Source organism: Hyperoodon ampullatus (genome assembly GCF_949752795.1).
Source record: "Hyperoodon ampullatus genome assembly, chromosome: 1".
NCBI lineage: Eukaryota > Metazoa > Chordata > Mammalia > Artiodactyla > Ziphiidae > Hyperoodon > Hyperoodon ampullatus.
The window spans coordinates 106347159-106419247 of record NC_136914.1 but is presented as its reverse complement, the minus strand read 5'-3'; the positions used below and the strand labels follow the sequence as shown (position 1 = coordinate 106419247).

General features: G+C 35.0%; 1 protein-coding gene across 1 annotated transcript; it reads left to right on the top strand.

The window, feature by feature from the left end:
- Positions 1-33238: 33238 nt before the first annotated feature.
- On the top strand, positions 33239-63754 carry LOC307048876 (UDP-glucuronosyltransferase 2A3-like; the record flags this gene model as incomplete). The annotated part of the gene is given in 9 exon segments (XM_079698128.1): positions 33239-33556; positions 33560-33924; positions 33926-33966; positions 45090-45238; positions 47707-47838; positions 58714-58801; positions 59269-59417; positions 59419-59489; positions 63475-63754. Coding segments are annotated over 9 exon segments (1593 nt in total).
- Between the last annotated feature and the right edge of the window lie 8335 nt (positions 63755-72089).

Sequence of the window (72089 nt, the reverse complement as noted above, 5' to 3'; positions counted from 1 at the left end):
TGGTTTCTAAACTTAATTTTCCCCTGAAAACTGCTTTCCGTATAGATGGCATCTCTAATTAATGACAATGACTTAGAGAAAAATTTACACAAGTTTTAGCCATGACTTTATCACTATTATTTTGTAACCAAAATGTAATGGAATAAGAAATATGTAATTGTTGGAATTGAGATGTAACTCCAGCTTCCAATTGTCAGGAAATTCTCTACATCTCTTGAAAGTGAGGCTAGTCATCAGTTAGATCTCTTAAACTATAACTTGCTTAATAAATAATATGTTGTAACCCGCCTTCACTGACCAACCGTGTTTTAATTGTTCTTAAAAGTCGCATAACCTGCAAGCTTCACATAGCTTAGACAATGTATTACAAGATTCCTTTAATGCCCCCTATATTAATAGATAACACTGTGTGTATGGGTCACTATAGCGACTGTCTCTTAAATTTTTTTTTCTGGAACATGGAGTTAGTCTTGCCCAATGCAAACCGGTTGAGACCACTGACCATTCATTTGAGCCTGCGTGAGTGTCTGATGGATGATCTTTCTATGTCAAAGGGCCAAAAACTCCACCCAAGATCATGCTAGTCCCATCGTTTTCTGATCAAGCATCCCATGAGGAAGCAAGTAACTCAGATCTAAGTCTGCGCAGAGCGGCTATTACCTTACATTTTTCCTGCCTCCAACCACCATGCTTCTCCATCGCATAAAAATCCTGAGCTCCTTGCCTTGGGGGAGGCTGATTTGAGACTTGTGCTCCTATCTCCTCGAATGGCTGCCTCAGGAAAAACCCTTTCTCGACTGCATACCGTGGTGGCTGAGCATTTGGCTTGCTGTACATTGGGCAAACAAACCTGGTTCAGTAACAATCTGATGTTGATTTCTTCATCTGTAAAATAAAGGTCTCAAAACTTTTGTGAGGATATACAAATGTGTATCATTTGAAAGATGTGAATGTTAAGGCTTAAGTTAAAGCCAATCTCAGGCATGGCTTCTTTTCCAAGCAGTTTATCTGGCTTTAGGATATGCTGCCCTCAAGCGGATGGTAGCTGATAACACTGACTAGGTATTATGAGTCCAAAAGATTAGGATTTTCATAATTTTGTTGATGGAGTAAAAATTAAGTTCATCTAGATGTGTATATTAGATACCTTTCTGTATTTATATAAATATAGAACATAAATATACAGATATATAATATAAAACAAAAATATGAAGCAAATGATATATGTGTACTTGTATACATAGACATGAAAAACCAGTATAAACTCACACTGCATATTTAATAGGAAATGTCATGGCTATTCTCCAATCACTAGAAAAGCCTTTTCAGGTCAGGACTACTTCTATTTAAAAGTTAAAATAATAATACATTAAATGTTTAAGCAGATTTTGTTAGCAACATATAGGATCAATTTACATGTTGTTTAAAATAATTTGAGCGAGGAATGATATGAATTGTTGCTTATTTTTGCCTATTAACACTTCTGAAAATACTTACAACTTAACTAATATCTAAGATTGTGTAATGTAATTTTTCAAGACCATTGAAATAAAATATAACTGCATTACAAAATACAGCTGAAAAATAGTTTTTTCTCACCAACAAAATTTCACTCCCTGGTTCCATGAGAAATTAACAAAACCAACAATAATAATGATAACAAAACAGCAATGATAAACAAGATATCATTATCCTAATGGTATTGTGTTTTTATATGTTTTTCACATTTCACATTCACATTCACATTTCCAATTTAATAACAGAGACATTTTTCCAGGTCTTAGGAATTTGTTATTTCAGAACTGTTGAATTAGGAGTCTAAATAGACTCAAATTGTAGAAAAACTGGCTTGGATGTTTTTATATGTAAATTTAACATACATTTCATGTAATCTTCACAATTCTATGAGAAAAATATTATTACACATGTAAGAAAACTACAGTTCGCATGTTAAGACCTCATCCAAGTGTGTCTATATGTGTGTGTATGGTGGGGGAAGATAGTAAAGCTAAAATTGGGGCATTTATCAACCAACTACAACACACTTTTCTTTGCATTCCATTGTGATCCTGCCAGAATTAAAGGCAAGATTCTATCTTTATAATGGACAGCTACATAGATAGAGAAATGGGCAGGGGAGGAAGTGTGTGTGTGTGTGTGTGTGTGTGTGTGTGTCCTACAGTTGGCATGCATTGAATTTGAATTTGATGAGTGTTTATAGTTCTTTTGAAAAGATTTTTGGGTCATAAAAATAAATAGAGCCTGAAACTCCAGGAATTCAAATTAATCAATCTAATGGGAGATCTCGCTGTAAAAGCAGGCAAATGGTATTGCCACATGAGAACAGACTTTAAAAGATCAAAAACTTCTCCAACATTTTAAATAATTAAGTATACATCATTCCTTGTTTTAGAACTAGACTGCTTCAAGTAATTTAGAAGACCCTTCAGCACCAATAATTTCCCCTCCTATTCTTTCTGAGGTGACCACTATCCTCATTTTTTTATAATGAATCTTTTTGGTCTTTTTTCATAATTTTACCAGATATGTATACATCACTAAACAATGTAGTTTAATGTTGTTTGTTTTTACATCTTTAAAAGGTTTTTTTTTTTTTTTTTTTTACAAAAGTTTCTTTTTTATAGGTACCCTTTATCAGGTTAAGAAATCCTGTATTATATAATTTTTAAAAATCATGAAGAGATGTTGAATTTCCCTAAAGACTTTTTTACATCTAATAAAATTATCATATAATTTTTCCTCCTTTAATCTGTTAATATTGTAGATTATATTAATTGATTTCCAACATTAAACCTGAATTCCTAGGATAATTCTGATCTGTACTTAAAGCTTATTATACATTACTGAAAAGGTTTTGCATTACTGAAAACGTTTTGCTAACATTTGTTTTATTATTTGCCTCTATACTTATGACTGTGATTTTTCTGTAATTTCCCTTTCTGTATCTTTCAAATCATGATTACCTACCCTCTTAGGAGAAAATTTTAAATTACCTATTCTTTGAATATTTGGTAAAACTTGCCCAGGAATCCATCTGGTCTGGACCAGGCATGTTTTTGTGGGAATTTATTTAACCATTGATTCAATTTCTTATACAGATATAGGGACAAAGAGATTTATTATTTCTTCTTGCATCAGTTTTGGTAACATTTTTACACTTCTTATTTAACTTCATTATTTAACTTATAAATGCTTAAGATTAATCAGTATTTTAACATTTCTCCTGCACAATAAATTATCCTGCGGTCCTTTAAATCCATTTGCCCCTCATGACTTACATGCTAGTATTATCAAAAGTTTTATTTCTTTCTCTTTTATGTTTTTCAATCTCATGAGTTTTTTTTGTGTTGTATTTAATTAATGGTTAGATTTAACCACACATCAACCAGTTTCTTTCCTTTCTCTAAAAAATATATATAATATATTGTGGTCTACAGAAGATTAATTCTCTTGACTCTTGTAGCTATGGAAAAAAGTTTTTGATCGGCCTTTGTTTTTAAAATTACATTTACAGGTTATATAATTTGCTGGGTGTATATATATTAATTAGAAGAATTTTCTTTTAGTACTTTATAGATGTCACTCCACTGTTTTATAACTTGTATGGCTTATAAGTCTGTTTTTATTCTTTAATTTATTCCTTTGGTGCTAATATGCTTTTCTAACTTTTCCTCTTTTTTAAAGATTTTCTCTTTTTTTCTGATGTTCAGCATATTGATTATGATGTGCTAGGGGTGATTTTGTTTGTATGTTTCTTTTTTCTACTTGGTTAATTGAGCTTCTTGGATATCTGTGTATGTGGAATTCATTACATTTGAAAATAGTTTCGCTATTGTGTCTCTCAGTACTTGTTTCTGTCTATACTCCTTCCATCAGGGACTCATTCATGTATGGTAGGCTGCTTTGTTCATTTTCTTTCTTTTATTCTTTTTTCTTTTTAAGGAGGGAGGTGGCTAGTTTTCTCTGTGTTTCATTTTGTGTAGCTTCTATTACTATGTCTTCAAGTTCATTAATTTCTTTTTCTATACTATGCCTTATTTTCTGCTAATCCTATCCAATATATTTTTAATTTTAGATGATAGTCTTTATCTCTATGGAGTTTAATATGGATCTCTTTTTATTTCTCTCCTCACATACTTATGCTTACCCCTTTCTTTTTTGACCATAATGTATTTATAATAGCTATTTTAAAGTTCTTATCAACTAATTTTATCCTCTGTGTCATTACTGTGACTTTGTCTAGTAAAAGAGATATATATCATATGCTAAAAATCATATATTTATAGTTTTTTTTTAAATGTCTCATAGCTTTTTATTGTGAGTTTACCTTGATGAGTGCTGGATTTTTTTGTACTCTTTTAAATATTTGGGATTTTTGTTCTAGTAGAGATAAATTTTGAATCTGATATATTAGAAACTTGGTATTAAGTTAATTAAATCATACTCAGATCATACTTTATTTTCAGATAAATTTCATCCCACCACTGAAGCAATACAGATTTAAGGACTCTACTTAGAGTGTTCAAGGATCTTTCTACTATGGTGGAGGAAAATATAATCCATCTCTAAACCACCCACTCTTTCTGATGGTTCCTTCCCCAGTCTCAGTGGCATCCTCATATGCATGTGCAGGCTAATATTCATACAAAGACTTGAGGGAACTCTGATTGTTATTATTACTTTTAATTTTAAGAGGCTTTTTCAGTAGCAATGTGACATATTTCTCAGAAAAAAAATGAAGTTAATTGAACGCCCTATCAAATTATATTGTTCTTCCTTGAAACTATTTTTATAGACTTGTTTTTATGTAAAGTTTAATTATTTTTTATTTGGTCAAATGTTCCTATGGAAAGAAGATAAAGAGTTTTGAAACAGCATTCCATATTATTACACAGTATATAATTGTCATGACTTTAGTATCTTTCTTAAGTTTTGCAAACTAAATCTCTCTCTCTCTCTCTCTCTCTCTCTCTCTCTCTTAACTTTAAACTAATAAGAAAGTAAAAGATTACCTTGTGATTCCTTCCCCTTTATATCAAGCAACTGCCTCTACGCTGTTACAAGTACCCAGGAAAAGTGATGCCAGTGATCCTCTTGTTGTAGGCCATTAAGAGAAATAATGTTGTTCAGTTTTATTTTGTTTTGTTTTTTGCTAAGATTAAGAGATTGTCACATCTATGATTATAGGAAGAGAAGATTCAGACATATATATATATATATATATATATTTTTTTTTTTTTTTTTTTTTTCCTGTACGTGGGCCTCTCACTGTTGTGGCCTCTCCCATTGTGGAGCACAGGCTCTGGACGCGCAGGCTCAGTGGCCATGGCTCATGGGCCCAGCCGCTCTGCGGCATGTGGGATCCTCCCGGACCGTGTCACGAACCCGTGTCCCGTGCAAGGGCAGGCGGACTCTCAACCACTGCACCACCAGGGAAGCCCTCAGACATATTTTTATTACACATTAAATGTGGTATTGTTTGAGTTATAAAATATGTCTCCACATGTATGCACCAAATTTTAATAGCTATTGATTAAATCCCATTTCAATATTCTAATGCTATGATTTTTTTTCTCTCTTTATTCTACATATGTTTCATTTTATATTTTTATCTTCTAGTAATGTTTCCTTGAGTTTGTTTCCATTGTTCATGTAATTACCTTTAAATTGATATCATAGTTCTGTACTGTACTACTATCCTGCTACAGAGATAAGTATGGGTCTTGTTATATTTTTAGCAATTGTTAAATTATTCTAGCAGAATATTTATGTTTTAAACTGAAGCTGATTCAGGTGCAAGTTACTAGGATCTTACAATATAATCTTATTAATATGGAGAGTTGTTCAATGGTTATAAAGTTTGTTATGCTAGATGATAAATTCTAGAAATGTACTGTACAATATAGTGCTTATAGTTAACCAAGTGGTATTGTGCACTTCAAAATGTGTTAGGAGGTTAGATCTTATGTTAATTGTTCTCTACACACACGCACACACACACACAAAGGGACAAAGGAAACTTTGGGATGTGTTAGATATATCTATTACCTTGATTGTGGTGATAATATCACTGGTGTTTGTGTATGTCAAAACTCATCAGATTGTACACCTTACATATTTGCAATTCACTGCATATCAATTTTACCTCAATAAAGCTGTTAAAACTAGTGAGAATGGAGGGGAAAAAAAGAATTTGAAGAATTTAAAGATAATGGGAAGCAAAAGCACCTATTTAATTTAATGAAATGTGACCATTTTTGTGTACTTCTGGAGTGTTTACAATTGTTCCTCATACAGGTTCTGTGTATTTCTTGCTAAATTTATGGCTACTAATTTTATGTTTTTATTAGAATTATGAACAGCTTATTCATTTCATTGTTTCACTCACTTCAAATGTTCATTAAACATTTCATGTTTATTCTACTGGCTATTTTTGCATATATAAAATTCTACTCATATTTCAATTTAAATTATATATCTTGCTATTATCCTATACTCTCTTGTATGTTGTACTAGTTTTCCAAATATATATTTATATAAACTGCAACTAAAAATAGATTATCTCTTCCTTTCCAATTTTTTTTAACTGGTTATCTTCTCTTGTTTAATTTTATTGTCTGTATCTCCAAACATGTTTCATAGCAGTGGAGATATGGCCTTCATATTTTCTTTTTAAATATAGTGGAGTACCACAATGTTCACTGCAGCTCTATTTACAATAGCCAGGACATGGAAGCAACCTAAGTGTCCACCAACAGATGAATGAATAAAGAAGATGTGGCACATATATACAATGGAATATTACTCAGCCATAAAAAGAAATGAAACTGAGTTATTTGTAGTGAGGTGGTTGGACTTAGAGTGTGTCATACAGAGTGAAGTAAGTCAGAAAGAGAAAAACAAACACTGTATGCTGACGCATATATACTGAATCTAAAAAAAAAAAAGTTATGAAGAACCTAGGGACAGGACAGGAATAATGATGCAGATGTAGAGAATGGACTTGAGGACACAGGGAGGAGGAATGGTAAGCAGGAATGAAGTGAGAGAGTAGTATGGACTACTATATACTACCAAATATAAAATAGATAGCTAGTGGGAAGCAGCCGCATAGCACAGGGAGATCAGCTTGGTGCTTTGTGACCACCTAGAGGGGTGGGATAGGGAGGGTGGAAGGGAGTTGCAAGAGGGAGGAGATATGGGGATACATGTATATGTATAGCTGATTCACTTTGTTATACAGCAGAAATTAACACACCATTGTAAAGCAATTATACTCTAATAAAGATGTTTTAAAAGAAAATATTAATTGATTTCTCTTTTATTAAATGCATTCTTCATAAGTTAAAATTGAGTGTCATATTTCATCAACTGCTTTTTTTCATAGAGAGGTAATTATATAAATTTCTCCTTAGTTCTATTAATATATAAATTATATTAATGGATTTCTTTTTAGTGAATAATTTCTGCAGCAAACCCCACTTAAGTGTGATGTATTTTTTTTACAATGTTTTTGGAATGTATTTCTAACATTTTACTTGAGATATATTTATAAGCAGTTTACACTTCTGTTATTTATCAGCAACAGATAGATGTCATCTCATTCTGTCAATAAGAACAATATTTATTGCTGCATTCACAATTCACAGGGCGTAAAAAGGACAAAAAGACTATACTTTTTAAAAAGCTCCCTTTAATCATATTATGGTTAAGCACTTGGTCAGTCTCTGTAGTCAGTTAGCCTACATTCAGATTGTGGCTGTGTCATTAAACCTCTGAATGATATGAGCGAGTTACATACTTTTCTATGCCTTGGACTTTTCATCTGAAAATAGAGATAATAACATTACCTTCTTCAAAGGGCTGTAAGAATTAAATGAGTTAAGGTACGTGAAGTACTTAGAATAGCACATAGCATATTGGAAATGCTCAATAAATGTTAACTTACAGAAAATTGAAAATGCAATAAGGGATAAAAACACGTACAGAAATTACTAAAGTGTAAAATTGATCACATGAAAAGAGACTCATTCATGAGGATGTTAAATTTGAGAATCTCTTCAAGGATGTACCCTGCGGTAGACTGTTTGCAATATGGACACCATGATTCCCTTCTCTTTCTGGCTCTAGGCTTGGCCAGATAACTTGTTTGACCTTCAGAACTCTGCAGAAGTAAAACACGACTTTATAGCATAGGCCTTGAGAAGCACTGCAGGTATTGCCTTCACTCTCTTGGAACAGTACTTTGAAACTGTCATTCCAGTATGCTCTATCTGGCTGGATCCTGGAACCAAACAGTCAACAACCAGCACCAACCACTGGACATACAAGTGAGGCTATCTTACATAATCTAGCTAAAGTGAAGAATATTGGGGTTCTCCAGAGAAACAGGACTAACAGGAAATATAGATAGATAGATAAATAGATAGAAAGACAGATAGATAGATAGATAGATAATAGATAGATAGACAGATATAGAGGTATATGTAGAGAGAAAAATTACTTTAAGGACTTGGCTCATGCAATTGTGGTAGCTTGGTAGGTACAAAATCTTTAGGGTAGAACAGAAGGCTGGAGACTCAGGCAGAGTTGTAGTTCAAGTGCAAAGGCAGTCTGTTGGCAGAATTATTTCTTACTTAGGCAAGATCAGTCTCTGTTCTAATAAGGTTTTCAACTGATGGGATGAGGACCACACATATTATGGAGGATAATCTGCTTTACTCCAAGTCCACCAGTTTAAATGTTGATCTCATCCAAAATACCCCTTTACAGAAACAAACAGAATAATATTTGATCAAATATGTGGGCACTGTGGCCTAGTCAAGTTGACACATAAAATTAGCCATCACATAGAGTCATTAGATGACCTTAACAGAAGGAGGGATATCTAGTGAGATCAGCAGAACTGCCCAGCACAAATTGCTGGTCCACAAAATTAGTAGAAAATAAAATGATTGTCATTTACTAAATTTTGGAGTAATGTTTTGCACAGCAATACGTAAGTGATACACATAGGAAAACAATAACTCAGGTAAGAAAATGTTCAATACAAGTTTTACAATACTGAGATTCAATCGTAATAAGAAAGCACTTTTTTTAAAAAATCAAAGTTATCAAAGAAAAATTTTTGAGTTAAAAAGAATACACATATATTGAATGAGGTCTTTACTGATGGAAGAAATTTTTACATATTAAAGTATGGAGAAGTCATTCTGGCTTACACATGATTTACTTGAACTTTAGGCTAATCAAAACAGCCTGTTTATAACCTGATTAAAAAATGGACAGAAGAACTGAATAGATATTTTTCCAAAGAGGAAATGCAGATTACCAACAGGCACATGAAAATATGCTCAACATCACTAATCATCAGAGAAATGCAAATCAAAACAACAATGAGATATCACCTTACACCTGTCAGAATGGTTATCATCAAAAAGAACACAAATAACAAATGTTGGCGAGGATGTGGAGAAAAGGGGACCCTTATACACTGTTGGTGGGGATGTAAATTGGTACAGCAACTGGGGAAAACAGTATGGAAGTTTATCAAAAAACTAAAAATAGAGCTACCATATAACCCAGCAATTCCACTCCGTGGTATACAGCCCCCCCAAAAAAAAACACTGGTTTGAAAAGATATATGCACCCCAAATTTCAAGCAGCATTACTTGCAATGGCCAAGATATGGAAGCAATCTAAGTGTCCATCAGCACATGAATAGGTAATGAAGATGTGGTATATATAGACAATGGAATACTATTCAGCCATAAAAAAAAAATGAAGTTTTGCCATTTGCAGCAACATAGATGGACTTGGAAGGCATTATGCTAAGTGAAATAAGTCAGAAAAAGACAAGTACTGTATAATATCATTTATAAAATACTACAAACTTGTGAACATAACAAAAAAGAAGTAGACTCACAAATTCAAAGAACAAAATAGTGGTTATCAGTGGGGAGAGGGAAGTGGGGAGGGGAATTATAGGGGTAAGGGAGTAAGAGATACATACTATTAAGTATAAAATAAGCTACAAGGATATATTGTACGACACAAGGAATATAGCCAATATTTTATAATAAGTATAAATGAAGCATAACTTTAAAAATTGTGAATCGCTATATTATACACCTGTAACTTATTTAATATTGTACAGCAACTTTACTTCAAAAAAACCAAAACCAATAAACAACCTGTTTGTGCCCAATTAAACATGCATTGTACATCTGCTTTAACCATTAAAGAAAAGAATGCATTTAAAAAATCAAAATGTTGTAAATATGGTTCAGGAATTCAAAATGGAACTGCATGACCATTGTGGACATGGGTTCAGACAATGTACCTGTGTCACTGAGAACTTACTTGAATTCTCTGAACTGTATTAGGCTCAAGGACATCACGAGTCATTCTCAAAATAATATCTGCCGGAAGTTGCCAACTGCAACCTTCTAGTCTCAAGGTCTCCCCTTGTACCTATGCAATCATTTCAGACCACAACCAATTTTTGCTTAACAAGCACTCTTCTTGCCAGTTCTGGTTATAATCCTTGACAAACAACTTATGTAATTTTGCACTTTTTGCTTTTATAAGACTTCTTCATTTTGTAATCTGGCAGCACACAATTCAAGTCCTTCTTGAATCTGTGTCTCCTGGGCGATAGTACTCAGTTTGGCTCAAATAAAACTCTTCTGTTCCTATTATGGATTTTTTATTGATTGTTTCCATCAACCTTACCTAGACAAATTATGACAAAATAATTTATAGGAATAATGTAACTCAAACACACACAGGCCAACAACTGCACACACATTGGCATTTTGGCAGAAAAAGTTGTTGATTTCACTGTTGTCTTTTGTAATAAGAGTTGGAAAAGGACAATACAGCATGATCTACTAGATATTTAGTGAAAAATGTCAGGGTCAAAGAAATCAATTATCACCCATGCTGTCATACAGGTGTGAAGGTGAAAACTATATTACTAGATGTGGAAGATTCAGAAAAGTTTTTACCTATAGACTTATCTTGAAATATTTACTTAGACTTATTCTATTAAAAATTATTCTTAATTCTAGGTAAATTATATTAGCAATTCAAAGATGGAGAATTATTCTATAAAACATGTACAGTACTGATTTTCTTTTTTATCTAGATTGAACTTGAACTCCACAAATTGAGAAAGAATACCGGTAGTCACATGTATGCAATCTAAGGGAATTAAACTTGAAATTAATTAAATAAATTAAACTTGAAATGCTGTGTGGCACCTCCACTGTTCTCCTTGTTTCCCCTCCATTGCCATCACATAAAATGCATCTCTGTGAGACTAATCCCTATTTACAATCCGTTTGAAATTTAATGCCACATCTGTTTATCAATTACAACAATAAATGGTCATGTTCTATTCCAGTACTTATATACTAACTGACATATTTGGGACACTGCTAAAACACATACTCAGTTATTATTTTTTCCCCTTCAAAATGGTTGCACAAAGAAATGTAATTTTCAATCTCAAGGATATTGCATAATGAAAGTGTGCAGCTTTAAAACACTTATTTAATGGTCTAAATTAGTACCTATATTAAATATATAAATGCAAAGATCAGTAAAACCACCAGGATTTTCCAGAGATGGTTCTTCATTCTACTGAGCAATTCAGCTCTGCCGTGGTTCCTGTATTTGAATTAACATAAGCTATTATCACCATTATAGGACTCAGCAGAAAAGAAGAAAGACACTTCAAATTTAAAAAATTATTCTCTTTATAATTAATAATAATAATAATTTTATGTTGCAGGAACTTGAGAGATGTTAATTTTACCTACTTCTTATAATAACCCGATTATTAATCATTACCAGTAATTATTTCAGATACATCCAGAAATACTTGGTTGATGTGGAGGTGGGAGGCCACAGAGACCATGATAGCAAAGGCAATATTCAATTCAAATAGTTTCCAGGGAACCAGTAGAAGGATACACCTTTAACAAAATGTTAACCTGCTTTATAATCTAATGGGGGGGATGCAAAGAGTAAAATAATCTGTATAATCTTTTCTCCACTTAAGATCATATTTCTCATCATTTATGCTTACTCAACTAGCATTTATCTAAGTTCAACTTCTTCTTGGTGGCAAATGAGCACTATTAAAGTTCTGGAAAACTTTAAAGTCTGGAAACTTCAGGTAAGAAATTTTTAAATCTCATGACAAGCAATACATAAGCAATGTGTAATGTACATGTAGACTTTATATTTTCTTCTAAAAGAAATATCAGTCATTACAAGTTTGATGGTTAACTTCTGGTTTGTTTCATTGTTTCCCTTTGAAAAAGTTTTCAGGTTTCTGGAAATAACTTGAGGGTCCCTCCCCAACTCCAGTTATACAATTCACAATAATTTTATAGATATTGAGGGAATTGTATTATAGAGCAGTAAATTGAGAGTTTTATCTAAGTGTGAGCCCAAAGGCCTCTTTAAAACTTCACTTACCTCAGTTCCAACCAGTGGAATACTTATTTCTTCCTGCATTAGCCAACACATAAAGTAACAAGTAAGATTTATACTGATGTATGGTGAAGACAAAGACGATTCTCACAAGTGACCACTATGGTCTTTAAGATAGAACATGTATAAAGATCAAGATGACATCCTTCGATGGGTATTTTATTTTCTTAATGTTGTGCAGTGGATTTTTTATATCTACATATTTTAAATAAATATATATATATATATATCAAATAAATCTCAAATAAGTTTATGCAAAGTCAAATTTATTTATTAAAAAAAGAAAATTTAAAGGTTCTCTAAACAAAATCCTGTTGTGCAACCAATTTTGGTATTGTAAATACTGTGCTTGCTTCCTTTGTGCAATTAGGTAAAGCACATTTTTTATTATCATCATCTATGATAAAAAATATTCATATATACTAGCTTCTTTTCAAATATGTTAGCTTTTTCTTAGAATTCAGTTGATTTCACAAATATATTAATCATATTTTTAGCTGCAGTCTCTCAAAAATTTTCTGGAAAGAGTATATTAGCTTTTCAGTGCTCTTAAGGTCAGAATAATTAAAAACACATTTTCAGACCCTCACATTTCAAAATAACCTTTTTTTTACAACCTCTTTAAACATCTATGGTCAATATAATTTTTTCATTTGGTTTTCTATTAAATTTAAGAACACAAACAAATCTAAAATTTAACCTCAATAGTTTGACAAATTTCTTAATACTTGTCATATTACTAAGATATTTTTTTAAATCAAAAAGTTTATGACATAACTCTGGTTTCTTTTGTGCACATTGCTCATCACTAATGTCCAGATACTTCAGACTCCAAGATGAGTGTCATATACAACATCTCTCATAAAGACTCTTGTATCCTTGTGCCCCACAAAAAGAAACCTGAAAGCAATCTTTACTCTGTAGAGCTCTGAAACATTTTTTTTAATCGTGTCATTTCATCTGATGGCACTTAACATTTTCTCTAATTAAGAGAAGGAGAAGGAATTAAAAGAGAAAGATAAGAGATTTTAAACATGTCTTTTGCTCCAGGTACTATACTTGTTGCTTAATCAATATTATTTTATTTATTTAAATATATATTTATCTTATATATTGTATATATAATTACATAATTTATAGTATTTATTGTAAGTTATTCAGTTATTATATATTAATAAATATTTTATTATCTATTTTGTTGTATTATTTTATACTCACAGAAGCATCCTAAGTTTCATTTTCCAGATGAAAAAACTAAGCTTCGCAAATATTAAGCAGCATAATGTTAAGCTAGGACTTCTTGGCCTGATTCTAAAACGTAAATTATTTTTATAATATCATTCTGACTTTAATATACTATGCCGATTTTTGTTACATTTATGTATGCAATTTTCTTATCTTCCTCTGATAGACTGTAAGATGAATATTAGTATCTCTTTGATTCATCTATTGCCTAGTAGGGAGTTCTGTGCCTAGTAAGTACCCAGTCAACACATATAACCTGAATAAAGACTATATTTTAGTTGTTTAAACTGGATCTGATTCCCTGCTAGTAAATAAAATGAATAAAAGAGTAGTACACTGTGACCAGTTGTTCATCCTAGTGGATCAACTATTTGAAAGTCTCCTGGCAAGTAACTGTGGACCAGGGTGACACCAGCAGACAGAAGTTTTGTGCATACCATAAAATCCTACTGCACAGAGCCTTGAATTGAAATCCACCCCATGAACTGTCTGATTACTCTGCTAAGCTTTGAATAGTACTTTGTAAAAGGTAGTAACTGTTTTAATGAAGCAGTTAATGTTTCACTACAGATTATCTTTGGTGATGGGGAGCTCAGAAGAGACATCACTAAAAAAAATAAATAAATAAGATTTCTGCTTTCAACAGACATTAAAACAAAAAGATTTATCTCTGCTTACTCATAGATATATGCGTGCACATACACAGTTTTCTTAGAGATTATGTTGCTGGGATGACTTGATCCTACATTATTCAGTGTGACTTACACAAATGTACATTGTGCTGTTTATATTGTCTCAGCATGTTTGGGGCAGTTTATGGTTCATATACATAGGTGTCTTATAGTTGATAAGGGGACATGATATACTCTCATGGGCTAATCTATCCTAGTGTTTAACACAGTATGCTATAGGAGACAAGCAGCCTTAAAGCTGTTAATACCAGTTCCTTCTTTATTTTGCTGTATGAACTTGTCAAGTTACTCAACTTCTCTGAGCAACGGTTCTTTCTTTATGTGGGAATAATTATAGTAACTGCTTCACTGGATCTTTTCTTTATTGAGAAGTAAATGAGATTAATACATGTAAAACACTTTGCACGATGTCTGACACATAGTGAACACTTAAATGCTAGTAACAATTTTAAAAATCTGAGTCTGGATATAAAATAGTTTATTCACATAGGCTTAGCTAGCTTTTGAGCAGCACTTTCAATAGAAGGATGTTTGAATTAGCAATTCTCTTCAAATAGCTCCTATTCACATGTAACATTATCCATCATCTCTTGTATATATTACTTGCACATAGTTTATTTATTTACTTGTAATTTTTTCTCAGTAATTCATTAACATAAAATATTTTCCTAAATATATTATTAAAGTAGCAATAAATATTGCACTCACTATATTTCTTTGTACTTTGCGTTTTGTAAGTATTCTCTTTGCAATAATCTTATATATTAACAACTAAGAACTACTTAAAAAGTTTAATTGCTACTAATGACATTATATAAAATGTATTAAATTTTGGAAAATCTATAGCATTAGCAACTCTACATTTCTGAGTAAGTTCTAGCCCTGTCTGAGGTTTTGGTACCTAGGCCTGAGTGTAGAGTTGAGATACACAGTGGCTTTAAGCAGCTTAGTAGTAATAATTTAACAATTATAAGATGCAAAGAAAGGGTTGAAGGGTCAACTTCAAGAAAAGGATCAGAGAGCAAGAATCATCACTAAAGCTAAAGCAACAGGTTGAGAGACAAGACACATGACACCCCTAAATCTCCAATTATCACAAAATTATGATTATAGAGCTACCATGACTAATATCATTTTGTAGAGAGAAGGCTCTTAAGAATATCAATGGTTTGAATCAAAACTTAGAAATAATTTGTCTCTCCTTTTTTGCTTAGAAAGCAGAGAAATTCATTTGCGCCACACCTCACTGAATCTTCTACATCAAGTGACATCATGTTGAACAAGAACATTCTGCTATTGGCTCTTCAGATAAGTCTCTTAGGAACCACTCTTGGTGGGAATGTTTTGATTTGGCCAATGGAAGGTAGTCATTGGCTAAATGTTAAGATAATTATAGATGAGCTAATTAAAAAAGAGCATAATGTGACTGTCCTAGTTGCTTCTGGTGCACTTTTCATCACGCCAACCTCTAACCCATCTCTGATATTTGAAATATATAAGGTGCCCTTTGGCAAAGAAAGAATAGAAGGATTGATCAAGGACTTTGTTTTGACATGGATGGAAAATAGACCATCTCCTTTAACCATTTGGAGATTCTATCAGGAGATGGCCAAAGTCATCAAGGACTTCCATATGGTGGCTAGAGAAGTCTGTGATGGTGTTCTCAAAAACCAAAATCTAATGGAAAAGCTGAAGAAAAGCAAATTTGAGGTCTTGGTATCAGATCCAGTATTTCCTTGTGGTGATATAACAGCTGTAAAACTGGGAATTCCATTTATATACTCCTTGAGGTTTTCTCCAGCCTCAACAGTGGAAAAACACTGTGGGAAGGTACCATACCCTCCTTCCTATGTTCTTGCTATTTTATCAGAACTTACTGACCAGATGTCTTTCACCAACAGAATAAGAAATTTCATTTCCTACCATCTACAGGAATGTTTAATGTGCTTTGGAAATCATGGGATTCCTACTATAGTAAAGCTTTGGGTATGTTACATTTTTTATTATTTAGTTTGAATGAACAAAGCTTTGTATCACTTCTTCTCTATTTCCCTATGGCTATTCTTCAATCCTACGTATTGATTACAGTCTATTACTATCATTTGACAGCAGGAAAGAATATAAAAGACACTATGCTTTGCAACTACAGTGTGTTGTTTTCTAATTTTATAGACTTGAAGGTACCAAATAAGTTCTTTTATGGATAACATCTGGTGACAAATATGTAAGTTTAAAAATTGGACTAAATTCTCATTTAGATATTGCACTGAAAACAGAAATTGCCTAGAAACTTCAGTGGGGTATGAGAAAAGCTGGAAGAAATTAAGCTTTCTACAAGCCCATTATTATAAACATTTGTGCGTGTGTACTTAAAAACATACATGTTTATGGAAAATGTTTGATTATTGCACATAGATTTCCTACTGTTTACTAGGCTCTCCCTTAGATAGAGAGGTTACAACAAAGACTGTGACCAAGTTCTTGGATTCAAGGATTTCACAGTCAAGCAGAAGAGATGTCAGCCATGAAAAGGAATACTTACAGTATAAATGAGGTGAGTAATGGAAATATGTATAAAGGACAGAGATAGTATAAAGGAGACAGGCAGTATGTGACGAGAGAGAGTGGTATTCTGAAAAACTTCAGAGTTGAGGTGTTGCACCTCAAAAGGAAATTTTTAAACAGTGAATATAAATTTTCCTGCAAATTAAGTGTGGAGAAGGAAACAGTGTGCCCAATATTGTGGAGTCTTAAAATAGCATGTGTGTGCTGGGTATTACTGATGATTCAGTATTTATGAAGGTCAAAGTATAAAGTCAGGAAGCATGGGGAAGAATTTGGGAGATGTCAGGATTGCAAGAATGAATTTATTCAATATGTATTTACAAAGCCTCTAGTATGTCATGCTAAGCATTTTAGTGTTTAGCTAAAAAGCAACTGGGGAAAGTTGCATTATGAGAAAGAGATTCATTATGACTGGATTGCGTTTTATGTAAAATACTTGGATAGATGTGGACCTAGAGTGAGAGGGTTGTTAGACAGTAGGTTATTGCATCCCTCCTGGAAAGATGCCATAAAAGCATGCACTAGTGAAGTAGCTTATAAATGGAGAAAAATAATGCAGATGAGACTATAAAGTAAGGCAGTTAGGGGAGGAGGCTCTTGATAACCAGTTTCCAATTAAGAGTGTGTGATCATGGAGGGGTAATTAAGCCTCTTGTACCTGCACTTATTTATCCCATGTCTAACAGGGTTACGGAAAGAACTAAATGAGTTAACATATAAAAGGATTTTAAGATAGTGTCTAGGAACTAGTTACCATTCAAATTAGTGTTAACTCTTTATCAGGTAAAATTAATGAGGTGACAATTGATTGGTGTGGAGTATTAATAATGATGAGGAAGAGATTAAAATGGTTTATTCTTGTGATATAATTGACATATAACATTAATTAGTTTCAGCTGAACAACATAATGATTCGATATTTGTATATATTTGCTAAATGATCACCACAGTAAGTCTGGTTAACATCTGCCACCACGCATAGTTACAAAATAGTTAAAAATATACTCTTTTAGCAACTTTCAAATATACAATATAGCTTATTATCATTAACTATAGTCACCATGCTGTACATTATATCTCCAGGACTTATTTATTTTATAACTGGAAGTTTGTACCCTTTGACCCCCTTCACCCATTTCACCCACCCTCTACCCCTCACCTCTGGCAACCACCAATATGTACTGTATCTATGAGATAAGGGTTTTTTTTTTTCTTTTAGGTTACACACATAAGTGAGATTTTATGGTATTTGTCTTTTTCTCTCTTATTTCACCTAGCATAATGTCCTCAAGTTCCATCCATGTTGTCCCAAATGGCAGGATTTCCTCTTTTGTTATGGCTAAGTAATATTCCATTATGTGTGTGTGTGTGTGTGTGTGTGTGTGTGTGTGTGTGTATGTAGCCAAGACATGAAAACAACATCGGTGGATAAAGAAAATGTGACAACCACATGTAGCTATTGTAAATAATGTTGAAATGAACATGGGGGTATAGATATCCTTTCAAGTTAGTTTTCATTTCCTTCTATAAATATTCAGAAGTGGTATTGTTGGATCATATGGTAGTTCTATTTCTTATTTTTTGAGGAACCTCCATATTGTTTTCCATAGCAGCTGTACCAGTTTACATTCCTACCAACATTGCACAAGGGTTCTCTTTTCTCCACATCCTCTTCAACATTTATCTTTTATTTTTTTTGGTAACAGTCAAGAGGTGAGAGGTAATTGCTCAGTGTGGTTTTGATTTGCATTTCTTTGATGATTAGTGTCATTGAACACCTTTGCATGTATCTGTTGGCCATCTGTATGTCTTTGGAAAAATGTCATTTCAGATCCTTTGCCCATTTTCAGTCATATTGTTTGTATTTTTGTTACTAAGTTTTCATATATTTTGGATATTAGCCCCTTATCAGATATATGATTTGCAAATATTTTCTCCCATATGATGGGTTGCCTTTTTATTTTGTTGATAGTTTCCTTTATTGTGCAGAAGCTTTTTAGTTTGATGTAGTCCTACTTGTTTATTTTTGCTTTTGTTGCTTTTGCTTTTGGTAGTAAATCCAAAAAACATCATCAAGACCTATGTCAAGGAGTTTAGCGCCTATGTTTTCTTCTAGGAGTTTTGTGGTTTCAGTTCAAACCACAAAAGTCTTTAAACCATTTCAAGCTAATTTTTGTATGTGATGTAAGATAGGGGTCCAGTTTCATTCTTTCACATGTGGTTGTGCAGTTTTTCCAACATGATTTATTGAAGAGCCTGTCTTCTCCACTGTATATTCTTGGCTCCTTTGTTATAAATTAATTGACATTATATGAGTGGGTTTATGGGTGAGGAGTATTAAGAGGGATGTAAGTTACAACTGGCTCATCATATTCTCTGGATATATTAAATAGTTGCCCCCAAACTCAAAAACAGATATTTATCTCCTGGAATCCAAACAAAAGTCTACCTGTTCTGGTTCTTAGAGAGAATAAGCTCAGCTACTATGACAATCGTGAACTACCCTATGAAGATAAAAGTGAATGGTCAACATCATAGGGCTAAAACTGGGCCTTAAAAATTAAGAAAGAGACAAAGAAATGGCAATTTTATAAAGCAGCAAACCTGTCAAGATTTTGAAAACTCTTTAATCTCCTCATGCATGTAGTAAACTAACAGTGACATCTGAACATGTGCAGAATCTCAGTTAATGAACTAGAGGAATGTACATGGAGAGGTCCTTGGTCACAGTATGTGTCTACATTTTTATCTCATCACTTATTTTTTTATCAACTACTTGTTCTCAACTTGAGATAATAATTATCAGGATTATGATGTTCTTTATTTATGTTGGTGAAATTATCCCTAGATAAACTTTCTCCATGCTGGCAATCTCAAAATCACATGTTTCATTGTATTTTGCTTGTAATTTAATACTGGTAATAAAACCACACTATTTTCCCATCTTAAGAAATTAGAATAATCTTTCTTAACAATTTGTTCTTGGGAATGTAATGAAGATTTCTAGAAAGGTTCTTACCCTCTGATTTTGATAATCTCATGTTTCTAATCAAATTACACTCTTCTGACTTAGAATGGCTATTTAAACTTTGTTTTACTGAAACACAATATTCTTATTGATGTCCAGGCACTTGAGTACGCATATTCAAAAGGTCAGGTAAGAAATAAAAGTACTGACATGACAGAGTAATTTATTTTTTTGCAAGACTTTGTACATGTGGAATGATAAATGAGGATGATGAGCGGAACTGACTTGGAAAAAGAACTTATTTCCAATTTGTAATTTGAATTTACCTTTTAATTTACTTGACTGCTCTAATCAAAGTCATTGCAACAAATCCATATCTACTCAGTTCTCAAATTGTCACACCTGAGTAAATAAATAGAGGACAACTTTCTATAAGATTATTTTTCTGCAGTGGTATGCTATAAGACCTCAGAGTGAGTCCATCTCTGCTAATTGCTAGGAATTGGATATTATCATGTGAAAATTACTTCTTTTATTTCAGGTAACAGGTATTTGGTTGAAACACGTGGACATCATTATAGTAAGAGCAGGCAATATTTGTTGGTAAGTGCTTCACATGTAATATATACCTTAATCCTTGCAATGAACTTGTGAAGAAAAATCTACTATCACAAATGAGAACATTGAGGCTTAGAAATAGTGAACGTGTTAAAATCAAATCATATAGCTACTAGGCTGAGAGAATTTTCAAACAATTCTTTCTGACACCAGAAAAACGTCTAGCAACAATTTTTCTCTCCTTTAAAATCTTCAGGTACAAATTCATCAATTATTCAGAATATTTTAGGTTTAAACTTTCTTGGGTATTTTTCTTCTTCCTTTCAATATATTTAGTTTTTACAATCTGCTATTCTATTTCTCACCTATTTAATTTGCCGAATTGAATTTAATTGGGCCATGTTATCACTAGGCACCTTGTTATTCCTTTAGGCATAGCAATTCTGTTGCCTGGGGTAATTTGCCTGAGGAGAGCTTTCTGGTCTTAAGAGAGCTTCACTTTAACTGAAAGTTAGAAACGGCTTCTGCAGATTTCAAATATATTTGTCTAAAAATGATCCAGGTAAATTTTATTTTTGTTTATATTAACAACAAAAAAGCTGCCACCAAAATTGGGGAAACATTTAGGGAAATGATAATGTAGCATTTTAATGCCAGTAAAAATATTTATAATCCATAAATATTACCTCTTGCTACCAACAGTTTTACCCTGTGGTCACTATAAAAACAAACATTTTTTTGTGAGTAACTTTTACATATTAGATTTATATAAATGTACAATGTATTTTTATATATGAATAATCTTTAAAAACGAATGCCATCTATAATAACATTAGACAATCATGCAAATATATTTAGTTCAATAGGAAAAACAGTAGACCTTCATAAAAGAAAAAAGCTTGACCATAGTATTCAGATCTTCACATGAACGAGGTACTCACTAAGCACAGGTAATGAATGCAAAATAAAGCGCTAGAAACGAGACATATTTGAGTGTGTGTATCTGCACAGTGCTTGATTTCCAGTTGTCATTTTAAAGGAGAAAAAATATATTGGAATATACTCTTCTTTTCCCTGAAGAGTAATACATTTTGGTTTGGAACATTCTTTTTCTTTCTCTTATTCTCTTTCTGTCTTTCCTTTGCTTCCCTCTCTCCTTCCTTCCTTTCTTCTTCTATTTCAAAATTTAAGTTAATCTTGATTGGTTAGAATTTTTCAAATCACCACTGGTAGCATTCCCTTTTACACAATTACCCATCAGCCAGATGATAGCCATAGGCGGCGTGACAACCAAGATGGAACTTGCTGTGGGACATGCACAATTCCCAGAAAGAGCTTTCACTCTTTTTTGCTCCCACTCAATGAAAGGGAATGAACGTTATAATCTTTGTAGGTATAATCTTTAGCTTTATAACTGTGTATTTCTTAAATCATTTTTGAACTTTGCAAATGAATATATTGTTAGTGATAGATCATTTGTGATGTGCCTGGATATTGAGCATGACTGACACTTGTGGAGAAAATTGCAAGTGTTTGGGAACATCTGCACTAAAGCTCAGGTGCCCCAGGGGGCCATTGTCTGAGGAGTGGAAGAGGGGAGGTGGGTCTAAGTGATGAGATCTAGGTGATCTGATCTGGTTAAATTGATCATTTTAAGTCAGATTCTCTCCCTACAATATCAAATATAGCTAACATTTATTGAGTGCAAATGCTATTCTGAATAATTTACATACATTGCTTCATTCAGTCCTCATAACTACAGAAAATAAGCATCGTCATTCTCCTCTATTTTGTAATGATGCTGAGTAACTTGCCTGAGGTTACAATCAAGGAAGTGGTGAAGGATTTAATGCCAGACCCAGGGCGAAAAAGAAATCTTTAGACAATATTCAGTGTATACAGGGTAAAACAAAGGGAAAAAAAGAAAGTTCACCTAAGTTTAAAATTTCAAATTAGATTTCTGTGCATTAATTTTATATCTGTTATTAATCATGATATTCACATGATTATTTCCCAAGACATTTGAAATGTGTGCTATAATAGTTATCACTGCGCATATATACCAACTACTGCGGGTTTTGAATAAGGTAACTGTCTATAAATAGGGAGATGTAAAAAATAAAATGGTGAAGGGCCTTGCAAAGCACAGGAGATTCTGGGTTCAAGTTCCATTTGCTAAATGTGTGATCTCAGGCAGGTAAACTCGAGTCACAGCACATCCTTCTCTTTAAAATGGGGAAATTATTTCACAGTAGTCTTTAGGATGATCATATGACACTTTATGGATGGAAATGTTATGTCAATTATGAAGGATTATACTTATGCTGAATATTATTTACACCAAACTACACAAGAACTCTGTAATGACAATGCCCTAATTATACTATCATGGGGCTATGTACATAGAATGTAGTCAGTAAATATTTGTAGAAAATAAATGGCCTCTGGGATATACTAAATCTCCCTTCTCAAAGGAAACCATGACAAATTATATAACGTGTGAAAAAGCCTTTGTGAAACAGAATGTTCCCAACTTCTCATTTGCACAGTATACTAATCTAGCTTCAGAAATCCCACATATTAAGAAATTAAATATTTTATTTACTTAAATCATTTAGGCTCCTCATGTTACTAAATGTAGTTGAACAACAAATAACTACCTTGAATATTTTATTTCAAATCAAACTATATTTCCAAGAAGAACTGGTAAAATCTAATTTGTCTTTTGTTTTCAATTACATTCTTAAAGTATTAGAGACACCTGTTAACTGTAAACTGACACTGAAATAGTGCAGGTACCTTATATTTGATATTATTATCTTTGAACACGAGATTTCATAACGTCAAATTTCTGAGAAGTTTCCATTTCAATGACTGTTCTTCAGTTCTGTGAGAAAAATAGACTAGAAAAATAGCATGCTTAAATGTGGTTAAAAAACAAACAAAAACCCTCAAAAATCTATTCTGAAACAAATAGAAGTAAGTAACAAGGAAATATCTAACTGCATTGGTTAAAAATCCTGTTTTCTTTATCAGTGAAGAAATCTTTTATGAATGAAGTAAATTAAAATGATCATCAATTCAATTTTAAATATGCTTCTAACACCTAATGGAACAGGCATATCTGGGAATATGCCGATATTTTTATTCATATTAAGGAGTGAATCTATTAATAAATCTTGCCCTGGCTAATTGTTCTGCAAGGCATTTTCAAATTGCACTGAGCCGGATCTCTCCCCCAACCTCAGAGAGATATGCTGTACATATAGCACATAGGTAGTTCTCATGTGGGAAGGATTTGAGACTAGCCTTTGCTACAGCTATAGGGAGGCCAAGGACTTGAATGTTGTAATGAAAATAGTTAAACCGGTAAAGAAACTGAATAGTCCCATTTTGCCTGTGTCTTTTGGTTTCCTGATCTGTATCCATTTTTCCCATCACACTGCAGACAGGAGAGAGGAAAGCTCAGTACTAATCTATGTAACACTCAACCAGTGTAGCCTGCTTTTACCTCTAAGTACCATAGTACCATGTGGGTTCCATGTTGGTCCCTCTTTCCCTGCTGCTAAATTTTAGATGGATTCCCTAGAACTAACCCTACCTTTTCCCAGACGATTAAGATTAATTAATTAATTAATTAATTAAGCCTCATAACATTTCCCATCTACCCCACTTGACTGAAACTGGGCTAGGTTACTCACTACATTTTTTACATTTGATTTCTGGTTCCCTTTCTGGGCCCAATATTTTTAAATTTGTTTTTCTGTAACTCACTCCCATTCTAATCCTCATTGCCAACATCTCATCCTTTCCCTGGAAAATTTGGATTTCTGTTAATCTGCTCTCACTTAGGCTTTTTTTTTTTTTTTTTTTTTTTTTTTTTTTTGCGGCACGCGGGCCTCTCACTGTTGCGGCCTCTCCCGTTGCGGAGCACAGGCTCCGGACGCGCAGGCTCAGCGGCCATGGTTCACGGGCCCAGCCGCTCCGCGGCATGTGGGATCTTCCCAGACCAGGGCATGAACCCGTGTCCCCTGCATCGGCAGGCGGACTCTCAACCACTGCGCCACCAGGGAATCCCTCATGTAGGCTTTTAATTTCTTCTCACATACGGTTTTCCTGTGGCCAGTGTTGTGACATTTTAAAAATTCTCTGTAACCTTTCTTTGGAGGTAAACCATAAATCATAAATTGTACAGCTCATTGCAGTTTTGCAATATAAAGCCACCGATGCAACCAGCACCCAAGCCAGTACGCAAAACATTATTATACCCATAACGTCTTATACCTCCTCACATCAGTCCCTACAACTCTCATCTAAGGGTAACGACTTTCTTGACCTCGAACTCCACAGATTAAATTTGCCTGATTTTAAACTGTATAACTGAACCACACATTATGGCTCTTTTGTATTTTGCTCCTTTTATTTAACATCATGTTTTTTTTTTTTATTTGTCCAAGTTGTTGTACGTATAGTATGTTCATTCTCAAATCTGTCTATTGAATTAATATACATTTTATTTATCTATTCTACTGTTGATGGTCATATAGGCTATCTTGGTTTTGGTTATGTATGATAAACACTGCTATGAACATTCTTGTACCTGTCTTTTGGTGAATACATGTATGTCATAGTATGGGGTATATACATAAGAGTGGAATTGCTAAGTCATAGGTTATGTATCTGTTTAGCTTTAGAAGATACTGCTAAAGTTTAGATTCTCAAGCACTTGTACAGATTGACAAGCTCATCAGCTATTTACTAGGATTCCAAGTGTTCTCCATTTTCATCTCACTGGGCATTTTCTTTTTTTCTTTTATTTTAATTGTAACCATATTGTTGATGTGCTCATTATTATTTTTTATTAATGGTTAATTTACATGTTGTTTTTTTAAAAGTACATAAAGCACAGAGTGCTTTATTTTATCAGATGTATATACCTTTGTAACAAACATGTCAATCTCTAAGATCCATTTCTAACATGGCAGCTGTCCAGAACTTTTTAGACACTTATCAGACTGAATAACTCCTACCATTTAGTTCAGTTTTCTTATTTACTTCCATTTTTCTTTTTTTATTGAACTATAATTGATTTACAATATTATATTTGTTTCAGGTGTATGACATAGTGATTCAATAGTTTTATAGATGATACCCCCTTTAAAGTTGTAAAACACTGGCTATATTCTCTGTGCTGTACAATATATCCTTATCGCTTATTTATTTTACATATAGTAGTTTGTATCTCTTAATCCCACTTCCCCCTCCCCACTGGTAACCACTGGTTTGTTCTCTATATCTGTGAGTCTGTTTGTTTTGTTATGTACATTCATTTGTTTTATTTTTTAGATTCTAAATATAAGTGATAACTTAGAGCATTTGTCTTTCTCTGTCCAACTTATTTTACTAAGCATAATATCCTGTAGGTCCATCCACATTGTTGCAAATGGCAGATTTCACTCTTTTTTATGGCTGAGTAATATTCCATTGTGTGTATGTATGTGTGTGTATATATATATACACATCACATCTTCTTTATCCGTTCTTCTGTTGGTGAACACTTAGATTACTTCCATAACTTGACTATTGTAAATAATGCTGCTATGAACATTGGGGTGCATATATCTTTTTGAATTAGTGTTTTTGTTTTCTTTGGACTTCCATTTTTCTTTTTTGAGCTTTTTAATACACCCTATAATCATTTTAACTGTAAAAGTAACATCATTACATAGTCACTCATGTTCAATTTGTGATCCATCAAGCATCTCTGGTCTAGTTTTCTATTCAGTGATTTGGCAGCTAATGCCCTTCCTAGATGTACCAAGTGTACATCTAAATGTGAGTGGACTAGAATACCTAGAGAAGTTGTAACCAAGGGAACAGCAGAGGTGATGTTTGTAATCCCAGCAACTCAGCCCCAGAGAACATGGTTACAGCAGGAAGGCAATGCACACGACTCAGGCCTCCTGGCTGCAATGGTGCTTGCAGCCACAGGTAACCGGGCAGCAGCAGGAGCTGCTGTAATCCCTATGACTCTGTCCCTCTAACCATGGAGACACCCACAACTCCAGGCCCTTGCCCCTGCCTCCAGTGGTAGTGCCTGTGAATCCAGGCACACAGAACACAGAAGAGGAACCTGTGACCCCCCACTTCCCTCCATCTTCCCCCACCCCCTATGGAGAACAAGCCCATGTATGACTCAGGAGATGGCAGACAGAGCAGAAGCACCCACTATCCTGGAGCCTCAGGCAGCAATGCCAGTGACATCAGCAGCAGCAAGGCACCAAGGACTCCAAAGTAGCGACAATGCCAGCTCTAGGCAACACCCATGACAGAATTAGCAGAGGGTGGAAAGTGCCTACTCTCAAATATAACCAGTCAGCGCAGGTAAGAGAAACGAAAAACCTTTGCTATAGTGCCACGTACTGGAAAACAATAGAAAGACATTCACTACTTCGAATGTGCCAGCAGAGGAACAACTCATCAAGCTCCATGAAGATCCACAGTAACATTGTACCACAAAAAGAAAATGACATTTGTCCAGAAACCAATCTTAAAATCACTAAATATCACAATCTGATAGAGAATTCAAAATAGCTATCATGAAGAAACCCCAACAAGCTACAAGAGAACTCTGAAAGTCAATTCAATGAGCTCAGGATAAAATTAATGAATTAATTAACAGAAAGAATAATTTACCAAGGAGATTTAAACTCTTAAAAGAATCAAACAGAAATTCTGGAGCTGAAGAATTCAATACACTGGAGGTACCACACTCCCTGATTTCAAACTATACAAAGCTATAATAATCAAGACAGCATGGAATTGACTGAAAAACAGATACATAAATCAACGGAACAGAATTGAGAGACCAGAAATAAACCCACACATATATGGAGAATTAATTTACGACAAAGGAGCAAAGAACGTACAATCTAGAAAGGATGCTCTCTTCAATAAATGGGTACAGGAAAAACATTTTACACAGAAATTTACATTGCAATATTGAATTACACTTTGTTTTATTGAATTATCCATAATGTTTTACTATTCTTACTGTTTTTCTAATACCAAAATTATCAATATTATATATATGTGTGTGTGTCTATGTTGATATTGATGTTGTAGATATTGTTTAAAGTTGAACATATGCATCTATCTATAGAAAGTGGTATTATATATTATACAATATATATAGTGTATATTATGAGATATCAACTTTTTTCAGTTTATCAAAACATTTTTATTAATGTCTTTTTTTTACTTTTTAAAAAATTTATTGAGGTATAGTTAATTTACAATATTATACAGGTTTCAGGTGTACAGCATAGTAATTCACAATTTTTAAAGCTTATACTCAATTTATAGTTATTATAAAATATTAGCTATATTTTCTGTGCTGTACAATATATCCTTGTAGCTTATTTTATACATAGTAGATTGTATCACTTAATCCCCTACCCCTATCTTGCCTCTCCTCCCTTCCCTCTCCCTAAAAAGACTTTTATTTTTAACAGTCTGCACTGACTCCCTGAATGAGCATTAATATGGAAGTTGGTTTATCAAATGATGAACTCAATCTCCCCATTCAATGTAGGAACGTTTCATATTTAAACAATAAGTGGACCAGGTTTTTTTTGGCCCTGTTAAAGCTAAACGTTATACATGAAGGACCAGGAGATTGGTAATTCTTTGCATAGGGAGTCAAAGTTGAGCTAATTCTTTTTTTTTTTTCTTTTCATAAGATGACATTTATTACCGCCAGTAAAATATAACACTAAAGACACTAAGTACAAAATAGGTTAAATATGTCACCTCCCCACCCAATTAAGAGCTGACCCACAAGATCCAAGTGGACGATAGCTCTGAGGAAGCAGAAGGGCCATTCATTCTACAGGAACCAAACTAGACATATCAACTTAAAAACATTACATATATATAATATATATGTTTGTGTATGCAATATTATACTATGGATATGTTCAAGTTTGTAAAACATTACATATGCAGAACATCTCTCTATACATTATATATAATATTAAATATATATATATATATATGTATAAGTTGAAAGTTTGTCTCCCCAGGTGCAGAGCTGTAACTTGGCAGTGGCTATATGTTACTTTGAATTTCAATATAGATAACTACAGCATTTGAAAGTTATGGCAGTTTTATTTTCTTTTTTTTTTCCCATAGTGCATCCTTTTTTAAATACAATTTTTAAAAGTTACTTCCCATTTAGAGTTATTACAAAATATTGGTTACATTCCTCATGTTGTTATGTGAGTATTAGTATGTGCAAGTATATTTACTAACTTTTTCTTCTGAATAAGACTAAAACCCCAGTAGCACTGAACACACCTAATATATCTTGAGTTTTAAGTGCCATTCTCTAATAAAATAAACAAGCATTCACTGAAGAAATGGTTGATTTTAAGGTTGGGGCTGTGAAAATAGTAGAAGTTCCTGAAACATTTTGTGGTATCAGAAAGTAAAGAGTGCTTGAAAATGATGGGGTCATATCAAAAGGACATAGGAACTAATATATGAAAAAGTTTCCAAAATCTGTGACAATTTGAGCAATAAAATAATGATAATAAATTAAATAGAATCTATAAAAATAAATTTTTGAGTTATAGTGATATAAGTAAATAAATAAATGAATAAGTAGGAAATTCTTTAAATTCTAATTAATAAATATAGAAGGAATAATTGAATTTTTTAATTGACTGGATTTTTAGTATTACATTTACACAACCATAATAAAGTTATCAAAACTAGGAATTCTTATTAAAACATTGTCAATTATCCTGATGATACCCTTTTTTCTTTCCAACATACAATCCAGGTTTCCCCCTTTTGTTTAGTTGTCCAGTCTCCCTACTCTTCAATTTGTGACAGTTCCCACAGTCTTTCTTTGTTTTTTCCTTTATAAAGAGTACTGGCTAGTTATTTTTCAGAATATCCCTCAATTTTTTTTTCTGGTATTCTCTTGTGATTAGGGTGAGATGTTGCATTTGGGGTAAGAATACTACTGAAGCAATCTTGTGTCCTTCACAGTGTGACATAGCAGAGGTACATCATAGAGATAGGTTATTACTAGTGACCATATTTTGATCACTTGGTTAAGATGGTGCCTGCCAGGATTCTCCCTATTTCACCCTTTGTAATTAATAAGTATCTTGAAGGGAGATACTGTGAGACTATGCAAATCATGCTATTCATATGTTTGCACATATTTTTACAATCCTTTACAGTAAATTTCCAATTAATAGCTACAGAAGGAGTAATGGAAATAGAAAATCACTATTAGGCAAACACATAGTAATAACTACTGCAGGGTATACAGAAATCTCTCTACTTAATTTGAAACTTTTTATGTCTAAAGTGATTATTTAGTTAAAAATTTAAAGTAATTGAAAGATTTTGTTAAAGGAACATAAATGTAAGGCTTAGTTGTGCAGACTGGTTGCATAAAAAATGCACAAGCTTTAAAGAGTGAAAAAAGACTTGAGAGAGGAGGCACCAAGTAGGCAAAACCACTAACTAGATTTAAGTCTTAAGTCTATTCTCCAAGCCTCTTCACCATTCTATCATATTTCCTATTTAATTGTTTTAATTCAGAACTTAATTCTACATAACATCTTCTGATTTCTCTTTTGGGTCACTGTTCATTTGTACAGTTGCATTTAATCTGCTCTTCAGTCAAAATTGACTTTTAAATTTTATTTGTTGAATTCTTAATTTCCTGAAATTCACTTTATTTCTTTAGCAAATTTTCACAATTATTCTTTTTAATCTCTTGTTCCTTGCCCATATTTTCGGACTTCACTTTCATAGCCTTAAATATATTGTACAAAATACTTTTATTTTTCATTTCAAACAATAATAATATTTCAAATCATTGTGCTAATATTTCTGGTCTCTGTTGCTTTTTCTGGTTCTCAGTCCTGAAGCCTTGTTTCCTTGTGAAAAGGAGCTGTTTATTTCCCTTGAAATTTTATCTGTGGGGACCTTTGAAGCTGAGGTCAAAGTTTCTTCAAAGAGCTTTTTCTAGTTTGAGCTGTAAATCCATACAGAAGCTGACAGTGTTAATTCTAAGGGAAGATTTTTTTCATCCATACAATGCCAAGTCAAAAATAGCAATTTTCCTTGCTGTAAACTTCTGTGTAAAGGAATTATTCATAAAAGTGAGGCCATATCGTGAGAATCTAACATTACGTGAACATACGCAGGGCGTGGGGTCTTAGGCAAACCTTCAGACTTTCCTTCTCCCTACTCCTGCCCTATACTGTGTATTCTTCAAAGAAATGACAAGCTTGAACATCAGAATTCCTGCTTTGACTTTGTTTAGGGATTCTGCTGCCTTTTTACTTTCTTGCCAAATCAAAAATGAATTTTAATGGGGCAATTTTATATTTTATCTAGAATTTTAAATGTTACAGTTTGACATAAGTGAAAAAATGTCTATACTTTTAAATTTATGCAAATAAATCCTTCTTCAAAATCTGAGTTCTACCTTAGATTTCTCATATAATAAAAGAACTTAGAAATATTTCTCTACCAAATTACACATGTATGTTGTGGTCAATTTCTGAACTGTATTATATATCTCTGCTCTCTCTTTGACTTTGTTTAAGCTGTTTACAGCATATGAATTTTGTCATAGTGAGTAGATAAATTTATCAGTCTTTTTTCTCAAATCACTTCTGGGTTACTTATCCTGTATAAAAGGACCTTCCTCCTTTAAGATTATAATGTTATCTCAATTTTTCTTTTCATGGATTTATGGTTCTGTCCTATCTTCTTGTTTTCTGACTCTCTTTTGGATTCTGCTTTTTACCAATTACTACCAGAACTTAGCCTAACTGTGCAACACAGCACAACCCTCAATCCTTGGTCCTGGATTTATCTTGGCATCTTCTAAGCAAATCTACTCTGTGTTTTCATTTTAGCAAAACAGATAAGCTCTCAAGGGGTTTGGAATTTCAATATATCTCTTTCAAATTATTGAAATCAGTATAATTTTGTAAATGAATATAACCCTTGATATAACTATGCCACACTTCTTAGAACACAGATACATTAATATTATCTTTTACTTCTAAGTGATACTTTTCAACCTGCTAAATAGACTCTTAAAGACTTAGCTAACTCATAATTCCATCATTCCCTTCCTCCACTAAGCAACCTCCTTCATGGGCTTTGCCCTTCCTCAATTCATCTCTACCTTATATGATCCATCTCCTTTATACTTGTAGAATAACTGGTTAACTTATTTTCTCCAATAATCTGTGAGATCATTTTGAATTAGAACTGTATCTTACTTGTCTCTTTATGCCCTGCGAATAATATAGAATCTGATATATAATAAGTGCTAAAAATTGCTTGTTGAAGGTATGAAATATCAAGAATTTGGAGAAGAATTGGAATTGGATTGAAATACGGATGGATGATTGGACACAAAATCTGTACTTCTAAATTTTACCCCTCTCTTGGATTCACAGACATGTCCAGTCTTTAACTTACGCACTGCAGGTAAAAAATTCTTCTGATAGCTACTCTTCCTTTAGTGCTTCATGGTTTTGCTAGTGTCATTATCACACTCTGGTTGCTCAAAATCTAAACCAAGCACTTCCTTGTTAACTACTGGTCACTTTTCTCTTCCCATCAGTCATCAAGACTTTCATTCTATGCTCTCCATTCACAAATCAATATTATATTCTCCCTGATACTCTCATCAAATCTTGCTTTCTGAATATTTAATTTTTAACCACTTACATATTCTTTTTTCTCTACAACTCAAATCCTATTTAGAGGCCAGAATAGTTTTATTAAAGGATATATATGATCATTTTCTGAACCTGATTTGAAAATTTGAGTAGACATATTTTTATGGAGATTAAAAGTGAACCCAGAGTATAGCATTCAAGGCTCTCCAAAGTGTCTTATTTTAACTAATATTTTCCTTTTCTGCACAGTTCTTTTGTGATAGCCTCTGCTCCATACATACTGAGCTAATAACTGTATACTTAAATGACCATGACTTACATATTCATCTTTTTCTCCTGCTCTTCTATTCACCTTCAGAACCCTTCTCCTGTAATCTTTGCTTCTGGGCTCAGCTGAAATGTCTCCTCCATCTTGAAGCTTTGTCTGATTTTCTTCACATTACAGTGACAGCATTTTCTGAGGCCCTGAAACTCTGTACCTTTGAACAGTATTTAATATATTCTTTCTATATTATGTGATGTATGTGTTTTATCCACATACTACCATGTGACCAACCTTATGACAAGACCTACATTTTATGTTTCCCCAAATTGTTAATCATCATGTTCCAAAAGATACACCATATTATTTACTAGACTCACTTAAATGGCTTCTTCCATCACATTTTAAAATTGTATTTAAAAATATCTTTTCTATTTTAACATATTTAAAACAAACTCCTAGAATGTGGCAATCATTTCCTCCAAAATATATAAATATTTCATATCTCCTCCTGAACAAATTTCATATAGTACTGTGCACAGTTAAAAACACTGGCAAAGTTCTCTGCATGTAAGTGCCATTTCCTAACTCTAGAAATTAATTTTTGACTTGATCTATGTCTAAATTTCCACTTCATTTCTGTACCCAGCAAATATTCAAACTTTGTAGAGCAATGAGTGAGGCAGCTGCTGTCATGGTGTCTGAGAAATGGGTTTCAGCAATTCTACTGCTGCAGCTCAGCTACACTGGCTGTGGATTCTGTGAGAAGGTCCTGGTGTGGCCCTGTGACATGAGTCATTGGCTCAATCTAAAGGTTATTTTGGAGAAACTCACAAAAAGGGGCTACGAAGTAACTATGTTGGTGTCTCCACAAAATCTCATCATTGATCACAACAAGCCTTCCACACTGAACTTTGAGGTGGTCCCTGTGCCACAGGACAGAGAGACTGCTGAAAATACACTAAATGACTTTTCAGACCTGCCTGTTAACGTCATGCCATCATTGTCACCCTAACAATCAACAAAACAACTGCAAGAATTTTTTCTTCAAATAAGTAGACATTTAACATTTCTGTGTGAGAGTGTTGTCTACAACCAGTCAATCAAGAAGAAACTCAAGGAAACCAACTATAATGTTATGATTATAGACCCTGTGATGCCCTGTGGAGAGCTGATTGCTGAGTTTCTGGGAGTCCCTTTTGTGTACACTCTAAGGCTCTCCTTGGATAGCACAATGGAGGAATACTGTGGGAAACTTCCAGCTCTGCCTTCCTATGTGCCTGTTGCCATGGTAGGACTAAGAGACAAAATGACATTTCCAGAAAGGGTAAAAAATTTAATGCTTTCCATTTTCTTTGACTTCTGGCTCCAACAATATGACTGACACTCAGCTTTGGGACCAGTTTTACAGTAAAGTATTAGGTAAGAGACTCTGCTTTTCATTCTAAAGTAGTTATCAGAAGAAACTAAGGAGGTTTAAGAAAAATCTAGGAAGATGAAAGGAATATATTTTTAAAACTTTCACTTCCACATAAAATTCCACAACTGATAACAATGAACAGTTATTCAATAAATAATTGTGAAAGGGAGGCAAGAAATATCTTGCTATGCTTACTCTTTCTTTACAGTCATCTATTTTGTAGGATACTTCAATACTTAAAAGATTGTTACCAAAACAAAATGAAATATAAAACATGCTATTAAATGTCAATCCAGTGGAAGATGTATTTTTGTCAGATGCAGGATATCACAAATAAGTCTAGTACACTGAGTTTTCATAAAGGAGGATATTTGACTTCTTATTGGTAAAGAGAGTGTAATGTTTGTTGAAAGAGGAAGATAATCTTCTTGCCTGGTTCCAGTAATAAACTGAAACCTAAGCTATATTAACAATGGGATTAAATTTGTTATTTAACTTTCTTTGAATTTTGCTCTACAAATTTTGAAAATCATAGATTATTAGATTTAAATTTTATACCATTCTCCTGTTGGGTACCTTCTATTCCTATCTCTCTCATAAATTTGGGATGAAATTTCATGAATGAAATATGTGAACTGCTTCATCATAGCTGGTCATACTGAAAAGTTTCCTAGTATGTTTTATGTTTCTTGGGGGAACATAATACAGAAACCTGGAAAGTTAAGTAGAAACTTAAAAGAGTTTACAGCTTGAGGTGTTAAAAACAGCATATTTTTCACTTCAGTAGTTACATACGTTCTATTTTTAATCACTTGCCTTTTCTAATAAAGAATGGTTTTGCTTTACAATTTTCACAAATCTAGCTCTTATCTGATCCCATCAGCTGAGGCTGGCTTTCACTTCAATTTTTTTTTTTTTACTGAAGTATAGTTGATTTACAATGTTGTGTTAATTTCTGCTGTATAGCAAAGTGATTCAGTTATATATATGTATACATTCTTTTTTATATTCTTTTTCCATTATGGTTTATTTCAGGATACTGAATATAGTTCTCATGCTATACAGTAGGACCTTGTTGTTTAACCATTCTATATATAATAGTGCATTTGTTAACACAGAATTCCCACTCTATCTCTTCCCCACCTCCCTCCCCCTTGGCAACCACAAGTCTGTTCTCTATATCTGTGAATCTGTTTCTGTTTCATAGATAGGTTCATATGTGTCATATTTTAGATTCCACATATAAGTGATATCATATTGTATTTGCCTTTCTCTTTCTGAATTACTTAGGATGATAATCTCTAGTTCCAGCCATGTTGCTGCAAATGGCATTATTTCATTCTTTTTTATGGCTGAGTAGTCTTCCATTGTATATATGTACTACATCTTCTTTATCCATTCATCTGTCGATGGACATTTAGGTTGTTTCCATGTCTTGGCTATTGTGAATAGTGCTGCTATGAATATTGGGATGCATGTATCTTTTCAAATTATGGTTTTCTCTAGATATATGCCCAGGAGTGGGATTGCTGGACCATATGGTTCTAATTTTCATTTTTTGAGGAAACTTCATACTGTTTTCCATAGTGGCTGCACCAACTTACATTGCCACCAACAATGTAGGAGGGTTCCCTTTTCTCCACACTCTCTCCAGCATTTGTTATCACTCCAAATATTTTTGAGAGTCATGAAGAAACATGAACTAACAAACAAAAGATCATACTGGGTATTAGAAATATTAACTAATTTAACTTCCTTAATGTAGTAGTTCGCTAGGGATGCTATAACTAAATCTAAAAGACTAGATGGCATAAAAAAACAGAAGTTTATTTTCTCACAGATCTGGAAGCTAGAAGTCCAAGACCAAGGTGTTGTCAAGGCTGGTTTCCCTTGAGGCCTCTCTCTCTGGCTTGTAGATGGTCACCTTCTTGCTATGTCCTCTCATGGTCTTTCCTCTGTATATGTACATTCATAGTGTCTCTTCCTCTTCTTATAAGGTGATCTGTCATGTTGGATTAGGACCACACTCTTATAACCTCATTTAATTTTAATTACCTCTTTAAAGGACCTATCTTCAAATACAGTCAGACTTCAATATATTAATGTTAGAGGAACATAGTTCAGTCCATAACACTGATTTTTAATAGAAACATTGTTTCACAGAACTAATACTCAAAAGAACCCACTTTAAAAATCCTTAGATTTACACACGATTTTGAATTTACACTGAATTGATTTCACAATAAATAATTTACAACTGATAAGAACTTCCTGGGTATAGGCAATGTGTGGATTTAAGGTAAATAAGACTAGGGCCTTAGCCTTATTTCTTCCCTCACAAATAAGCACAAAACACAGAATTAGAAATATACTCTGATTATTAGAGATGTTGCCCTAGTTCTAATCAATAACTTTCTAGGACATTTGTCATATTATACATAAATAGAGGAGAAATATAGGATTCTGTATGTATACATATTATGAAACAAATATAATCCTTAGGATCAATGGCAAATTTTTAACTCTAACATCTTTAATAGGTTTTTCTTTTACTGTAAGTACTGTCATTGATTTTCATTGCTGTACTCTCATGTTCTTTATTAAGCAATTCTGAGTGCACTATGAGTATAATTTCATTCCTGATGTCATGATAAAAATAACTAATACAAATTGCTAAATAATTTGAATGGAACAAAAGTATATATAATGAATGATAATTAGCTTCATGTTTCTCCTACATAAGCACTATTAACTTTTCTTGTTTTTACATCAAGATATTGTCTATGTATTATTAAACATAAATATACATTTTTTTCTTTCTTTTACCATTAGGAATGATGACTAAATATTCATGTTTACCTATTTTTTCACTTAATATAGATTTGACATCTTTCCACACAACATTTTAAAATCTACATTATCCTTTATATTGATTTAGTGATATTCATATGAATGGGTATAACAAATCATTGAACTGGTCTAGTGTGAAAGCTATATACTTCGATTGTTCCAGCTCTCGTGTTACAAAAAAAAAAAATTGCCCTAAACTTTGGTACTTATATCTCTGCTACAATGTCCTCTAAAATTTTTGAAACATTTAACCTTTATCTTCAGACGTTTTCTTAAGTGGCCAGCAATTATTCCATTTTCTTATGGGCTGTTTATTCTATTGATCTCTAACTGGTCGGAATTTTAGGGAATCTAAAGCCTTTTTTTCTATGATATGCATTACAAACATATTTTTAAGCCCATCAATTGGCTTAGGAATGTTAAACTAATTTACATCAACATAAAAATATTTTTATAAATTTTAAAAGATTACACAGGAAGTTTCAGATTTTAGAAAATATCATTCCAATAAAAAGTGAAAAAATGTAAGTATACAGTTGATGTAAATAATAAGATAAACTTCTGTGTGCCCTACAAGCAAGTTAAGAAATAGATAGTCATCAGTTTCTTAGAAACATGCTTCTTCCAGTAAAAACCACAAGTCTGACTTTGGTGAATATTTTCTTGGAAATTCGATGTCTACCATTATATGTGATTTCCTCAACACTATTGTTTAGTTTATTTAAATATTATACAAATACAAGCATAAATGTGCTACTTATGCTCAATACTCTTAAAGATGCAATCATGTTTTTTTTTTTTTAAAGTTCTATAGATAATGTTCTGTTGTGCGACTACATCATGACATTCTGTGGATGGACAACTATCTATTTACAATTTTTTTTAATATAATGCTGCTATTATGAACATTTTTGTATATGTCCTCTGTTGTAATAACAGAGCAATAGTATCAATAGGATGTAAATTGTATATATGTATATATATATATATATATATATATATATATATATATATATATATATATATATATATATATATATAATTTTTCCCCTACTAGGTATTTTCAGACTTTTCTCAAAAAATTATACTCCAACCAAGACTATACAAAATTTTACCTTAACCAACACAGCATTTTAGTCCTCACAGTACCACATCCTTACTTAGCATATGATTGAATGACTTTTATTAACAGTCATCAGCAACTGTCACCATGTTCTAATTTTATAATTCCTCAAAATAATGATTTTTTTTAAGTTTGGTCAATATGGTAAGTCTGAAATTGCATCTTAGGTTTTATTTAGATTTCTATTACTAAGATTAAGTAACTTTTCATATTTTATAGGCCATTTTTCTTTTTCAGTGAATATCCTTCTCATGTCTTTTGCCCATTTTTTCTAGTGGGTTTGCTTGTGCTTTCATTATGGATTCAATAAATTCCTTGTATACTCTATATAAGCCTTTGTTAGTTTCATGTATTGCAAACATCTTCTTGGCAGTTTATGATGTGCTTCTCATTCTCCTAAATATCATATGAAGACCTTCAGGTTTTAAACTTAATGGAGTCAAATTAATTAACCATTTCTTTATGTACTTGAGGAAATCCTTTCTTACTCTGAAAGCATAAAGATTGCCTTTTATATTGTCTCCAAAGAAGCTATGGTCTTGCTTTACTTTTGAAGATTTTAATTTACTTACTAATTTATTTTTGTGTATTTTGTAGGTTGGGCTCAATTTCTTTTCTTTTTTTTATTTTTATTTATTTATTTATTTATTTATTTTTTGCTGTACGTGGGCCTCTCACTGTTGTGGCCTCTCCCATTGTGGAGCACAGGCTCTGGACACGCAGGCTCAGCAGCCATGGCTCACGGGTCTAGCCGCTCCACGTCATGTGGGATCTTCCCGGACCAGGGCACGAACCCACGTCCCCTGTATCGGCAGGCGGACTTTGAACCACTGAGCCACCAGGGAAGCTCACAATTTATTTTCTTTTCACCTTCCTTCCTTTGCTGTTCCTCCTACTTCCTTCTTTCCTGCCTCCTTCCCTCTCTTCTTCTCGCCTCTCCTTTCTTTCTTCTTACCCTTGCCCAGGGATAAGGAGTTGTACCATTACTATTTATTCAAGGCTTCTTCTTTTCCCTAGTTAACTACAATGTTTGCTTTATCATTCAGAAATTTCACTACTTAAGTGGTTTTTCTTCTATTCATTATCTTTCTTTTCTGTACTTGTTCTTTTTTCTAGCTTTATTAAGACATAATTGACATATAATATTGTGTAAGTTTAAAGCGCACAACATGATGACTTGATACACACAGAAGTATAGCGAAATGTTTACTACAGTATTGTTAGTTAGCACATCCATCACCCCACCTATTTACTATTTTTGTGGTGAGAACATTTAATATCTACTCTCTTAGCAGTTTTCAAGTATATAGTACAGTATTGTTAACCATAGTCATCATACTGAATATTAGATCCCCAGAATTTATTCATCTTATAACTGAAAGTTCATACCCTTTGACCAACGTCTCCCTAAGCCTCCCACACCCATCCCTGACAATCACCAATCCACTTCCCATTTCTTTGAATTTAGCCTTTTTTTTTTAAGATTCCACATTTCAGTGAGATCATATAGTATTTGTTTTTCTCTGACTTATTTCACTTAGAATGTTTCATTCATTTTGTCACAAATGTCAAGATTTTCTTCTTTTTCATGGCTGAATAATATTCCATTGTGTGTGTGTGTGTGTGTGTTTATACCACATTCTCTTTACCCACCCATCAAAAATTAGACTTATGGACTGTGGCTGGGAGGGGTTGGAACTAAGTGTATGGCCCTTTCAGTATCTCTGAGAGCACAGACAGGAGTGTCTCCTACTGGGTCCCTGTGTGGCAGATCTGCTAATGGACTGTAACTGTGATGGAGTTGCAGCTAGGTAGGGAACTCTTGGGGATCTCTGGGGACACAGCCTTGAGCGTATTTTGCTAGGTCTGCAAGTTAGCAGAATTTTTCACAGATTGTGGCTAGAAGAGGCTAGAGCCAAGTTAGGGACCCTTCAGAATCTCCAGGTTGTAGGTCAAAGTGTCTCCCTCTGGGACCCTGAACCCTCAGGACAGCAGGCAGACTGTGGCTGTGAGCAGGCTGGAGTTAAGTATAGGAGCTTTTCAGGATCTCCTGGGGTGCAGACAGGAGTGTCTCCTGCCTGGTTGCTGTGCCAGCAAGGCTACTTGAGGACTGTGGCTGGGAGGGGCTGCAGCCCAGTTACAGGGCCCTTTCAGAATCTACAGTCTGACCAAGTTTAGCAAACTTGCCTCCAGGGATCCCATAGGTGCTCGAGACAGTCCATGGGCCACTTCAGGGCCCAGAGCTGAGACTGAGGTTTTTGTGTTTATTACTGGACATGCAGGTGGGCATGACTCTTCTTGGGTTCCTTGGCCTATGGTGTTGGTGACAGAACCAAAGAGAAACAGGCTGTAGTTGAGTTCTCAGGGGTACAGAGCTTTTTTCCATGTCTGCAACCAGAATCACACTCTATGAGTCAGTCACCTGATTGCAAACTTGTCTTCTCAAAAGGTCTTTGTCTGTCTTGTACTGCACCTAGATTTCACAATCTCCTATCTGTATCCTGAATCTCCCACAAAGGCACATTTGTCTGTGGATAAATGCCAAATCATTGTTGTTGAGGAGTAGGGGGATACATGAGAGACATCTTATTTGGTCATCCTGCTCAAAATACCTGGAAGGGTGATACCCTCTCCCCTTGTATCTCTTCTAAAGCACCGTGGTTATCCTTAGCTCTTTGCTCTTCTACTATAGATTTTAAAAATTCAATGTAAAATTGTACAAAAATTATTGTTTCATGAACCTTGGGATTTTGAGATTTTAATAAGAATTACAAGGAATCTGTAGATTGATTTGGAGAGAATAGACATCTTTATGAATTTTGATTTTCCTATCAATGAACATGATAGCTCTATTTATTTTTCTACAATGGGTTTTAATAAGAATTTATAATTCTAATCAGACATAGTTTACACAACTCTTATACAATTATTCAACAATTAGAAGTTGAGGTATATATTTTACTTATATTTTCTTTTATTCATACACACAAATTGCAGTTGCCATTTCACAATATTTTGTATCCACTGAAATTATCAAACTCTATTCTAATAATGTATCTGTATATTCTTTTGCAATATACAGAGAGTTTCAGCTTATCTGAACACTCAAGAGCAGAGACTCAGGATTGGAAATCACCACAGGAACCACTCCCTGGGTAGGAACACCTGAACTATAATTGGTGAATTGCTGGAGGTTCAGTGTGGACAAATCTGAGAGTTAAAAAATCCAGTGGGACTCAGTCATAGGGGAGTCCCCACAGTATTGTGAGATTTACTTCCAGGAGCTCAACCAATTTTCCATAGTAAATATCAAAGAAAAATCCCTTACTTCCAGTTAGGGGAGGGGAAAATGAATCATTTTGAAAGAAGCTAGAGCACTCTGTTCTTCCTAAAAAGGTCTGTTCTCAGGGTAAACTAGTTAACCAGTGCACAATGTGTTGGGGATATTATCAGAGCCTAACTGACCTGCAGAAGAAAAATACCCAACTCCAGGTCCCTCTAGACTACCACATGGAAAAGGGATATACCCAACTCTAGACCATCCTTCCCCAAATAAAGTGGGAGAAAAAATTGAGAAAGAGTTGTGACGAGTCCAGAGGCATAGACTCAGTAAAATACTGAGACCAATCTTAGGGCTGTAGACTGCTTCTCTCCCCAAAATTCACCACCACATTTAAAAGGCCTATTTACAATAGTTTATTTTACCCAGTACATCATGACTGGCTATGAAGAAAAATTACAGGGCATACCAAAAGGCAAAAGCATAGTTTGAGTAGTCAGAACAATCATCAGAACCAGAGATGGCAAGAATGTTGTAATTTTCAAAACAAGGACCTAAAACAACTCTGATTAACATGCTAAAGGCTCTAAATGGATAAAGTGGACAGCATGTAAAAACAGATGAACTGTGTAAGCAGAGAGATGCAAATCCTAAGAAAAACCAAAAAAGGAGAGACAAAAAATTGTAACAAAAATGAATTCAAAGATGAAATTATACTAATTCTTTATAGTCATTTTTAGAGGATAAAAGCTGAGGGAATAAGTTCTAACTCATTTTATGAGGATAGCATTACCTAAATGTCAAAACCAGACAAAGACATTACAAGGGAAGAAAGCCACAGATCAATATTTCTCATAAACATAGAGGCAGAGGTCCTCAACAAAACGTTAGAAAATTCTGCTCTGTGAAAGACAATGTCAAGAGAATGAAAAGACAAGGCACAGACTGGGAGATAATATTTGCAAAAGACAGGTCTGATAAAGAGCTGTTATCCAAAATGTTTTTTAAAAACACTTAAAACTCCACAAGAAGAAATCATGAAACCTGATTAAAAAGTAGACCAAAGACAATAACAGATACTGCACAAAGGAGATATATATAGTTGGCAAATAAGCATATAAAAAGATGCTCCATGTCATTTGTTTTGAGGGAAATGAAAATTAAAATAATAATGAGATACCACTACATATCTATCAGAATGGCCAAAATGCAAAACATTGACAACACCAAAAGCTGGAAAGTTGTGGAACAGGAACTCTCCTATTGCTAGTGGGAAAGTAAAATGGTACAGCCACTTGGGAAACACTTTGGTGGCTTCTTATAAAAGTAAACATACTCTGACCATACTACCACACTCCTTGGTATTTAACTAAAGGAGTTAAAAACATGTTTACACGAAAATGTGCACGTGGATATTTATAGAAGCTTTATTCATAATTGACAAAACTTGGAAGCAATCACGTTGCCCTTCAGTAGGTGAATGGATAAACTTGGAAGCAACCAAGGTGCAGATCCAAAAAAGGAATATTATTCAGCTCTAAAAAATGAGTTATTGAGCCACAAAGAGATGTGGAACAATGGAAGAACCTTAAGTCCCTATTATTAAGGAAAAAATCCAATCTGAAAAGTTTACCTACTGTACGATTCAAACTCTGACATTCTGGAAAAGGCAAAACTGTGGAGACCATAAAAAAAAAAAATCAGTGGTTTCTAGGGGGTTAGATGGGGATGGTGGATTTATAGGCAGAGCACGAAAGAATTTTGGGGTAGTGAAAATACTCTGTATGATACCATAATGATTGATCATGTCTTTATTATTTGTCCAAAACCACAGAATTTATAATACTAGGAGTTAATTATAATGTAAACAACAGACTTTGGATGATTATAATGTTTCAGTGTGGGTTCATCAATTGCAACAAATGTACGATTCTGTTGGGGGATGTTGATACTGAGGGAGTCTATGCATGTGTGAAGACAAGGGTACATGGGAAATATCTCCACTTTCCCCTCAGTTTTGCTGTGATACAAAAATTTTCTAAAAAAGTAAAGTATTAATTTTCTAAAAGTGATACAGAAATTATGCATATTAGTTTCCTCACATGCCTTTGAAAGAAATGAATAAACTAAAGAGCCTAGAAGAGTTATTTCTAGGTTGATATCTGCGGCTTGCATGACTTACCACTGAGAGATTGGTAACTGTCCTCTGCTGAATTCCCTCCATCCAACTCACCTACATTAAGGCTTTTGCCATACATTCAGGCTACCTCTAAGAATTCTTTGAAATTGAAAGGCATCTCAGTAGACTCACCATGTAGGATTAAAGTAATAGATTCAAACAATAACAATATTTATATGGTAATTCAAATTTAATGGCTATTTATCAATTATTTATATAATTTTCCACTGTGTTCATAACTCATTTTGTGTAATAATATAACTATAGGAAAAAGATTGGTGGTAAAGTTTAATTCCATATTTTTGTTTTACAAGTCCTCAGCATAACATTTAGAATGTCTTATGAAAGTATTTAACAACTTTTGCATACTTTTGCTCAGTTTTGTTCTCACATTTGATTGGCTTTGTATTTCATGCTGCGCATAACTGTTTCAAATATAGAAGTTTAGTGAATACTTTAAGCTAGGTCTTTCTTAAAATGTGGTCTACAGGTTTACACAGTAATTTCACCTAAGTACTTAGTAATCAAGGCAGGATGTCACACGCATGGAACAAGACATCTAAAGAACAATAACATATTGGGGGGAAACTGTGAGGCAGTGTTCTCATCCAGTCTCTGGCAATTTCACGCTGAGTGTCCTTGGAATTTGCTTCTTTATTATCAAATTAAATCATTGCCTATATAACTTCAGACATATATCCAAGCACTACAAAGTAGTATGATTCTAAAAAGAGGCTATCCAACCTGGGGTATACATGATCACCAATTCTGAATAGAATCCTTAAGAAAGGAAGATTCTCATCTGAATTTTTCTTTACTTAGATGCAAAACACGTTTTCTGTGTATACGAATGATTGACTTGGTAATTTGCAAATACTCTTTCTTCTCCACAAATCTCCTAAAATGAATACTTAGAATCTGTTCCTTTCAAAAAACATCATTTAAAGGTAACACTAAAATAAGTGTGTGATATTAATAATGCATGCATGTGTACTCTACATTCCAAAAGGGGTTGTATTAGGTAGAAATTACTCAGGGATTTCCCACTGAGAAAATAATGGCAAATCATTATTTGCCATTAGTGATGAGATTTGACTCAGCAAGATAAGGTAAACTGATATTGGTGGGATTCTTCAACAATATGAGTGAACCAGGAATTGTAACAAGCTGAAAGGTAGAAATACAGTCCTGACTGGAAATTAGAAAGCCACTGAGAGTTGATCTGGTGTTAATATGTTGGGGCTAATCTGTCATCTGTCCTTTAGTTGGAGAAAAACAGTGAGTATTAAATCCATCAGTACTTGGAGTTGTGGCTAAAATTTTTGATCAAATGTATTTCCTGAAAGAACTTATTTTTGTAAAAGAATTTTATTTTTATTTGATTTTATTGATTTTATTTTTATTTTAAATATTACTGTTCTTTCACTACTCAAACATTCTTTCTCCCCCCTTCCCACCTCCCACCTTCCTCTCTTCTTTCCTATCCTCTTTCCTTTCTTCCTTCCCTCCCTTTCTGCCTCCTTCCTTATTACTTTAAATTCCCTTTCCTTTTAATATCTAGACGTGATAAGTAATCTACAGAAACTAGATTTATTTTTTTCCTTAATAGCACATCAGAAAATTAGTGGCGTAATTTTTCCCCAGCAAATATTTATGCTAATAACTTCTAGACAACTTTCTTCATTTTCTCCAGGAAGACCCACTACGTTATGTGAGACTATGGGGAAAGCGGAAATTTGGCTTATCAGGACATATTGGGATTTTGAATTTCCTCGTCCATACTTACCTAATTTTGAGTTTGTAGGAGGATTGCATTGTAAACCTGCCAAACCATTACCTAAGGTAAGTCTATTACAGTGGAGGGCTTTTTTGTACCTTATGATAAAATCCTGATTTTCCCTTAAAGCTTACAGTGTCAATAACAGAGCTATGCTGCTGGATGTCTTCAGTTTGCTACACCAAATCTAATTTCAAAATCATAGGGGTCTTTTATGAATGATATTACTTCTTTTTTTTAACTTTACTTTGATATTTAAGCAGAGAATGAAGTCTGCCATGTGACATGTTAAAAATATCATTGTGTCCATAGTATAGATATTGGATTGAAGAACAGGAAGCTAGAGCCTTGGAAATCACTAAGAAGACTGCTGTAGTCTTCCTAACAAGCATGATAGAGTTATGAATAGGGACATTTACTATGATCATTTGAGTGATAAAGATGCTTTCGTGAGTCTTGGGCAGACTCTTACAGGCTTTGGTCAGTAAGAAGAAGTTAAGTGCTTATGGAAGATATGAAATCAGACAGGGCCTCTTGGAGAGCAATGAGATTTACTGAGCCAGGAAACTGTTAGTTGAAAAAGTTTTTTTGAGATGGCAGTGATGAGTTCAATTTCAAATTCACTTTAAGAAGTCTAAAGAGTTTTCAGGTGGAGATTTCTAGGAATCATCTGTTAATACAAGTTTTCAGTCTCAGCAGAGAGCATTAGAAATAAATTGGGAGTCATCAACATAAAGTAGAAATCATAAAACTGAGAAACCCAAACGCTGAATTGGTTCTTTATGACCATGATATCAGGGGATTTTTTGGAGTAAAAGAGAAAATCATATACCCATATTCCAATGTTATCAAAGAATAAATATGGACTGCCAGAAATATTGGAAGAAAACAATATTGAGAAACAAAGGAAAATAATAGGTAAATACAGTAAGAATATTGTATTTAAATATCTTTATCAATAGGCAGTGAAGAGACAGATATTCATTTGCTTGGGTTGTGGGTAAACAAACATAATCTCTGTAGAAGATAGCAGGTTAAATGGTGTTCCCAGGAGAGTTCTTGATTTCTGTTTAAGATAAGATGGATATTGAAGTTTAAAACTTTACTTCAGGATTCTGAATATGCTTTTCATACCAACTAAGGTATAGCTGAAGACAAGCTCTATTGAGTGCTATTACTGGAGATAGTAAACCAATATCTAAAATAAATAAAGGTACAGAAAGAGATAGGACATATCCCATGGCTCATTAGGTAATACCTTGCCACACTACTATGTTTATCCTTCCAACCCCACTTTTCACATGCAGACAATTTCACAAAAATGACTCAGACATGTTTCACAAGATAGGAAAATTATTCCATCCCAAACCCAATTATTAATATAGATATTTGGGCAATACCAATCTTGGCTTATATCTCTGATGAAAGAATTATGCCAGTCACTGGATACACAGAATAGAAAAGAAATGAGAGTTAAATCAAGAATCAAAATCAAACAGGTAAGTGTGTAAAACTTAATATACCTGTGTGTATATGTGCATATGTGTTTGTGTGTGTGTCATGTTTTTTTATTCAATCACTATCTGTTTAGGGAGTTGAATCAAAATGGTAAAATACCAATTCTTGGAACATCAGATATTCTCTTAACATTAACTAAGTAAAAATAGCAGTCTACTTTCATTTATGGCATTGTCCTTCCCCTTGTAATTTTACTAGCCTTAAACTGAGAAACATAGTCATTGCAGGGTGACCACAAATAGTTACAAAAAGATGACATATCTCTAGAGGGTGACATTTACATTGATTATGTGAAACACCCCAATCCCAGACTTTGCTATGCTTAGTTTGCACAACTGTAAGTGATGATCAAGAGAATTTTATTTGCAGAGAATCTGTGCTAAGGCTCAAATTTTGGGCACGCAGTTAGTGTCACACTCTTGTGGGAAGGCAGAGAAACACTGTCTCATACGTGTTATCATGACTGTAGCAGGAATTTAACTGCATTATCATCTTTTCAAATGTATTACTATATATACCATTTCTTAAAAAAATCTTTTTTAGTCCTATTAATCAGGGAAATAATAAACATGAGAAAAATATTCTGAACGCCTAACAGGAAGTTAGATCAAGTTGTTCATAATTTATTGGATGTAAACTGGCATGCTAAAAATTTTAAAAGTTTTCTTCCAAGGAATATTTTTACAAGTTTGCAAACAGCTCTCTTGGTTCATAAAGTTAAACCTTGTGAGTAACAGTTCCATGTACCATGAGAACATCTGCCTCTTATCGCCTATTCATTTTGTATAATGGTTTGGTCCCATGTCCTTATGTGTAATCACTCATTATATAAGCCATAATTTTCAGAAATACATTTCCTCTTAAAGAGACTAGATGGTTCTATGTGGCAGAAGACAGAATCCGTCTAACAATGTCCCTGACACTTCTCTTGAGTCTGCCTATTTAGAAATGTAAGAGAGCCTTTTCCCCCCTGTGATTCCGCACTTATGTAAGAGAGAGAATTTTATCTCTGCAGGAAATGGAAGAATTTGTCCAAAGTTCAGGCAAAGATGGTATTGTGGTGTTTTCTTTGGGGTCAATGGTCAAAAACCTCACAGAAGAAAAAGCCAATCTTATTGCCTCAGCCCTTGTCCAGATTCCACAGAAGGTTAGTACAAACTCCAGTCATGGTAGGCAGCCACTCTGCCAACTGGAAAGAGTGTGTGGCTAATAGTACTCTTTCTAGATGAAAGTTGTAACTCATCATACACTGAGCAGAACTGGCACCACCTTTAAGCAATAATGTCTCAAAACATTAAAATGTATTTTGGGCACATTTTACCATTTGCCTATTGAGACTTCTCATTACTATGAAAATACATCTTTTTATGAAGTCACTTATTTTCAATGAAATACTGATGAAAATGTTAAGATTCTAATAACTTTTTTACTCTTTGAAACCTTATGACTTGCACTGACTCTTCCCAAAAGTTCTAAAGTGTGTTAGCTTCAAGGTCCAGGAAAAGAGAGATTACACATAGAGTAGAGTAGAATCATACTCAAGAATATACTTTATGTTTCTAGGTTTTATTAGGATTCAATTAAAATATAGTTGGTTTAGAAATAGAAGCCTAATCTTTCTAAGATAAATTTTCTACAGTTAAAACAATTAAAGATCCTAATGTTATTGTCAAACAGTATATATTTTTAATTTATGACATTCAATTAACTTTAACTTTGTTAATTCTATATTTCTACTCTTTATATACTTCCATTCACAAAATACCCTGTCTCTTTATATTTTTATATTAAAGTACATAAAACTCTATAATTGTAAGTGTACTATTTAGGCCTGTTAAAACTCTGGAGTTTTATTTTTAAACATTTCTGTTAAAGAGTTTGCCATCTATTAGTATTTAATCTGAAAATCGTCATACAGAAAAGAAAAAAAAAGAAAGAAAAAAATTATGTAACAAAAGGTTAGCATCCTAACAAGATACTTCATTAAATAATAGAGTATAAACAAATCCTCTATCCCATTCCCCCTCAAAAACCAAAAAGGGAGCCTAAGCAAGACCTGAAGCACCTCGGAGCTCCGGCCCCCTGTTCTCGTCCAGCACCACCCCCGCACTGCCCTCCTCTTCATCCCACCCACCCCCTTCTCCTTTCAAGAGTGTCCTGCACGGCTGCAACCTACCGGTCGATTTAACAGACGGCGCCCCGCTACCGCTCCTCTCCTGGTCCGTCTCCTCCTCCCCGCTCTCGCTCTCGCCTCCTCTTCCAGTCGGTGCGCCCAGACGTGGCAGAACGCAGCACCTGACGCCCTGCGCGCCGCGCTCCCGGCTCCTTCCCGCCGCAGCCCAGGGTCACCGAGAGGGCAAAGGGCGCCCGAGGGGTCAGCGCCCAGGCTCGACGCGCCCCGAAGCCAGGTGCCGTGAGAAGCGGCTCTTTGGTAAAGCTCGAGAGAAAAAGGAGAGGTTCGGAGTGAGACTGCTGGAACCACCGGACACCCGAGTTTGCCCAGTGCGCGGCGGCTGTGCACACCATCCACAAGATACATCAGAAATTCATCTACACGTGGAACAACTCCTACAGAACACCTACTGAACGCTGACAGAAGACCTCAGACCCCGCAAAAGGCAAGAAACTCCCCACATACCTGGGTAGGGCAAAAGAAAAAAGAATAAACAGAGACAAAAGGAGAGGGATGGGACCTGCACCAGTGGGAGGGAGCCGTGAAGGAGGAAAGGTTTCCACACACTAAGAAGCCCCATCGCGGGCGGAGATTGCGGGTGGCGAAAGGGGAAAGCTTCGGAGTAGTGGAGGAGAGCGCAGCAACAGGGGTGCAGAGGGCAAAGCGGAGAGATTCCCGCACAGTGGATCCGTGCCAACAGGCACTCACCAGCCCGAAAGGCTTGTCTGCTCGGCAGCCGGGGCGGGTGGGGCTGGGAGCTGAGGCTCAGGCTTTGGTCGGAGCGCAGGGAGAGGACTGGGGTTGGCGGCGTGAACACAGCCTGAAGGGGTTAGTGCACCACGGTTAGCCCAGAGGGAGTCCGGGGAAAAAGTCTGGAGCTGCCGAAGAGGCAAGAGACTTATTCTTCCCTCTTTGTTTCCTGGTGCGCGACGAGAGGGGATTAAGAGCGCTGCTTAAAGGAGCTCCAGAGACGGGCGCGAGCCGTGGCTAAAGGCGCGGACCCCACAGACGGGCATGGGACGCTGGGGCTGCTGCTGCCACTGCCAAGAGGCCTGTGTGCGAGCGCAGGTCACTGTCCACGCCCCCTTTCTGGGGAGCCTGTGCAGCCCGCAACTGCTGGGGTCCCGGGATCCAGGGACGGCTTTCCCGGGAAAGCGCACGGAGCGCCTCGGGCTGGTGCAACGTCACGCTGGCCTCGGCCGCCGCAGGCTCTCCCTGCACTCCGTGCCCCTCCCTCCCCTCGGCCTGAGTGAGCCAGAGCCCCCGAATCAGCGGCTCCTTTAAACCCGTCCTGTCTGAGTGAAGAACGGACGCCCTCCGGCGACCTACGCGCAGAGGCGGGGCCAGGTCCAAGGCTGAGACCCGGGAGCTGTGAGAACAAAGAGACAGGGAAATCTCTCTGTGCAGCCTCGGAAGCAGCGGATTGAAGCTCCACAATCAACTTGATATACCCTGCATCTGTGGAATACATGAGTGGACAGCGAATCGTCCCAAATTGAGGAAGTGGACGTTGAGAACAAGATTTAAGACTCTTTCCCCTTTTCCTCTTTTTACAACGAATTATCCCAAATTGAGGAGGTGGACTTTGAGAGCAAGATTTACGATTTCTTCCCCCTTGTTCTCTGTTTGTGAATGTGTATGTGTATGCTTCCATGTGAGATTTTCTCTGTATAGCTTTGCTTCCACCATTTGTCCCAGGGTTCTATACGTCCTTTTTTTTTTAATAATTACTTTTTTATTTTAATAACGTTACTATATTTTATCATACTTTATTCTACTTTACTTTATCTTCTCTCTTTCTCTTTTTCCTACCCTCCCTTCCTCCATCCCTCCCTCCTCCCTTGTTTCTTTCTTTCTTTCTTTCTTTCCTTCCTCCCTCCCTCCCTCCCTCCTTTCTTTCTTTCTTTCCTTCCTCCCTCCCTCCCTTCTTTCTTTCTTTCTTTCTTTCTTTCTTCCTTCCTTCCTTCCTTCCTTCATTTCTTTCTTTCTTCTACTAATTCTTTCTTTCTACATTTTCTCCCTTTTATTCTGAGCCGGGTAGATGAAAGGCTCTTGGTGCTGCAGCCAGGAGTCACTGCTATGCCTCTGAAGTGGGAGAGCCAACTTCAGGACACGGATCCACAAGAGACCTCCCAGCTCCACATAATATCAAGTGGTGAAGGTCTCCCGGAGATCTCCATCTCAACACCAGCACCCAGCTTCACTCAACGACCAGCAATCTGCAGTGCTGGTCACCCTGTGCCAGGCAACTAGCAAGACGGGAACACGGTCCCACCCATTAGCAGAGAGGCTGCCTAAAAACATAATAAGGCCACAGGCACTGCAAAACACACCACCAGATGTGGACCTGTCCACCAGAAAGACAAGATCGAGCCTCATCTACCAGAACACAGGCACTAGTCCCCTCCACCAGGAAGCCTACACAACCTACTGAAACAACCTTAGCCACTGGGGACAGACACCAAAAACAACGGGAACTACGAATCTTCAGCCTGCAAAAAGCAGACCGCAAACACACTAAGATAAGCAAAATGAGAAGACAGAAAAACACACAGCAGGTGAAGGAGCAAGATAAAAACCCACCAGACCTAACAAATGAAGAGGAAATAGGCAGTCTACCTGAAAAAGAATTCAGAATAATGATAGTAAAGATGAACCAAAATCTTGGAAATCGAATAGACAAAATGCAAGAAACAGTTAACAAGGACCTAGAAGAACTAAAGTTGAATCAAGCATTGATTATAAACACAATAGATGAAATGAAAAATACTCTAGATCGGATCAATAGCTGAGGCAGAAGAATGGATAAGTGACGTGGAAGATAAAATAGTGGAAATAACTGTTGCAGAGCAGAATAAAGAAAAAAGAATGAAAAGAACTGTGGACAGTCTAAGAGACATCTGGGACAACATTAAATGCACCAACATTCGAATTATAGGGGTTCCAGAAGAAGAAGAGAAAAAGAAAGGGACTGAGAAAATATTTGAAGAGATTATACTTGAAAACGTCCCTAATATGGGAAAGGAAATAGTTAATCAAGTCCAGGAGGCACAGAGAGTCCCATACAAAATAAATCCAAGGAGAAATACGCCAAGACACATATTAACCAAACTGTCAAAAATTCAATACAAAGAAAACATATTAAAAGCAGCAAGGGAAAAACAACAAATAACACACAAGGGAATCTCCATCAGCTTAACAGCTGATCTCTCAGCAGAAACTCTACAAGCCAGAAGGGAGTGGCAGGACATATTTAAAGTGAAGAAGGAGAAAAACCTGCAACCAAGATTACTCTACCCAACAAGGATCTCATTGAGATTTGATGGAGAAATTAAAACCTTTACAGACAAGCAAAACCTGAGAGAGTTCAGCACCACCAAACCAGCTTTACAACAAACGCTAAAGGAACTTATCTAGGCAATAAACACAACAGAAGGAAAAGACCTACAATCACGAACCCAAAACAATTAAGGAAATGGGAATAGGAACATACATATCAATAATTACCTTAAATGTAACTGGACTGAATGCTCCCACCAAAAGACACAGATTGGCTGAATGGATACAAAAACAAGACCCATATATATGCTGTCTACAAGAGACCCACTTCAGACCTAGAGACACATACAGATTGAAAGTAAGGGGATGGAAAAAGATATTCCATGCAAATGGAAATCAAAAGAAAGCTGGAGTAGCAATTCTTATATCAGACAAAATAAACTAAAATAAAGACTATTAGAAGAGACAAAGAAGGACACTACATAATGACAAAGGGCTCGATCCAAGAAGAAGATATCACAATTGTAAATATTTATGCACCCAACATAGGAGCACCTCAATACATAAGGCAAATACTAACAGCCATAAAAGGGGAAATTGACAGTAACACACTCATAGTAGAGGACTTTAACACCCCACTTTCAACAATGGACAGATCATCCAAAATGAAAATACATAAGGAAACACAAACTTTAAATGATACATTAAACAAGATGGACTTAATTGATATTTATAGGACATTCCATCCAAAAACAACAGAATTCACATTTTTCTCAAGTGCTCATGGAACACTCTCCAGGATAGATCATATCTTGGGTCACAAATCAAGCCTTGGTAAATTTAAGAAAATTGAAATTTTATCAAGTACCTTTTCCGACCACAATGCTATGAGACTAGATATCAATGACAGGAAAAGATCTGTAAAAAATACAAACACATGGAGGCTAAACAATACACTACTCAATAACGAAGTGATCACTGAAGAAATCAAAGAGGAAATTAAAAAATACCTAGAAACAAATGACAATGGAGACACGACGACCCAAAACCTATGGGACACAGAAAAAGCAGTTCTAAGGGGGAAGTTTATAGCAATAAAATCCCACCGTAAGAAACAGGAAACATCTCGAGCAAACAACCTGACCATGCACCTAAAGCAATTAGAGAAAGAAGAACAAAAAGCCCCCAAAGTTAGCAGAAGGAAAGAAATCATAAAGATCAGATCAGAAATAAATGAAAAAGAAATGAAGGAAACGATAGCAAAGATCAATAAAGCTAAAAGCTGGTTCTTTGAGAAGATAAACAAAATTGATAAACCATTAGCCAGACTCATCAAGAAAAAAAGGGAGAAGACTCAAATCAATAGAATTAGAAATGAAAAAGGAGAAGTAACAACTGACACTACAGAAATACAAAAGATCATGAAAGATTACTACAAGCAACTCTATGCCAATAAAATAGCCAACCTGGAAGAAATGGATAAATTCTTAGAAATGCACAACATGCCAAGACTGAATCAGGAAAAAATAGAAAATATGAATAGACCAATCACAAGCACTCTAATTGAAACTGTGATTAGAAATCTTCCAATAAACAAAAGCCCAGGGCCAGGTGGCTTCACAGGCGAATTCTACCAAACATTTAGAGAAGAGCTAACACCTATCCTTCTCAAACTCTTCCAAAATATAGCAGAGGGAAGAGCACTCCCAAACTCATTCTATGAGGCCACCGTCACCTTGATACCAAAACCAGACAAGGATGTCACAAAGAAAGAAAACTACAGGCCAATATCACTGATGAACATAGATACAAAAGTCCTCAACAAAATACTAGCAAACAGAATCCAGCAGCACATTAAAAGGATCATACACCATGATCAAGTGGGGTTTTTTCCAGGAATGCAAGGATTCTTCAATATACGCAAATCAATCAATGTGATACACCATATTAACAAGTTGAAGGAGAAAAACCATATGATCATCTCAATAGATGCAGAGAAAGCTTTTGACAAAATTCAACACCGATTTATGATAAAAACCCTGCAGAAAGTAGGCATAGAGGGAACTTTCCTCAACATAATAAAGCCCATATATGACAAAACCACAGCCAACATCGTCCTCAATGGTGAAAAACTGAAACCATTTCCACTAAGATCAGGAACAAGACAAGGCTGCCCACTCTCACCACTCTTATTCAACTTAGTTTTGGAAGTTTTAGCCACAGCAATCAGAGAAGAGAAGGAAATAATATGAATTCAAATTTGAAAAGAAGAAGTAAACCTGTCACTGTTTGCAGATGACATGATACTATACATAGAGAATCCTAAAGATGCTACCAGAAAACTACTAGAGTTAATCAATTAATTTGGTAAAGTAGCAGGATACAAAATTAATGCACAGAAATCTCTGGCATTCCTGTACACTAATGATGAAAAATCTGAAAGTGAAATCAAGAAAACACTCCCATTTACCATTGCAACAGAAAGAATAAAATATCTAGGAATAAACCTACCTAAGGAGATAAAAGACCTGTGTGCAGAAAATTATAAGACACTGATGAAAGAAATTAAAGATGATACAAATAGATGGAGAGATATACCATGCTCCTGGATTGGAAGAATCAACATTGTGAAAATGACTCTAATACCCAAAGCAATCTACAAATTCAAAGCAATCCCTGTCAAACTACCACTGCCATTTTTCACAGAACTAGAACAAAAAAATTCACAATTTGTTTGGAAAAACAAAAGACCCCGAATAGCCAAAGCAATCTTGAGAACGAAAAACAGAGCTGGAGGAATCAGGCTCCCTGACTTCAGACTATACTACAAAGCTACAGTAATCAAGACAGTGTGGTACTGGCACAAAAACAGTAAGATAGATCAATGGAACAGGATAGAAAGCCCAGAGATAAACCCACGCACATATGGTCAACTTATCTTTGATAAAGGAGGCAGGAATGTACAGTGGAGAAAGGACAGCCTCTTCAATAAATGGTGCTGGGAAAACTGGACAGGGACATGTAAAAGTATGAGATTAGATCATTCCCTAACACCATACACAAAAATAAGCTCAAAATGGATTACAGACCTAAATGTAAGGCCAGAAACTATCAAACTCTTAGAGGAAAACATAGGCAGAAAATTCTATGACATAAATCACAGCAAGATCCTTTTGGACCCACCTCCTAGAGAAATGGAAATAAAAACAAAGATAAACAAATGCGACCTAATGAAACTTCAACGCTTTTGCACAGCAAAGGAAACCATAAACAAGACCAAAAGACAACCCTCAGAATGGGAGAAAATATTTGAAAATGGAGCAACTGACAAAGGATTAATCTCCAAAATGTATAAGCAGCTCATGCACCTCAATAGCAAAAAAAAACAAACAACCCAGTCCAAGAAGACTTAAATAGGCATTTCTGCAAAGAAGATATACAGACTGCCAACAAACACATGAAAGAATGCTCAACATCATTAATCATTAGAGAAATGCAAATCAAAACTACAATGAGATATCATCTCACACCAGTCAGAATGGCCATCATCAAGAAATCTAGAAACAATAAATGCTGGAGAGGGTGTGGAGAAAAGGGAACACTCTTGCACTGCTGGTGGGAATGTGAATTGGTACAGCCACTATGGAGAACAGTATGGAGGTTCCTTAAAAAACTAAAAATAGAACTACCATATGACCCAGCAATCCCACTACTAGGCATATACCCTGAGAAAACCATAATTCAAAAAGAGACATGTACCAAAATGTTCATTGCAGCTCTATTCACAATAGCCCGGAGCTGGAAACAACCTAAGTGTCCATCATCGGATGAATGGATAAAGAAGATGTGGCACATATATACAATGGAATATTACTCAGCCATAAAAAGAAACGAAACTGAGCTATTTGTAATGAGGTGGATAGACCTAGAGTCTGTCATACAGAGTGAAGTAAGTCAGAAAGAGAAAGACAAATACCGTATGCTAACACATATATATGGAATTTAAAAAAAAAAAAAAATGTCATGAAGAACCTAGGGGTAAAACAGGAATAAAGACACAGACCTACTTGAGAATGGACTTGAGGATATGGGGAAGGGGAAGGGTAAGCTGTGACAAAGGGAAAGAGAGGCATGGACATATATACACTACCAAACGTAAGGTAGATAGATAGTGGGAAGCAGCCGCAGAGCACAGGGAGATCAGCTCGGTGCTTTGTGACCGCCTGGAGGGGTGGGATGGGGAGGGTGGGAGGGAGGGAGATGCATGAGGGAGGGGATGTGGGAACAGATGTATATGTATGACTGATTCACTTTGTTATAAAGCAGAAACTAATAAAAAAAAAAAAAAGAGACATGTACCAAAATGTTCATTGCAGCTCTATTCACAATAGCCCGGAGATGGAAACAACCTAAGTGTCCATCATCGGATGAATGGATAAAGAAGATGTGACACATATATACAATGGAATATTACTCAGCCTTAAAAAGAAACGAAACTAAGCTATTTGTAATGATGTGGATAGACCTGGAGTCTGTCATACAGAATGAAGTAAGTCAGAAAGAGAAAGACAAATACCGTATGCTAACACATATATATGGAATTTAAGAAAAAAAATATCATGAAGAACCTAGTGGTAAAACAGGAATAAAGACACAGACCTACTTGAGAATGGACTTGATGATATGGGAGGGGGAAAAGTAAGCTGGGACAAAGCAAGAGAGAGGCATGGACATATATACAGTACCAAACGTAAGGTAGATAGATAGTGGGAAGCAGCTGCATAGCACAGGGAGGTCAGCTCGGTGCTTTGTGACCGCCTGGAGGGGTGGGATGGGGAGAGTGGGAGGGAGGGAGACGCAAGAAGGAAGGGATGTGGGAACAGATGTATATGTATGACAGATTCACATTGTTATAAAGCAGAAACTAATAATAAAAAATAATAATAAATAAATAAATAACCAAAAAGGGAGAAAGAGAGAAAAAGAGAGAGAGAAAGGAAGGAAGGAAGAAAGAGAGAAGGAAAAAGAAAGGGAGGAAGGAAGGGAGGGAGGGCAGAAAGGCAACAAATCATCCAAAAAGCAGCCAAAAATTTTTTAAAGCTAATTATATTTTTGGAAAACATTACATTTGAACCTTAAGAACTAGGATGTCCTCATGACAAGTAACGTTATGTAGTATTCATGTTCATTTTAATGCTTTTTAACCCTCATATTCTGCCTAAACTAGTCCTATTTATTTTCTATTTCTTCACTCATAATCTCACTTCCAAAAGCTTTTAAGTGATAATACTATATTTAATAGACTATTAGTACAAGCCCTTTCAAAAAAGGTAAGGGCAAACAGTTTTACCTTATCTCTCAATGTTTGCAAACTCCCTCTTTTGTATGTTCCTCTCAACTATCACATAAAGGAGGATGGGCTCAGAAAGGGCGGGTTTGTGCACCACCTGCCGGCCATTGAGGGCAGAACAGGATGTTTAGAACTCAGAATTTGGAGGACATGTGCACCCCTCACACCCACCTGGCTGGGATGTTAAGTCATTCAATATGTCAATGTCCCAGACTCTTTGCTGATGACACTGGTGATGCTCTGCTCCAGTCATGCCTGGTTTCCTGCCTGGGACGTGCCTCACTCCTTGGAGCCATAACCTGGGGAACAAGAGAGTCAGCCTTTTATGCTACCTGAAAAAAAAAAAAAAAAAACTCTCTATCCTGTCCCTAGAAAAGAGCTTCTGGTTTCCACCATCAGATTCTCCACTGGATCTTCAGCCTGTTAGGCACAGAGGACTGCAGCTCTGCTTAGAATAAGATCTTCCTTGATAAACTACTATGCAACCTGGATCAGTTTCACAAATAATTGAAACAGAAGATGAAAGTGAAAAATGTTTGGACTTGTCTCCATTTGGGAATTGAGGCCCAGAGTTGATTCCAAGAAAGCAGGAGCTATTTGAAGCATGTGGAATACAACTGTCATGCCTTGGAACTTGTCAGGGAGGGAAGCAAACTGCACTTTTCTCTCATTTATCAATTCCTCTCAAAATACAAAGAAATAAGGAAGAACATTATGCTCATGATCCTCTCTATTCAATTATATTTTTATGCAAGAAAAGTAATCTGCATTCATACCAGCTATAAAATATCTGAAAAAAATAATGGTTATAGATTTAAATATGATACATTATATCTTGAATATCCAACAAATTATTTAGAACACAATCTATGTTTCTTAAATTAATAAAACTTACAAATTATAATTTTTATCCTTTCAGAACATCAAGTGGTATTTGCTGTTTTCAGATTTTAGTATACTTTTTCTTGAAAAACTTTCTTCACAATATTCTTTTGTTTATGACTTAAAGTTAACTGCTGTAACAGATATACATGAACATCAGTTGTTTGAACTTTTTATGAACTTCTGTATACTTCATGTAATACCTCAACACAGGCTTTCAAATAGTCAAAAAAAAAAAAAAACTAAGATGGACTATATGATTTCTACATAACTCTATGGCCTTGAAGTGCCTTAATTTTGTGTTTTTACTTGCAAAATTAAAGCATTGTCTTCCACAGGTTTTATGGAGATACAAAGGAAAGAAACCAGCCACATTAGGAGCTAATACTCGGCTCTATGATTGGATACCACAGAATGATCTTCTTGGTAAGACCAAGAAAAAAAAGCTGTACAGTTGGATGATGGGCAAGTAACTGTTTAACAGCAAGTAAATTCAATAAACGTTTTAAATATTTAAATTTCCACATTTTACTTGCAGTTTTAAAGCAGATATAATTAAAGAATTGGCCATTAATTTTATAGATTGATGCTTACTCTGGTTCATAAAAGAGAATCTTCAGTTAAGACTCTCATCACTCTCCAAGTTTCAATTTCAGTTCTGATATGGCCTCCTCAGTAAGTCTTTCTAGACAATGCAGAGGAAGTTAATTTCACCTTTTTCGGGGATCACGATTTTCTGAGATAGCAATTCCCCATGTTCTTGGCTTTTGTAGAAAACACTACCTTCTTCATTGAGTTATCCAATAGTTATTTCCCCATCTCTCTCTGAAATTCTGTTAATGTATTATGTATCATGAAATCCTCACCTGCTTCTCATCCAATCCCCAAACTAGGTCATCCCAAAGCAAAAGGTTTTATCATTCATGGTGGAACCAATGGGATCTATGAAGCTATCTATCATGGTGTGCCTATGGTGGGAGTTCCCATGTTTGCTGATCAGCCTGACAACATTGCTCACATGAAGGCCAAAGGAGCGGCTGTTGGAGGTGAGCATAAACACAATGACAAGTGCAGATTTGCTCAATGCCTTGAGAACAGTCATTAATGAACCTTCGTAAGTACTACTACTTTTAAAGGCTTGTCATTAATTATGCTACCCATCATACTCAAAAATGTCCAATGTTTCATGCATTTCTAACTAGTGTAGTTTCAAATAACAACTATAACATGACCATTTAAAAAACATTTTATTATTTCATTTCCCAAATTCCTGAAGTGATTATCTGAGATGAAAAAACAAACTAAGATTTCAAATATTATATTAATGTTTTTTCAAAATAAATAATGTTGATTACATAAATTCTTAGATATTTTTCTGGATAATCTGCTTTTTTAATAAATAAATATATATGTTTATTTAAATATTATAACCATTCAGTAAGTTCAAAAATGGAAGTGATAATTCACCCAATATTGATCATTCAAAAATAATCATTGTTAACACTCGGTGTATACCATTAATCAGTATATGCATATATACAGGGAGTAGTTAAAGTAGTTAATAATTTTATAAATATCAATTGATACTATATATGTATTTTTAAACTAAATTTTATCTGATTTAGCTAAAGATAAAATAAATTTGTAAACTACATTTATAAACTATATGAACTTTAGATATAGATCATTATATCTTAATATTTTTCTCTGAAAGGCCTCACCAAGGTTAAGAATTAATATATGTATACACAGTGTTTATTTTTAACAATGTGTTTTAATTTTAGCCACTAATAGTTGAAATTGGAAGTTATTTCATCTCTAATATATATTACTTAAATTTTTAATTTGTCAATATTTATGGCACTTATTTTCCTCACAGTAATTTAATCTTTTCACATATTTTAAGAGAATCAATGTTCACCATTGAATCAGAGATTCTTCAAAATATTTTTAATTCATTCTTAACTGAATGCTTCATATGGAATTTTCTTTCATCAAAGAGTCATGGACTCCCTGAAATCACAGTTTACAATATTTGCTCATTGCCTTGATGGGAGAATGACACCTATCTGAATATAACATACTTAGATCTCACTTTCTTTCTTTTTGAACTGTGCAGGGTTACTTATGATCTTCTGGCTTTAAATACTGCTGTAGGGTTTTGAGGACTTTCTGATCAGTATTACTTTTTAAGAGTTTCTTGTTCAGCCTGGAAATAGATAGTATTTTTTAAATTCAGAAACTTAAACACGTCATATCCTTATCATTTGTTTTCTACATTTTCCTGGGATTATAGTGTGTTCTTTTACCACTGTTAATCTAGGATGAAAATTATCCAATTTTTCTTTTCAGAAATTAATTTTTTTTGTTTATTAAAATGTCTTTTAGTTCCATTTTTTATCTCTATTTCAGGGACATCGGATTCTAATATTCTCTATGTTAAAATATTTGAGTTTGTTTTCTTTATTATTTTCTAATTGTTCTAATCATTTTTTGCTTTTCTTAATTTACTGAGATTCCTTCAAATAGTCTATATATTAGTAAATTCACTTTTTCATGAACATTGCTTACAGTTTGTAATTTTCTTATTAATCCTTTAAAGTGCTATTTTTAACAACTAATTTCGATAGCTCACCTTGTCTTTTGTTACCTCCTCTTGTTTCATAATCTGATCCTGGAGATCTTGTTCATAACTCTCACATTCTTAATCTACTCAAACTTTCCTCTTCTTTTGAATTATGTATTATGCCTAATTACATTCTAAGTCTATCATTTTTATGTTTTTTCCCCAATATTGTGTAAGTTGCTGTCATGTTTTTCATCCTCCTTTCACTATTTGCTCCACATTTGTATAGATACCTTATTTTAAAATTTGTTTCCAGTTTATCTCAGACTCAATTATTTTTATTCAGAGGCAAAACTTGAAGGATAGTTGTAATATTCCATTCACATTACTGAAACCTGAAATTTAGGAGGTAGGAGAGAAGGTCAACTTAAATGGAATTTTTTGCAGCTTTTTTTAGTGGAACTAGTCTATGAAAAACCATATGTTAAAGCCCTAGCAGCAAGGTTTTCTAGACAAAGTGGTCAATGTATTCATTTCCAAAAGGGAAGACACTCAATATCTGCCTTGAACTCATCCTAAAAAGTCAGCCCTTGTGGTCCGTTTTTCCCTCCCACTCACATTGCAGTCAAAAGAGTTTTGTTAAGATACATATTCAAATCATAAATTTCAGAATATTATAGATATCATCAGGATCTGGAAAGGGAGGTTAGGAGTTTCAGCAAGGCTTACTCCGATCTTTTGTTTCTCATAAATGATTATCTTGATGTCTAATCTATTAGGCTATTACCTAATAATTGGTATAATTGCTGATAATTTGGTTCATTTTACTAAATATCAGAGTAGGTAAATTCTGTAATTTTTAAAAATTCTTCTTCATTTTATAGAAGGCTTACTAAATTTTCTTGTTGATTTGAAAACTATTGATGTGAAAAAATTATACTCTTAGAATTTCCCAGGAAAATACCTGAAATTATTTATTTTAAAAATACCTTAACTTTAACCCTAAACTTAATTCTAAGTCTGAAATTATCTGGGAACAAAAGTGTTTAGTGTAGACTATATATATAATATATTTGTATTCCATTTTCTTATTCCTTAAAGGAACTAAGGAACATGAAGTTTACATTTAAATACATAAACCATAGCAATTTCATAATATTTTAACATAAGAGTCATAAAACAGTGTACAACAAATATTAAGTAATCATCTTAATGAGCATAGTCATATTTTATCCTATCTCATTTGTAGGAAAGCTTACTGTATTTTTATTTGTATTCACATGTAAAGTGTGTCTGTCAAGTATATGCATATTTCAAATTTTAAATCTCTATCTATAAATAGAGAAAACCTTGAATAAAAATATGATTTGGACAGGTAGTCTCTTATAACCACTGTAGTCTACCTAAAATGTATTAGGATGAAACTTGTGTAACTACTCTTTTACCTATATTTCAATCCGGTTGAAAGAGAGTATGAAAACAACAACAAAAAACAAAACAAACAAAAAAACAAAACAAAAAGAGAGAGTATGACTATTCTTTCTCACTGTGCACAAAAAAAGAACACAAGTAAATTACCTCTTGCTGCTGGATGTTGTGTATCACGTTCACTGGTGAATGATGATTACATTTCTTCTTCTCTGATCCCAACAATGTCCAACTTGCACTAGGACATCTCTTCACATCTCTACCTTCTGTCATCTTCATGTCTGCATGTTGGAACTTTTATCTCTAATGCAAAACCAAAGATAAACATACTAATTCTGGCTCAGCCACCAAGAAATCTCCAGTGAAGACACAACATGTCTTTTGAAGACATACTTATAACCATTGTTTTTTGAGAGACTATTAGAGTTGTTAACTATTGCTCTTGTGATGCCACATTGATTATGGGCTTTATGCTAGTGAGATATTTCTATTTATCTTAAAAGCTCAAAACTCATGTCCTTGTCATTTCTAAAATTACCTTAGTATCTTCATCCAATCTTGGCACTGCCAATATATAGACACTGTCTTTTGCATCACAAAAGCACAGGTGTGTGCAATGGAGGAATTATCACAGTGTCGATCTCAGACATTGCAAAAATGTCTCACTACTGTTGACTATCAGTTTCTGTGTCTGTCATCATTAATTAGTCTGACATTAGAGGCCATGCTTATGGACTCTCTAATGGGTATTTTCTCTCAAAATAGGGTTACTCAGAGTCTTGGTCTGGAACAGTCTTGGAAACTATAATTCACACAATACCAAAATTCCTTCTTGGAAAAATGAGGCTATACATTTACAACTGACTTATTCCATCTTTTTTATATGTTTGCATTTTACCACACTCCGTTAAGAATATATTTCTTCCACACCCCTCTTTCACAACTCTTAACATGCTAAGTTCATGTTACAGCAAGAATTAAAATGTTTTTCTCAACACACCTATGGTTTTGGGCTTGCATAGCACATATCATGTATTGTATACTTACTTTTAATGAAAGCAAAAGCTCTATAATTTCTATGTTTTTGTTTGTTTTTGCCTACTAGTTATAAAGAGAATGCTATGAGGTTATCACGGATTCACCATGATCAGCCTGTAAAGCCCCTGGACCAAGCAGTCTTCTGGATCGAGTTTGTCATGCGCTACAAAGGAGCCAAGCACCTGCGGCCAGCTGCCCACGACCTCACCTGGTTCCAGTACCACTCTTTGGATGTGATTGGGTTCTTGCTGGCCTGTGTGGCAACTGCTGTATTCTTGGTCACAAAATGTTGTTTGTTTTCTTGTCTAAAATTTGTTAAAACAGGAAAGAAGAAAAAGAGAGAATAGATCTTTCTAAGTTTGGTAAAGGTTTGTATGGGCAATTCTGTTCATTCTAGCCACAATGGCCTTAATGAAAACATAACATCTTCATCCTGTTTTCAAAATTCCCGATCCTCTCTGCCTTAAGCTAGAGATAAGGTCTAGAATTCAACAATAGCATTAACTGGTAGGCATGTCCCCTTCTACTTTTGTCTTTTTCCAGGTGGCTTTACCCTCTTCCTCAAACATTCCTGACAAAGGTTCACTAATAATTTTATGTTTATTCTATTAATAATATCATTTTTTTCTTTACTTTTAACCTTAAGTGATATGCTGACTGACAATATGCTGAATCCTGGGGAACACACAAAAGGTAAGCCAAAGTTGATAGATGCAGGGACCACAGAGGAAAAAATTCACAAGTTCCTCTAGAACATACAAATTAGGAAACCATCACAGGAGACTAGTATATCATAAGAGTAATGATTTCATTTGACATAAAAATAAGTCTTTCTGCTTCCCCAGTGTTACTGGGGTCAGAGCACGAATTGATAATCATTGTGATGGCACATCACACCAGGAAAGGTCTACAAATTTCCATTAAATACATAGATAATCATACCCACATTCCTGCCTTTAGTCAGCAAGTATTCGTGTGTGCCCTTTAGTGCAAGAGACTGAGCACTGCCTTCAAACAAGAGATCGATTGAATCATTGATTTTTTTCTCAGGGACAGAGAATGTAAGCAATATTTTAAGGGGGAACAGATAATTTTTAGAATATAGGAAAATTTTAAAATAATTTTATGAAAATTTTAATTTACAGTACAATTGATAACCTTAAAGTTAAATGTCAATTCATTATATTTAAAAATCATTAATGCTCATAATCTACAATTGCTATTTATAATGAAAAGTGTAGTTTTCTGTCAAAAACAAATATTTACCTGAAAGATACAATTATTATGTTAGTTTTCAGTCTCTATCTCCTACAAATTTAAATTCATCAATAATTGTTATGCCAAGGATATGTTAGCAGACCTGTTTGACCAAAGATATGTTGTAGTAAACATGCATCAATGAAAACAAAGCACTAAAGCAAAATGTTCATATTGGATTCAGTTTTGCATTAATTTAACAAATAGAGTAAAGATTTTACTTTCTTTACCCATCATAAACTTAATGACTTGTCTAATTAAAGTTTTAATTTCAGTATTTGATATATAATTGAAGAAATAAATGACATCTATCAGCTTACTGAACTTTTTGAAATTCTTATTTATTTCAATATGGTATATCAAAAATTACTTCCAATTTAAAAATAATTGTATCACCAGAACATACAGGTATTTCCTCTAGAATATGTACATAACTGAATATGCAAATAAATTCTACAAATTTTTTTGTGAAGGCTGAAAATGTGTTTGTTAAATGTTTTCTTTCTAAAAGAGTGATTCATACGGATACGTTTTGACTTTTACAATTATGTTTCGAGAAGAGCTGTTTGTGTTTGTTCTATGCTCAATTTATTTTTGGTAATTAGAATGTAGCAAATAGCTAAGATCTAATGAGAGGTGGGCTGGCCATCCCTGGCCCTGAACACTGCCCAAGTGCAGGCACCCTTTGGTTTGACTTACTTCAGATCCATAGCTGTTGCTCACCTTATTTCTCCCTTTCTGCCCTCTGGTCATCTACAGGTTTCTTTCTTTGCCTGAGGATCATCAGAAGTCATCTGGCAAAAATTCCTGGGTGATACCAACTGCATTAGCTAGAATAACTGCAGCATATATTTGGATTAAAAAAAAAAAGTTAAGAACAGACTTTCCTTAGCAATCATTCATAAAACTGTTCATTCTAAGATAATAAGGCAGAAACCAAGTACCATCAGCCAGGTACTTTTACATAAATCTTACTTTCTCAGACCTTGGTTATGACCAAGAGACTGAACTTAATATTTTTACTTACTTTGTTCATAAATATTCCGCATGCCACTTATCCTCTTGTCAGGGTTCTTTACCTGGTAGGATGATCCAAATCTTTCTCCACTCCAAATCAACGTGAAAATATGTCTTGTCTGACTGGTTTACCACAGCTTTCCACTGACTTTTACTATTGGACATCAGAGTATTGAGATGGATACTAGGCATAATTTTGCCTACACTTATCATGTGTCAGCAACCTAGTTTATCTTTGGTATTTTGGATAAATTACCACAGCCAGGAGAGTAAGCCCTTCTCTAAGTGAATTCTGATGCAGAGGAGCTCAAAATAATTAAGAAGTATGCATGTTTCCAATCTAAGTAAATTATGTCTATATGCCTGGGTGGAATCACTGCTCTTTTGAGAAATACAACCTCCAAACTGCCTGTCTCCAAGTTGTAGTAATGAAAAACAAACTTGTCTAAGGGAAATAGGGAAGCATACTTGTTAGAGGATCCATTCCCACTTTCAACCCCTTGATATCGTAACCCATGTATTCAAACTGAAATACAGAATATATCGTATATCAGGCCATAATTTAAAGCATACACTGTCTTCTTTAAGACAGAACCTAAAATATACAAGGTATTAGCCCCCAGCTAAAACTCTGAAAAGCTTTCATTACCTAATGCGGTACCTGGTAAAATCAGCAAATTCCATGGATATTAGACTTTGTGGAATTTCCTCAGCTGTAAATATGTTTCCTGCTCATACAAAATGTTGATATCATTACCATGATTTTTTTTAAGATGTTGGGGATAGGAGTTTATTAATTAATTTATTTACTTTTGCTGTGTTGGGTCTTCGTTTCTGTACGAGGGCTTTCTCTAGTTGTGGCAAGCAGGGGCCACTATTCATCGCGGTGCGCGGGCCTCTCACTATCACGGCCTCTCTTGTTGCGGAGCACAGGCTCCGGACGCGCAGGCTCAGTAGTTGTGGCTCACGGGCCTAGTTGCTCCGCGGCATGTGAGATCCTCCCAGACCAGGGCTCGAACCCGTGTCCCCTGCATTAGCAGGCAGATTCTCAACCACTGTGTCACCAGGGAAGCCCACTACCGTGATTTTTATTAAGACTATGTCCCTGGTTTGTGATGCTGGCAGAAATACTATAGAGAGGTTTTAAAAGCATTAGTAGACTCCACAAAAGTCTAAGCCACCTGCAGAGACAATTTACTTGTTTTCCTGGAACTGCTTTGGCCTGTTCTCATATATACTATATCTATTTAATTGTAGAATGTTGCTGCTAATGTTCAGTTATATTTTTGTTATTGCAAAATAATAGTCATCATAAGTAACATGGTCACTTTGGTACCCATGATCAGGTATTCATTCTCAACCAGAGCTCAATAACCAGCCAGGGACTGTTTCTTTTAATGGAGAAGAGACATCAGAAAAAAATAGGTCATATTAGTGCTCCAGAATCCTAGGACTTCTATTTTTCTGACACTTATCAAATGCTTATTTAACTCTCTGCTATCTGCTATAAGCACAGCAGGTACACTTGGATATTCTTTCTTTTTTTTTTTTTAATTGTGGTAGAAAAAAGATGATATCTACCTTCTTAGGTTTTTATATGTACAATACAGTATTGTTAGCTATATGCACAATGTTGTAAGACAGATCTCTAAAACTTGTGCATCTTGCAGAACTGAACTCATACTTCTTGAATAGCTACTCCCATTGTCCCTTCCCTCCAGTTGCTGGCATCCACCACTCTACTTTCTGCTTCTATGAGTTTGATTATTTAAGATACCTCATATAAATGGAATTACACAGTATTTTATTCTTCTATGACTGGCCTATTTCACTTAGCATAATGTCCTCAAGTTTCTTCCCTGTTGTAGCATGTGACAGGATTTCCTTCATTTTTGATGCTGAATAATATTCCATTGTATGTATATACCACATTTTCCTTATCCATTCATCTGTGGGTTTACATTTAGTTTGCTTTCTTCTATATCTTAGTTATTGTGAATAATGCTGCAATGAACATGTAAGTGCAGATATCTCTTTGAGATAGTGATTTCAGTTATTTTGGATAAATACCCAGAAGAGAAATTGCTGCATCATATGGTAATTCAATTTTTACTGTTTGGGGGAATCCCCTTACTGTTTCTAATAGTGGACACACCATTTTACATTCTCACCAACAGTGCATAAAGATTCCAACTTCTGCAGATCCCTGCCAATACTTGTTATTTTCTGTTTGTTTGTTTTATAATCGTCATCCTAACAGGTATGAGGTGATATCAAACTGGTTTTTATTTGCATTTTCCTAATTATTAGTGATGTTGAACATCTTTTCATATACACATACATGTTCACCATTTGTATATTATCTTTGCAGAAATATTTATTCAAGTCTTTTGCCTATTTTGTAATTAAGTTTTGTGGGGACTTTTGCTATTGAGTTGTAGGAGTTCCTTATATATTTTGGATATTAACTCCTTATCAGATATGTGATTTGCAAATCATTTTTCCATTTCATTAAATTGCCTTTTAAATCTTCTAATGGTTTCCTTTGTTTTGCAGAAGTTTTTAGTGAGATGTAATCTTACTTGCCTATTTTTGCCTTTTTTTTTCCTGTGCTTTTGGTGTTGTATCCAATAAATCATGGTCAATACCAATGTCATGAAACTTTTCCTCTGTTTTCCTCTTGGGGGTTTGCAATTTCAGGTCTTACATTTAAGAATTTAGTGCATTTTGAGATAATCTTTGTGCATGATGTAAGATAAGAGTCCAATCTCATTTTTTTGCATGTATATATCCAGTTTCCACAACACTATTTTTTAAAGACACTATCCTTTCCCCACCGTGTATTCTTGGTGCCTTGTCAAAAATCAGCTAACCATATATGTGTGGGTTTATTTTTGGACTCTTTATTCTGTTTCATTGGCCTTTATGTCCGTCTTTAAGTCAAAACCATACTATTTGCAATATGTTTGAAATCAGGTAGTGTGATGCCTCCAGCTTTGTAATTCTTTCTTAAAATTGTTTTAGATATTTGGGGCCTTTTGTGGTTCCAAATCAATTTTAGAATTTTTTTCTATTTCTGTAAAAATTTGCATTTGGATTTTGACAAGGATTTCATTGAATCTGTAGATAGTTTAGGGTAGTATGGACATTTAATAATGTTAGTACTTCCAATGCATGAGCACAGGATGTCTTTCCACTTATTTGTGTCCTCTTTAATTTCCTTTATCAATGTTTTGTAGTCTTAACTATACAGGTCTTTCACGTCTTTGGCTAAGTTTATGACTAAGTATATTTGGCTAAGTATATTCCTTTCAATGTTGTTATAAATGGGACTGTTTTTTTAATTTCCTTTTCAGATAGTTCATTGTTAGTGTGTAGGAAACAATTTTTTTTAATATATTTATTTACTTATTTTTGGCTGCGTTGGGTCTTCGTTGCTACGTGTGGGCTTTTCTCTAGTTGCGGCGGGTGGGGGCCACTCTTTGTTGTGGTGCCCGGCCTTCTCACTGCGGTGGCTTCTCTTGCTGCAGAGCACGGGGTCTAGGCACACAGGCTTCAGCAGTTGTGGCACGTGGGCTCAGTAGTTGTGGCTCGAGGGCTCTAGAGCACAGGCTCAGTAGCTGTGGCTCACGGGCTTAGTTGCTCCATGGCATGTGGGATCTTCCCATGTTCCCTGCATTGGCAGGCGGATTCTTAACCATTGTGCCACCAGGGAAGTCCAGGGAACAATTTTTATATTGATTTTGTAATCTGAAAACTTACTGAATCAGTTGATTTGTTCTAACAGTTTTTGTGGAATCTTCAGCGTTTTCCACATAGAAGACCATGCCTTCTATGAATAGATTTTATTTATTCCTTTTCAATTTGAATGGATTTTATATCTATTTCTTTCCTGATTGCTCTGGCTAGAACATCCAGTACTAATTAGTAGCTGCACTCGATATTCAATATTCAAAATAGAATTTTGAAAAAGGCTGAGTTGGAGCATAAAGATTCAAATCCTTCCTCCTGCTCCTGCTCTCTCTTTTCCCAAGAGGAAAAGAACATATATCTTTTTTTTCTTTCTATTTTTTCAAAAACATCTTTATTGGAGTATAATTGCTTTACAATGCTGTGTTCGTTTCTGCTTTATAACAAAGTGAATCAGTTATACATATACATATGTCCCCATACCTCTTCCCTCTTGCATCTCCCTCCATCCCACCCTCCCTATCCCACCCCTCTAGGTGGTCACACAGCACTGAGCTAATCTCCCTGTGCTATGCAGCTGCTTCCCACTAGCTAGCTATTTTATGTTTGGTAGTGTATATATGTCCATGCCACTCTCTCACTTTGTCCCAGCTTACCCTTCCCCCTCCCCGTATCCTCAAGTCCATTCTCTAGTAGGTCTGTGTCTTAAAATCAGTCGTTGAGTAAAAGACCAAAAAAGACCCCTGGGAGCCACGCTTTGTTTCCTGTTAAAGCAGAAAAGGGTGACAGGAAGAGGCATAGGCTTTGAATTTAAGGTCTCTTAGTCTTGCCATTAACAACTTGGCCTAATCAACATACGGTTATGACCAATTGGATTAACAGCTACTTTCTCAGAGGTGGGGAGGAAGAGGAGAGGCAAAAACTGGAAAGCATGGGGGTAGTCAGGGTTAACACAGAGAAAATTACAGAAGCGCTCTCTGGTAAAATCCTATAGTTATTTTTATGACAGTATAAATCCATCTGAGCTCCCTCACTAGTTGTGAACTACTTGCCACCTTCAGGCATGATCTAAACTGCCCCAAAACAGCCCACACATTTTTTATCTTCTACAGCCTGGAATCAGGCTAACTGCCTTGACAAGTAATAGACAGCCACCTGCCTTAAAAAACAAAATTGTCCCACTAACCTAGGATTCCTTGGGATTTCATCCCTTTGAGAAGTGAGAATTTCAGCATCCATGAATTCTTTGGGCTGGATATAGCATATTCGATACCTTCTAAATTAGTGTTTTCCATTGTATAAACTGCAGTTAGATCTCCTGAAAGCATAAACTGCTAATTTGCCTATTTTAGCATATAATGGTCAGTGAAAATTAATGTGACATTGTCTTTGTTTAAATTTTATCACTTGTATTATTCTTCAGTTCCTAGCTTTTTATAAAAATGTGTAAAACTGTGCATGGATAACTCCACTCTTAGGAACTTTAAGGGAAAAAAAAACTGAGATAATATCTTGAAAAAATCATACTTAAAAGATTATAGGAGATTGGTTCAAGATGACAGAGTAGAAGGACTTGTTCTCATCTCCTCTTACGAGAGCACTGGAATCACAACTTACTGCTGAACAATCATCGACAGGAAGACATTGGAACTCACCAAAAAAGATACCTGACATCCAAAGACAAAGGAGAAGCCACAATGAGATTGTAGGAGGGGTGCAGTCTCAATAAAATCAAATCCCATAACTGCTGGGTAGGTGACTCACGCTGGAGAGCACTTATACCACAGAAGTACACCAACTGGAGTGTAAGTTCTGAGTCCCACATTAGGCTTCCCAACCTGGGGGTCCGGCCACAGAAGGAGGAATTCCTAGATAATCAGACTTTGAAGGCTAGCGGTATTTGATTGCAGGACTTTGACAGGACTGCGGGAAACAGAGACTCCACTCTTGGAGGACACACACAAAGTAGTGTGCACATTGGGAACCAGGGGAAGGAGCAGTGACCCAATAGGAGACTGAACTAGACCTACCTGCTAGTGTTGGAAGGTGTCCTGCAGAGGTGGTGAGTGGCAGTGTCTCACTGTGAGGACAAGGACACTGGCAGCAGAAGTTCTGGGAAGTACTGCTTGGTGTGAGCTCCCCAGAGCCTGCCATTAGCCCCACCAAAGAGGCCAGGTAGTCTCCATTGTTGGGTCACCACATGGCAAACAATGAACAGGGAGGGAACCCAGCCCCATCCATCAGCAGACAAGTGGATTAAAGTTTTATTGAGCTCTGCCCACCAGAGCAACAGCCAACTCTACTTACCACCAGTCCCTCCCATCAAGAAACTTGCACAAGCCTCTTAGATAGCCTCATCCACCAGAGGGCAGACAGCAAAAGCAAGAAGAACTACAACACTGCAGCCTGTGGAATAAAAACCACATTCACAGAAAGATAGACAAGATGAAAGGGCAGAGGGCTATGTACCAGATGAAGGAAAAAGATAAAACCCTAGAAAAAACAATTAAATGAAGTGGAGATAGGCAACCTTCCAAAGAAAGAATTTAGAATAATGATAGTAAAGATGATCCAGGACCTCTGGAAAAGAATGGAGACAAAGATAGAGAAGATGCAAGAAATGTTTAACAAAGACCTAGAAGAATTAAAGAACAAACAAACAGAGATGAACAATACAATAATTAAAATGAAAACTACACTAGAAGGAATCAATAGCAG